This window comes from Mya arenaria, chromosome 15 (assembly GCF_026914265.1).
Source record: "Mya arenaria isolate MELC-2E11 chromosome 15, ASM2691426v1".
Taxonomy (NCBI): domain Eukaryota; kingdom Metazoa; phylum Mollusca; class Bivalvia; order Myida; family Myidae; genus Mya; species Mya arenaria.
In genome coordinates this window covers 7206140-7278228 of record NC_069136.1, presented here as the reverse complement: position 1 = coordinate 7278228, position 72089 = coordinate 7206140, and the positions used below count along the sequence as shown (strand labels likewise).

Below are 72089 nucleotides of genomic sequence, written 5' to 3'. Positions count from 1 at the left end.
ACGCGCTGCCATATAGCTTGTAAGGGGGAGCTAATCTCGAAGATATCTCCGGACCCAAAAATGGTATGAGGTCCGTTAAGGTCTTGAAATTTAGGGCTCTCGATGCCCTACATGAAGCACCCTTCGGGGTGCCTGGAATTATATTCGACCACCGGTTCCATTCGCCTATAAGGCTAATCTATACTCTAAAATGCAGCGAAAAATGCCTAAAACTGGGTTATGCACCATCGAAGTTATCTCAGCATCCCTGCATCTGACGAGGCTGGGACCAATTTTCCCTTTTAGGGGACTCTAAACCCTACAAGAAGCACCCCTTAGGGTGCCTGGGATGATATTTGGTCACCGTCAACTAACGTGTCAAAGTATGCCAATTTTTTGCGACTGTTCGTACCTTTAACGCGCTCCCATATAGCTTGTAAGGGGGAGCTAATCTCGAAGATATCTCCGGACCCAAAAATGGTATGAGGTCCGTTAAGGTCTTGAAATTTAGGGCTCTCGATGCCCTACATGAAGCACCCTTCGGGGTGCCTGGAATTATATTCGACTACCGGTTCCATTCGCCTATAAGGCTAATCTATACTCTAAAATGCCGCGAAAAATGCCTAAAACTGGGGTATGCACCATCGAAGTTATCTCAGCATCCCTGCATCTGACGTGGCTGGGAGCAATTTTCCCTTTTAGGGGGCTCTAAACCCAACAAGAAGCACCCCTTGGGGTGCCTGGTATGATATCTGGTCACCGTCAACAAACGCGTCAAAGTATGCCAATTTTTTGCGACTGTTCGTACCTTAAACGCGCTCCCATATAGCTTGTAAGGGGGAGCTAATCTCGAAGATATCTCCGGACCCAAAAATGGTATGAGGTCCGTTAAGGTCTTGAAATTTAGGGCTCTCAATGCCCTACATGAAGCACACTTCGGGGTGCCTGGAATTATATTCGACCACCTGTTCCATTCGCCTATAAGGCTAATCTATACTCTAAAATGCAGCGAAAAATGCCTAAAACTGGGGTATGCAACATCGAAGTTATCTCAGCATCCCTGCATCTGGCGAGGCTGTGACTAATTTTACCTTTTATGGGACTCTTAACCCTACAAGAAGCACCCCTTGGGGTGCCTGGGATGATATTTGGTCACCGTCAACTAACGCGTGAATGTATGCCAATTTTTTGTGACTGTTCGTACCTTTAACGCGCTACCATATAGCTTGTAAGGGGGAGCTAATCTCGAAGATATCTCCGGACCCAAAAATGGTATGAGGTCCGTTAAGGTCTTGAAATTTAGGGCTCTCGATGCCCTACATGAAGCACATATCGGGGTGCCTGGAATTATATTCGACCACCGGTTCCATTCGCCTATAAGGCTAATCTATACTCTAAAATGCAGCGAAAAATGCCTAAAACTGGGGTATGCACCATCGAAGTTATCTCAGCATCCCTGCATCTGACGAGGCTGGGACCAATTTTCCCTTTTAGGGGACTCTAAACCCTACAAGAAGCACCCCTTGGGGTGCATGGGATGATATTTGGTCACCGTCAACTAACGCGTGAAAGTATGCCAATTTTTTGCGACTGTTCGTACCTTTAACGCGCTGCCATATAGCTTGTAAGGGGGAGCTAATCTCGAAGATATCTCCGGACCCAAAAATGGTATGAGGTCCGTTAAGGTCTTGAAATTTAGGGCTCTCGATGCCCTACATGAAGCACCCTTCGGGGTGCCTGGAATTATATTCGACCACCGGTTCCATTCGCCTATAAGGCTAATCTATACTCTAAAATGCAGCGAAAAATGCCTAAAACTGGGTTATGCACCATCGAAGTTATCTCAGCATCCCTGCATCTGACGAGGCTGGGACCAATTTTCCCTTTTAGGGGACTCTAAACCCTACAAGAAGCACCCCTTGGGGTGCCTGGGATGATATTTGGTCACCGTCAACTAACGTGTCAAAGTATGCCAATTTTTTGCGACTGTTCGTACCTTTAACGCGCTCCCATATAGCTTGTAAGGGGGAGCTAATCTCGAAGATATCTCCGGACCCAAAAATGGTATGAGGTCCGTTAAGGTCTTGAAATTTAGGGCTCTCGATGCCCTACATGAAGCACCCTTCGGGGTGCCTGGAATTATATTCGACTACCGGTTCCATTCGCCTATAAGGCTAATCTATACTCTAAAATGCCGCGAAAAATGCCTAAAACTGGGGTATGCACCATCGAAGTTATCTCAGCATCCCTGCATCTGACGTGGCTGGGAGCAATTTTCCCTTTTAGGGGGCTCTAAACCCAACAAGAAGCACCCCTTGGGGTGCCTGGTATGATATCTGGTCACCGTCAACAAACGCGTCAAAGTATGCCAATTTTTTGCGACTGTTCGTACCTTAAACGCGCTCCCATATAGCTTGTAAGGGGGAGCTAATCTCGAAGATATCTCCGGACCCAAAAATGGTATGAGGTCCGTTAAGGTCTTGAAATTTAGGGCTCTCAATGCCCTACATGAAGCACACTTCGGGGTGCCTGGAATTATATTCGACCACCTGTTCCATTCGCCTATAAGGCTAATCTATACTCTAAAATGCAGCGAAAAATGCCTAAAACTGGGGTATGCAACATCGAAGTTATCTCAGCATCCCTGCATCTGGCGAGGCTGTGACTAATTTTACCTTTTATGGGACTCTTAACCCTACAAGAAACATCCCTTGGGGTGCCTGGGATTATATCTGGTCACCGTCAACTAACGCGTCAAAGTATGCCAATTTTTTGCGACTGTTCGTACCTTTAACGCGCCCCCATATAGCTTGTAAGGGGGAGCTAATCTCGAAGATATCTCCGGACCCAAAAATGGTATGAGGTCCGTTAAGGTCTTGAAATTTAGGGCTCTCGATGCCTTAAATGAAGCACCCTTCGGGGTGCCTGGAATTATATTCGACCACCGGTTCCATTCGCCTATAAGGCTAATCTATACTCTAAAATGCAGCGAAAAATGCCTAAAACTGGGGTATGCACCATCGAAGTTATCTCAGCATCCCTGCATCTGACGAGGCTGGGACCAATTTTCCCTTTTAGGGGACTCTAAACCCTACAAGAAGCTACTCTCGCAGTATCCCATTCCGTAGTTTATGTCGAAGACATTTTATTCCGGGTAATCAATAACCGCGCTTGCAGGGTGGCAGAACTGGTTTTGTAGTGTTATGTTACCGTTTTATCGGGGGTATTTCTCGCGAATTTTATGAAAGTAAGTACAGTGTCATTCAAGAATCACATATGTATAAATCGTTGTTTTGAAAATGCTGTATTAATAAATTAATAAATCCCCAGTCTGTTTATAGATCCCCAGTCTGTATAAGGAATGACGACACCATTACTTCATATGTACTTCCGTTGTGTGGAAAATTCTCAATAATAAAAAAATGTTCTTATGATTGATAGACATGTTTTCACATGCTCAATACACTGTAAATCAAAAATATCATTATTCCTCAAACTTTTAAACCTTAAGTATCTATTCTTGCTTGATTTATCATTGAGAGTAGAGATTAAAGCATAAACCGCTGCCCTATAGTTGAAAGGTCATTTTGGAAGAACTGTCATGGCGGACGATGCAATTTTTAGAATTTGTTTTTCAAGTGGAGTGATTTTTCTTAGGAATAACTTGACCCCCCTTTTTTATTAGCTTAAAAGGTAATTTAAAGCTTGTACTTTAGGAATATATGTGGTTATCATAGCCTGCATTCGCTCGAAATGCCATTAAATGTTGTCTAAAAATTACAATTTTGCATTGAATTATATAGGGAATAACAATGGTGGTGTGTAACCTAAAATACTAAAACATATTTTCTGTAACGAGCTTTACCAACGCCATAAACTGTTGTCTGTTACCACGGATTTTTAAGTAGTTGTCTGCGACCTTGCGACATATATATTCCAAAGACAACAATAACAAGACAAAGACCAACAAAAGACGAAGAACAAATTTTGTCGCGTGCAGCCCTTACTTGTCTATCGCATTGGTGGATGTACGTGATTTAAATGGCATCAACGAAACATTCTGTTCAAAGGTCATGTTTTGCCAACCTTGCCTATTAAAGCACCACTAGCACAGGTAACTAAAGATCGGATAAACAATTATTCGGATATTATAATTTTGTTATGCACCAGTCAATTGTAACCATGGCCCCCAGGTCCGGTGAATAGCGGGGACTTTGACTTTCAGTCCAGCAAACCAGGGGTAATTATTATTATTTTTTTTTTTAACTCCCGCACTGAATTGATGGTAAAATCTCCGCCAAATGCCCCCGCACCCCAGGGACCTAGGATAAAGGTCCCTGCTATGTTTTGCATGATAAAAAAATCACCACATTCACCCGGCACTACAAGGACACCTGAAAGGTTAAAACAGGGCCCTTTTCCCAGGCTATCTCCAGTATACCCCCGGAATAGTCTAAAATAATATACATGTTATACGGGATTCTTCCAATCCCTAACGTCTAAACGGGTTTGTGCAAAAACCGGGGGTGTTTGAAAAATATAAAAATTGTATAAAGATAAGAATTTTATGGTTGAAAAGCTACACATACCAGTACACATTCATTGCGGGTCTATGTGTATGTAAAGCTACACATACCAGTTCACGTACATTGCGGGTCTATATTTATGTAAAGCTACACATACCAGTACACGTACATTGCGGGTCTATATGTATGTAAAGTACACATACCAGTACACGTACATTGCGGGTCTATATGGTATGTAAAGCTTCACATACCAGAACACGTACATTGCGGGTCTATATGTATGTAAAGCTACACATACCAGAACACGTACATTCCGACACTATATGTATGTAAAGCTACACATACCAGAACACATACATTGCTGGTCTATATGGTATGTAAAGCTACACGTACCAGTGCAAGTACATTGCTGGTCTGTATGGTATGTAAAGCTACACGTACCAGTACACGTACATTGCTGGTCTATATGTATGTAAAGCTACACATACCAGTACACGTACATTGCGGGTCTATATGGTATGTAAAGTTACACGTACCAGTACACGTACATTGTGGGTCTATATGGTATTTAAAGCTACACGTACCAGTACACGTACATTGCGGGTCTATATGGTATGTAAATCTACACATACCAGTACACGTATATTGCGGGTCTATGTGTATGTAAAGCTACACATACCAGTACACGTACATTGCGGGTCTATATGGTATGTAAAGCTACACATACCAGTTCACGTACATTGCGGGTCTATATGGTATGTAAAGCTACACATACCAGTTCACGTACATTGCGGTTCTATATGTATGTAAAGCTACACATACCAGTACACGTACATTGCGGGTCTATATGGTATGTAAAGCTACACATACCAGTACACGTACATTGCGGGTCTATATGATATGTAAAGCTGCACATACCAGTTCACGTATATTGCGGGTTTATATGTATGTACAGCTACACATACCAGTACACGTGCATTGCGGGTTTATGTGTATGTAAAGCTACACATACCAGTACACGTGCATTGCGGGTCAATGTGTATGTAAAGCTACACATACCAGTACACGTACATTGCGGGTCTATGTGTATGTAAAGCTACACATACCAGTACACGTACATTGCAGGTCTATGTGTATGTAAAGCTACACATACCAGTACACGTTCATTGCGGGTCTATGTGTATGTAAAGCTGCACATACCAGTACACGTACTTGTGGGTATATATGTATGTAAAGTACACATACCAGTACACGTACATTGCTGGTCTATATGTATTTAAAGCTACACGTACCAGTACACGTATATTGCGGGTCTATATTGTAATGTTGTGAGCATAGAAGCTCCGCCTCTATATGCAAATTAGTAACCGCCCTGCTAAGGCACCAAGGTGAAAACCATAGAAGTATCAGAGAGGCAGTATGATTCAGACTATTGATGTACTCACATGTTATACACTTGTAGAATAAATGTAGTAAATATTTAAGTGTCTCTATTACATACCTACATTAAAACACAACATATATGTATGTAAAGCTACACATACCAGTACACGTACATTGCGGGTCTATATGGTATGTAAAGCTACACATACCAGTACACATACATTTCGGGTCTATGTGTATGTAAAGCTACACATACCAGTACACGTACATTGCTGGTCTATGTGTATGTAAAGCTACACATACCAGTACAAGTACATTGCGGGTCTATATGTATGTAAAGCTACACATACCAGAACACGTACATTCCGAGTTTATATGGTATGTAAAGCTACACGTACCAGTACACGTACATTCCGAGTCTATATGGTATGTAAAGCTACACGTACCAGTACACGTACATTGCGGGTACATATGGTATGTAAAGCTACACGTACCAGTACACGTACATTCCGAGTTTATATGGTATGTAAAGCTACACATACCAGTACACGTACATTGCGGGTATATATGGTATGTAAAGCTTCACGTACCAGTACACGTACATTCCGAGTCTATATGGTATGTAAAGCTACACATACCAGTACACGTACATTGCGGGTCTATATGGTATGTAAAGCTACACGTACCAGTACACCTACATTTCGGGTCTATGTGTATGTAAAGCTACACATACCAGTACACGTACATAGCGGGTCTGTATGTATGTAAAGCTACACATACCAGTACACGTACATTGCGGGTCTATATGGTATGTAAAGCTACACTTACCAGTACACGTACATTTCGGGTCTATATTGTATGTTAAGCTACACGTACCAGCTTACGTACATTGCGGGTCTATATGGTATTTAAAGCTACACGTACCAGTACACGTACATTGCGGGTCTATATGTATGTAAAGCTACACATAAAAGTACACGTGCATAGCTGGTCTGTATGTATGTAAAGCTACACATACCAGTACACGTACATTGCGGGTCTATATGGTATGTAAAGCTACACATACCAGTACACGTACATTGCGGGTCTATATGGTATGTAAAGCTAAACGTACCAGTACACGTACATTTCGGGTCTATATTGTATGTAAAGCTAAACGTACAAATACACGTACATTGCGGGTCTATATGGTATGTAAAGCTACACATACCAGTACACGTACATTGCGGGTCTATATGGTATGTAAAGCTAAACGTACCAGTACACGTACATTTCGGGTCTATATTGTATGTAAAGCTAAACGTACAAATACACGTACATTGCGGGTCTATATGGTATGTAAAGCTACACATACCAGTTCACGTACATTGCGGTTGTATATGTATGTAAAGCTACACATACCAGTACACGTACATTGCTGGTCTATGTGTATGTAAAGCTACACATACCAATACACGTACATTGCAGGTCTAAATGTATGTAAAGCTACACATACCAGAACACGTACATTCCGAGTCTATATAGTATGTAAAGCTACACGTACCAGTACACGTACATTCCGAGTCTATATGGTATGTTAAGCTACACGTGCCAGTACACGTACATTGCGGGTATATATGGTATGTAAAGCTACACGTACCAGTACAAGTACATTCCGAGTCTATATGATATGTAAAGCTACACATACCAGTACACGTACATTGCGGGTCTATAAAGCATGTAAAGCTACACGTACCAGTACACGAACATTTCGGGTCTATGTGTATGTAAAGCTACACATACCAGTACACGTACATAGCGGGTCTGTATGTATGTAAAGCTACACATACCAGTACACGTACATTGCGGGTCTATATGGTATGTAAAGCTACACTTACCAGTACACGTACATTTCGGGTCTATATTGTATGTTAAGCTACACGTACCAGTTTACGTACATTGCGGGTTTTTATGGTATTTAAAGCTACACATACCAGTACACGTACATTGCGGGTCTATATGTATGTAAAGTACACATACCAGTACACGTACATAGCGGTTCTGTATCTATGTAAAGCTACACATACCAGAACACGTACATTGCGGGTCTATATGGTATGTAAAGCTACACATACCAGTACACGTACATTGCTGGTCTATATGGTATGTAAAGCTAAACGTACAAATACACGTACATTGCGGGTCTATATGGTATGTAAAGCTACACGTACCAGTACACTTACATTGTGGGTCTATATGGGATGTAAAGCTACACATACTAGTACACGTACATTGTGGGTCTATATGGTATGTAAAGCTACACGTACCAGTTTACGTACATTGCGGGTCTATATGGTATTGAAAGCTACACGTACCAGTACACATACATTGCGGTTCTATATGTATGTAAAGCTACACATACCAGTATGTATGTAAAGCTACACGTGCCAGTACACGTACATTGCTGGTCTATATGGTATGTAAAGCTACACATACCAGTACACGTACATTGCGGTCTATTTGGTATGTAAAGCTACACGTACCAGTTTACGTACATTGCGGGTCTTTATGGTATTCAAAGCTACACGTACCAGTACACGTACATTGCGGGTCTATATGTATGTAAAGCTACACATACCAGTATATATGTAAAGCTACACGTACCAGTACACGTACATTGCTGGTCTATATGTATGTAAAGCTACACGTACAAGTACACGTACATTGCTGGTCTGTATGTATGTAAAGCTACACATACCAGTACACGTATATTGCCTGTCTATATGTATGTAAAGTACACATTCCAGTACACGTACATTGCCGGTCTATATGTATTTAAAGCTACACGTACCAGTACACGTGCATTGCGGGTCTATATGGTATGTAAAGCTACACATACCAGTACACGTACATTTCGGGTCTATATTGTATGTAAAGCTACACGTACAAATACACGTACATTGCGGGTCTATATGGTATGTAAAGCTACACGTACCAGTACACGTACATTGCGGGTCTATATGGTATGTAAATCTACACGTACCAGTACACGTACATTGCGGGTCTATATGGTATGTAAAGCTACACTTACCAGTACACGTACATTTCAGGTCTATATGGTATGTAAAGCTATAATTACCAGAACACGTACATTGCTAGTCTATATGTATGTAAAGCTACACATACCAGAACACATACATTGCTGGTCTATATGTATGTAAAGCTACACGTACCAGTACACGTACATTGCGGGTCTATATGGTATGTAAAGCTACACATACAAGTACACGTACATTGCGGGTCTATATGGTATTTAAAGCTACACGTACCAGAACACGTACATTGCTCGTCTATATGGTATGTAAAGCTACACATACAAGTACACGTACATTGCGGGTCTATATGTATTTAAAGCTACACGTACCAGTACACGTACATTGCGGGTCTATATGTATTTAAAGCTACACGTACCAGTACACGTACATTGTGGGTATATATGGTATTTAAAGCTACACGTACCAGTAAACGTACATTACGGGTCTATATGGTATGTAAAGCTACACGTACAAATACACGTACATTGCGAGTGTATATGGGATGTAAACTACACGTACACGGTGGATTTCACAACCTTTCTATTATCTGATGGAAGTGAAGGGTGCTATAACAAACACATATTTACGGTGGAATTTCCCAGCATTGGAACGAATTATGTCAGTATTTAAATGTTTTATTAGTATAATTAATTGTTAATAAAGACTGGAGTCAATTATGTCATTTTAATAAGATTGCAGTCACAAATTGGAGATACTCTCACTAAAAGTGCACGATTGCATAAATACTGTATCATGAAAGTGTATGATAACTGGAGGGCAAGATTTCGCTCTACAATATAGCTGTTGGCATACATATCTGAACCTTGGGGCGTTTTTGTTGTTAATAAACTGGTTTCGGTTTTATATCGGTTTCACGAACTGTGCATGTGTTGTTACAGTTACAAATAAAACCAAAACCAGTTTTATCGTGTTTTTGTAACGAAAACCAAAACCGGTTTTTGAAACTATCGAAACCTCTACCGGAGGCGGTTTCATCGGTTCGTTCCATCAAATAACTAGTTTACTTTGAAAACAAAATGGCGGAAAGTGATCAACCACGTTTGTTAAAACTCAATCATTTTGATAACAATGCCTTACAATTGGCAAATGAGCCAAATGAAACAGGTAATATTAATAATCAGAAATAATGGCTACATGCAGTAGCTCCGCCATGTTGTTTATACTGTACACAAAACCATGCATTTGTTTCTTCAAGCAAAACTATCGAAACCGGTTTCGAAACTGCTGAAACCATTGAAACCAAAACTGAAACTGGTTTGATATTAACAAAAGCTCTTTGTTTTCGTAAACTACATTTACACGCTGTTACCAAATATCGGACAATATTGTTGAGATAAACAAATAAATGTATGTCCCATCCCGTCCTAAATTCTAAGTGTCGCAATGCCTCCGATCTCGCCACTGTGATAGAGATGTTTTTATACCTCCTGTTAAATATGTAAAACATCCAGATGAAACACTGAAATTCATTTTAAAGACATAATACATGTATTTGCATTGCAAGACCGATTATTCCACATATAGCTCGGATTATTAATCGTATATTACTATGAGTTTTATATGATTTAACATGTACATGCTCAACATTTCTGTTCAATAATTTCCAAGATTGGTAATGTTGCCGGTATAGAAAATATATTTGAAGACATTAGAGTATGAATCACAATCATTTGAAACATTATAGCATAGTATAAGAGAAATATGATTTAACTCTGGTTGCTCAGTTGGTTTTCTGCTGCATTATGTCAATTGATTAATAAATTATTTAATAACATTGTGTTATATGTAAGTTTGATGAACTTTCTCTATTCCATCATTATTTTATACAAACAAAATCGGATGATGTTTGGTAGCGGTAGATATCGTATAATGAAATTATACCTAAATACGCCTAATTATCAGTGTTTAAAATCATTCTGCGCTTAAAGTTTGTCGTTTGCATCTTACTGTTTCTTACCAATGCTGGATCTCATTGACCGAGTCATGTTTATCTAGTTATACCGTTTAACTTACTCAATATTTAACCAGCACAAGTAAAGATGCCTCGTATGTTATGTATGTGTTGCTCTCGACAAGCGCCTCGCTCACGTAGCGTGCATGAACTTCTACAATTAAACCAGTATACATTTCACACACATTCTGTGTACCGCCAGTGCAATCGTAACAACTCGGCCATCCCCGGCAAGCTTTGAGATAGACCTCGTAAATAGTAGTAAGGATATACGAAAGTGCGATGCGGCCGCCGACGATTAACACCGTTTTCAATCCGCGTAATGAAGGCCCATTGTAACAACAAAGAAATGGATGTGTTAAATGAAATGTGCTTGTTTAAGAGAAAATATTTATTGTAACATCAAAGAATGTTTACTTTTGAATATTTAGATGTTTTCTTATACCTAAAGCACTCTAGAAAAATCGTGAACACACAGAAAATGTACTTGACAGTAATCGAAATGATCATACGGTTCATGGCATTTATGAATCATTACATCGGATTAAATGCATGCATGGACTAAATGTCAGCATTTTCTCAACAGTCGTACGATTACCCTATGATATGTAAGTTTTAAGTCATAGATTGCTTGTGTTATTGTTCAGCTTTCCTTGCCATTAAAAACATTACTATTCTGTAAAATCATCGATTGCATTGTGCAGAGTTTTGTTGGTTGTGGTAGGGTGGGTGTGAGCTTGGCACCCAGTCAGCTTTATCAGTTGATAGCCATGCATGCCTTTCTTCAGCATTATTGGGTTTGGGCTGCAAAATGAATGTTATTTGTGTAAACAGTTTTGTGGGGTTGGGATGGGGCGGTGACTAGCCACCCAGTTAGTTCAATTGGTAGAGTACCGGTAACATACAACGTTCATGGGATTGCGGCCAAAACGTTGAGTTAGCTAAGTTGGCAGAACTTGTCTTCAAATAGTATTGTTTTTTATCGTATTATAGATAAAAAAATCAGTTTCATTACAAATACGTTTCACCGAGCGAATTGATATCTCCCATGTGCTTACAACAAAGCCCTAATGGCTTTCAATGAATTTTAAATACTAGTATCCATATTATATCCATATTTTGATACGATAATTATATGGGGGGGGGGGGTATTTTCAGACCCTCCGTTTCACACCATTGACGAATACTCCGCAGATGAAATTCGCAAATGAACCTCAATTCATTGCATATTTTATTGCTGCTAAGGTACTTTATGAACAACATATTATGGTTTTGCAGGAACCTTTTTGAAATAGTACATATTATGTGAATTTATACGAATATTATTTATAAGTCAAAAAGACGCAGGTAGCAATGCACTAGTTGTAGAATTCATGAAGTACACATTTTAGCGTCTCGGATTTAGCATCGTTCATTAAGTGTGAATTTGTTATAAACTGTATGTTTGTGACTTATTCTGTACACCATAGAACATATTACATTGCAGTACACACTTCCTCACTTACGGAATACAAGGGGGGCCATCGTCAATATTGCAAGCACAGCTAGCACGCACGGCCAACGTCAAGCCATGGCTTACTGAGCATCAAAGGTTTGTTACTTCCCTTTAATGATTTGTAATACTGACGGAAGGGGGGGGGGGGGAGAAAACTATTCCTCTTAATATGTAATTCTGTTAAAATGTTAGTACATATTGAGTTTGCATTATATGTTTGCTATAGAATGCCCTCATACAAAATCCAAGCCATTGAATATTTCTAAAGTTTCCATTTTTTCTTTTTATATACAGACTGCTATATCTGGGTTTACTCGCGCCCTGGCATTGAAGGAAGCATTAAATGCTGTGAGAGTGAATGGGTAAGTGTGACCATCATTGGGTCGGGCGGAATCCATGTTTTGCGGTTCGCCCAGTAAGATTTTCATGTCAGTTCGTATATTACAGAAACATATTTGTAGGATTTCGTCGCCGGTGTACACTGATTGCTTGGTTGAGGTTTACCAACAAGCGACAGTTTTCACGGCAATTATTTGGTCGATGCCGCCATTTTGTATTTATTTGATTGTTTTGGTTTGCATGTGTCTGGTAAAAGCAATGTCATGTGACCGTCTACACCAGCGTACACCAATAAGAGCGAAGCGCCTTTTTTAATGTTTACACAGGGAATTGTTTTGGTTTAATATATATCTTAGATGTTTGATAACAATCCTATCTAATTTGATACCTGCACTATATTAACATTGAGTGGACAGAAATAAAAGTACAACATTAAAGCAATTGTGCACTAGATGATCAATTTGCAAGAAAAAAAGAAAATTGTCGAAAACTGACATAAACTTGGTATCAATGTGTACAATGCATTGAAACTTACTAACTGAAGTGCCACATAGTTTACAATTTATTTAAGTTTAGCAGTTATTCAGTATTTTATCCATTAAAAAAAGATTACTGGGTATGTCTACCTAATAGATTTCATTCCTTATGCATGATTGGCTAGTCGATGCTATCACGTGATATTATCAAGTTAGGTATATAGCTTAAATATACCACTCGATTGGAGTAGCACAGTGGATACAACACTGGACCGCAATTTTGGCGATACGGGTTCGAATCCGGTCTCCGACACATTTTTTTTTTCATTTTGGTACTTTTTTACAAATATGATATCAAAGCGTAACACATTCTATTAAAGAATTGTCCTGAGATTTGTTACAGAAAAATAACTTTTTTGGTGCCAATATAGTGTACAGTCCCTTTAAAGCTTTGCCTGGTTTACTCGATTAGAAGAGATTTAAATTTATGTTAAATCGATACAAAGAGTGTGTTTTTATTTTGGTAAATGAGTAGTCAGTCGTTATTTATTGGAACGCACAAAGTGTCTTATTTATAACTATAAGCTGGATAAAGTGTGTTAATACGTGTGTATCAAATTAAAGCCTAACAAGATGCACCACATTTACATTTATACTTGCATAAATAATAACACTACACTAAAATGGACAGAGAGACTTTAAAAACTCAAAACATGTGTTTCCGTAATTGCTCATTTTAGTCCATAAAACCTATTTTAACAAGGAATTAACTGGACTGAATACATTTCGTCGTTCAAAAATAATCTTAGTACGACATACATGTATTTTTAAAATATCTCAGTCTATATCACGACATTATATATTAACAACACTAAAAACCAAACTGAGAAATGCAGTTTGATAATGGAATTGCTTTTCCTTCTGAAATTGTTTAACACACATGCTTATATTCATTTTAATGCAGATAGCTTCCTACATTTAAGGCCCTATGTAATTCAGTCAGATTTCCACACTTGCATATACAATCAGACTTGTTTTAATTTTCACACTTGTCTACATTTTTTCAGGTGTTTCGCCGTCTCGGCGAGCCGGAAGAGATAGGACACATGTGCTTGTTCCTTGCCACTGACGCCACGTTTGTAATAGGTACGTTAACTACTAAATGAGGTCATTGATGAACATGGTTACAATAACGTATAGGCTCGAAGACTGGCAAATACAGTCCCTTAAATAACATTTCAAATAAGTATAGCATTAATTATGTCATGATATTCTAAAAAGGGTAAATATTACAATTTTAGTCATTACCATAATAGGTAAATGTGTAAATGTACTCAATAACAACACAGACCAACCCTTTATCGTTTTAGAATTTACAGTATTGAATTCATTAAAATTATCTAAATTGTGGCAAATATGCAGACTAACAATTTCAAAGCACGGCCTAAAACCTATTACTTCGCAGGGCAAGAAATCAAGTGCACTGGTGGGATGTGCCTTGGAACACCTTACCAGTATAGGAGTTGTGGGTACATAAACCTTGGTGCCGCTTTACAGTACAGGACATGAGGATGTGATGGCGAAGGAACACTTAAAGCATCGCAAGCCAATCGCTGTTGAATAACAGATTAACTGTTTACCGATGTTTGATTTGTATTGATTAACGCGAAGCGGTTTTTTTTGCGCAACAAGGCATAATTTCTGCCCGGCATGTCTTCTTTTCACGAGATGTTATGTAATGTCTGACGGAATAAATACTGTACTATTAGTTCCGGAATGTACATGTTATACTATCCAATGTATATTTAAAACAAGAATAAACAATGATACATCACATATAGTTTATTGTTATATAACGCCTCAGATAATGAAACAATAGTTTTGACATACGTATTATATTATTAATTCCTGTATATGTAATAATATGGGCTAAAATGGAACCAATGACACTTTTTACCAGTCATATTCTGTTTTACCCATGTCTAGACCAATACCAACTTTATTTTAAATTATTAGATGTTATATGAATTTACCAAATTATAAACTTTTATTCATTTCATTTTTTTTTATTAAATAAAACAAGGATTGAGTAACAAAGATCACGTATGATACATACATGAAAGAGTCACCTCTTTAAAAACGTTGGTTTCTGTGCCATAGTTAGCGGTATTCAGGATGCCGATGTTAGGTACGCCGGATTCCACTGATAAATAAACCTGGATTTGGATTCCATCAGAAAACATGCAAACATAGATAAAAGCAATAATAATGTCTTTATCTACAAATAAATCGACAAAATGATGTAATTTTCGGGAACACATACGAACCACAGTAGCATATTAAAAATATATTGTTAGCTCATTTTTAGGTACCTGGATTGTTTGACCCCTCTGTCTTGGATTCTGTCAACGATATTTAATATTCAAATTGATATAGGAAAGGCGAATATTACTCAAAATAATATTTCAGGATTAAAATATTTTTCGGGCGGCATTTATGCGATCTTGAATGCCGCGCTCAAAATGGACAATTCCCATGAAGCGTCATACCACAATTACGCTGTATTCTTCAAACAATCAGCTTACAACTGTTTGGGTGCTGCGTTGGAGCAGATGTATCGTTTCATTTGATTTTCTATGCTTCAAGAAGCCACCAATCATACTATTCGCACAGTTGAAGGCTTTATCACGGACCAAGTCAATGTCCCTTTTCAAATCCTTTAGATTTCATTTCAAGGCACTGCAAGAATGTTGGTGAGTGTATTCCTGTGATATTGAGAGTGTTAGTATGTACTTGATGAATTACACAGATTGACAGTGATGACATTTTTCGAACAAGTATGTAAAGGTAAACGTAGGAACTGTAAGCGGCATATAACTGATATATTTTTCTATATTAGTTCCACTATGGTGCAGGTATAATTGTATATAGCCTTGTTTGGTATGTTGGCCCGAGCAATTCTGAGAAATTAAGGTGAGACAGAGGTACTTTTTAAACATCACACTAAAAAGCCCATGATATAAGTGTTTATACTCGCTTCGCTCACCCGTCATGAACATAGTAACTATAAACATCGTATTTACAGGTATCATTAGGTAATAAATATCAATTCTTGCTTGCACTGGATTTTATTTCAACCTGGCCATTATTTGTCTTGGCTTATGCTTCCGCCAATGGGACCGCCAACCATATTCACATTTAATAATTATTTAAGTCGAAATAAAGCTGTGTTTCGGATTCGAATCGAAATGTTCACGGTTTTTCGAAATCCAGAAGGGGAAGGGATGACAGCCGCATACATATTGACTTGATATTCTCTATAAAAAAAATCAATTACCTTGAATAGCGTGCGCTTCATCTTGTTTGCCATGTATGCCACACATTTCCCACATGAGTATTAATGAAATATGCAGAAATCGTCCAAGACCTTGCTTATAAATATGGCTCGGCAACACTATAACATTCAATTTCGTCTTTTACGAGAGCATCAGATTTTTCCTGATGTATAAAACACATACACACATGCACACTTTCGTTCGGGTCTGATTCCCTCATCGGGCAAAACAAACAAGGTTACATTCAATGTCATAAGGACTACAATTAATTGATTTCGGGTTTTGGTCAGGGCGTTGAACTCGGTTTTATTGGTCCATGTAGAGCTAATACTTGCACTAACACGATTTCTTGTTTTGAACAACGAAATGTAGTTCGAAATCACATTCACACTGTGCTCCAAGCATATCGCATCAAAGGTCCATTCAACTTTAAACCGTTTCCTACCATTCCGCTCAGCTCCTATTGGTCTAGTTACCCCCAAAATGGTCAAGGTCAATATCGTATGATTCAAAAAACGTTTTCCCAAGGGTGAATAAGTCAATGACTTTATTGATCCCTCTTTTGCAACAGTCAAATACGATTTATTTGATGATGCAGTGGAACAGATAGGTTTACTGGGCAATTGCTGTTTTATGGCGAAAGTTGATATAGCTAATGAATTTCGTATTATTACCCATTTTCCAAAATGATCAGGTTACCGATGCAACAGATTCATTAGTTTTGGAGCTTAATATAAGGCACATTGGTGCAACGGTGCTTGGTTCTCTAGTAAAATCATCACGTCAAGAACTGTTTATTATAGTTCTTTCACTTAAACTGTGGAGTTCATTGCTGGCCAATAAATGCATGATTCAGCATTAAGACAATCAAGCAGTACTTTATATTATCAATAAACAACCCAGTAAAGATGAACATGCCATGGTATTGATCAGACGTCTATTATAATCATGTAAGAAGTGAACATTCTTGTCATTCATGTCTCAGAAATCCAAAATTATAACAAGATTTATTTTAAAGGTTGCAGATCAAGTGCGTCCAGTCATTGGCCATCATAAAGGACAGTAATTAATTCCGGGCCACCTTTTTTAACCGCGCCCTATCAATCGCTTCGTGGTTGCCTCTATTGCCACATCAACCACTTGCAGCTAAAGAAATGCCTTTAATAATTATGTACAAATGTGTCTGTCTGGTCGAGCCAGCCCATTACGCGAGACCGTTTAGGGGTCATAGAATTGCACTTTGTACGTGCTTTAGGAATGCCCTTTAGAATTATATGCATATGTGTTTGTCTGGTCTAGCCAGCATATTGCGCGAAACTAATTATAAGTACAAGTTATCAACATACTTATTGAGTAATGTTTAGTTCAGGCTATCAATAACTAGTATTTACCACCCTAGTCAACAACAGTATATGGGTGTGTCTGATAGAGCAAACAAATTGCATGTCTAAACAATTTATTTTCGTATTCTGAAAATTTTGTTGCATTTAATATTACATTTTGTTTTAATATAACAGTCTGGGCGATAGTCTAGTTTCTTAAAACACTTTGACAAACCTTTTCACTATACGGCCATTTGACGGAGCACTGTAAAAACGTTATTTTGGAAACAGGTTTGTCGAAGTGTTTGAAATGCGAGGCTCTTTAAGCTTTTTATACTTCCCTTTGTTTCATTTAAAATGGAGTTGTAAAAGAAAAGTTATCTTTGATTCAAGTCTTCATTTTAAGCAAAATGTTGCCTTCCGACGTATCACATATGACGTAATTTATCACGCGGTACACATGCACTGTTATTGCCAATCAATCATGGAATGAACATTTGAACGAACTGCAAACGCAAATGATACAATGGTATTAATGATCATGAATAAGCGGTTGCAAGAGCTAACGCGAACAAAATTTAACGACTCTTAAAATCTATTTGTATTTAAGTAAGAAATGAAAATAGAAGATTCTGTTTTTTGATGAATGCAATCTTTGTTTATTGATAGTTCTGCCCATATGATGTATTAATGCGTCTGATATTGTCATCATGAATACACATGTATTGAATGGCACAAGATAAAAGATGCAAGATAAAGAATCGTTATTTTAAGTCGGGTACATAGAACCGAAATAAACCTATCTGATCGATGACATTTTAGTTTTCCGACTCGAATAACAAACATACATAACATGACAATGTATACCAATGAAATGGTGACCTGGAAATAAAGGCAGTGGTGAAATAATGATATCGTGATGATATCGAATTACCATTCTCAAACTTGTTCGAGTTTAGTCCATTCGCCAGTTTGCTTGACCAAGCTGATCTTGTGCATTTCGTTTTCGCTTTATGATTTCTAGTCACCTGTGGTGTATATAATTTTAGGAGCAATTGTTGTTCTAATCAAAAGGTCCCGATGTTGTACATCCTAGATTTATCTAAACTATCCGACCATAGTTCCCTAAGGAGGTTAATTTGCTGCCCAGATATGGAAATGTAAATTTGATAGGCATTTCTTTAATGTATGTACATATGTTATTATTAACGTACATAGTGCAACCAGGTTGTCCATGACTCAAGTAACAACAGAACATAGCATAATAAAAAGATTTAGGATTTTGGTTACATTATTCAGATGCAAAACTAGATCACTGATATCAGAGTAAATCATCTTTGCGCTTAAAATCACGTGACAAGTTCTAGCCATTCAGTACTTATTTTCCCGTTAATGTTCGTACTTTCTAAGCGGAATCACGTTTCGAATGTCCTCCGCGTCTCCTGCTCATCTGATCGCATAAGCCATCGGCTCCTTTATGATACAAAATATATTATTTTGGCGGCTTATAAGCTGTCCATAACAAAATACTACAATATACCTAAGATGCAGCATCTCATACAATGAGGTGATTATTTGGGTAAAGTGTTAGAAACTATAAAAGAGTGAGATTTTCTGGCGATTGCCATATAAAATTACAATACCTGCATCGGGGGCCGCCCATACGGTTAACGTGGGTACCTAGATTCGCTTATTTCGACACTTTCCTGACCACCTAAAGAGCTGGGACCGGTCGCGTTCTTCTTAGAAGGCGAATGTCACGGAGACTACGTTCTTACCTCAGGTCGTGATGACGTCACTTTGCGTATCCTTTCGTCACGTGGGTCCGCCCATACGGTTAACGTGGGAACCTAGATTTGCTTATTTCGGCATTTTCTCGACCATCTAGAGGGCTGGGACCGGTCGCGTTTTTCTAAGAAGGCGTTTGTCATGGGGACTACGTTCTTACTTCAGGTCGTGATGGCACCACATGGTGCCACTTGGCGTCGCCCATAAGGTAAACGTGGACACCTAGATTCGATTTTTTCGACACTTTCCCGACCGCCTAGAGGGCTGGGACCGGTCGCATATTTCTTAGAAGGCGAATGGTCATGGGGCCTACGTTCTTACTTCAGGTCGTGATGACGCCACTTGGCGTCACCTGGGGCCACCTATACGATTAACGTGGGAACCAAGATTCGCTTATTTAGGCACTTTCCCGACCACTTAGAGGGCTGGGACCGGTCGCGTTTTTCTAATAAGGCGAATGTCTTGGTGACTACACGTTCTTACACGTTTTTGTATTTAACATGACAACTTATGCATTATTGTGCATTTGTACCCAGTCGGCTGTCAACCACTTACGCATATGTGGACTATGAAATTTCAATCAAATATGCCCTACAATAATAGATATGGGTCGAGTATCGAAACATGCAAGACAAAAATCCATTAAAAAGCGAATTATTCCATTAATATAACGTAAACGGTTAATTAAGTTACATTTTAAAAAGTTGAAATATCATATTATCATAGTTTTGATCGTATTAAGACGCAATAGAGAAAGCGGAATTTCTTAAATGTCATTGTTGAAAGTTGACTACGACATGTCAAGACATCATTAATATTTTTATTTTTTTTCAATTTTCTGTAGCTGTATATAATCATAAATAACTCCTCGCAAATAACAAAACTAAATAAAGATTAATTCAATAAGCACAGCATTGAAAAATAAATTGATGGAAGAAGTCTTTAAAGGCGGATGCCTTAACCACTATGCCATAGAGACTGAAAAGATTAATGGACGGTTGCGATCCGACACCATGGCTTTGTGAACGATTGTGACTATAAAATCATTTATGCCGCCTTTTAGGTGGGTGAAGAACTATACAATAATATCATTCGTCATGTATATAGCTTGTATCCAATAAAGGATTAAATCTTCTACATAGCACATTTTAACCTTAGACACAAGTTATCTCTTCTCTCCTGAGTTTTAATTAAATCTTTTCAGTGACAACATCGCATAAAATAAAGCCCTTCTTTTTAGCGATCAGCTTTATTAGCGATTACTTTTGGTATAAATTTGTTATAATCTTACGCTCTGGTGGAATTTGTTTGCTTTTTTTCTCAAATGATTTAATGGTAAGACGAACGTTGGTAATGGGGTAAGATACAAAAAGTAAGTAACAGATAAATATATTTATATTTGTCATTTAATAAAGAAAAAAACCACAGAATATTGTAAAAAGTAGCTATAATAGTGTAAAAATAGAATATAAGCGTCAACAGCAATAGCAAGAGCTTACTTCAATATATCTAAAACAGATGCTTACAATGCATACATTCAGACACTGATTTTCTGTATTAGTTTAAGGATAATTGCTCATGTTATTGTAAAATGCACTTTTTTAATGGCAAAATAAAGTGTAGCAAACCATTAGGTGTGTTAAAACTAAGAATCAAAAAGCTTGAAGCCTTCAGCAAATGTTGATATTTGCTCAAATATTGTCTTTGAAGACCACATTTTTCATCAGTGTTAACAACTCTATTAATCACTTAATAACAGCTTTGTTGTTGCGTGATTGATTGAATAAACATTACCACAAGATGTAATGTGTCAATGTACGGAAAGTTTTTAGACTGTGTCTATATTTCAAAATGTTTTAAATATAAATCAACAAACAATAAACAGCTGTGTATATAGACTATTCACGAGTTTCCTTTTGAAAAATAAAATTAAATAATCTTATAATAAGGAAGGAAATGGTTGTCAAGACAACCCATCTGGCGCTTCACGGAGCACTTTGAAATTGACGTTTTCTGAAAATTGTTCACAATTCATATATACTACTCCGTCTGAATAATAGATGCCAAAACAGCACGTCAAAACATAATACGACAGTATGACGTCAGCTGCATCACTGCGCCAATTATTAACACAATCTAACTGTAAACATGGTTGTAACGATCAGCGGAAGTAGAGAGGTATTTCGAAGATGTGGGAAAAAATCAACGTTGACGTCACGCACGGAGCAGCGCGCTATGACCAAACACTGTGTTCGCAGTGGGATAACTCCTACAAATACTTATACGCTTCTAACACAGGATATATAAAAGCCATCATGTTCAAGGGCTTTGGTATTTCGCTGACATGTATGTTTCAGTGACGGGCATGGAAATGTGTGCAATTTAAAGTGGGGCGGCAGACCGTCAGTCGTGAGTGAAAGGGACGCAAATTCAGTGCGGGACATGTTACAAGAAGACCGGCGAAGGACAGTGAGGGAAATTTGCGAATCTGTTCAGATAAAATGGACAGTGGTTCATAATATCATAAAAGAGTGGTACGGACAGATATTCAAGCAATGGGTTGATTGTCACCGTAAGTGTGTACGTGCAGAAGGAGCGCATTTTGAAAAACTGTAAATGATGTGACGCAATGGGACAAGGAAGTGCTCCGTGGCTTGTAAACTGTACTTTTTGTAATGTTTGTTGTATACGTTCACTTCGTAGTACATTGTTGAAACTTTCAGGATTTGTTTATATCAGATACAATTGACAGCTGATTAACTTTTAAATACATCCTATGTGCGGTAAGCTTTTTTATGAATGCAGTCTCAAAACTTTCCGGACAACCCTCGTATTGTAAAGAGAGGTCAAAATAATATAATTGATGTCCCGGTGGCCGTGATGTTTAGGCGTCTGCTTTCTATGCGTGTATTGACTTTACCAGCGTGGATTCGTATTTCACTTAAACCAACATTGTTTGTATCTAAACTGTTGGGGTTTTTTCCTGAAATTTCGTTATCAGAGAAAAAAAATATGATAAAATGCATTTCCGGGAAAACTTATTTTGGTCCAAAAATATGAGCGAGTACCTTTAATAGAACTCACTAACATTGATCTTGTTAGCAAAGGTTATTTGAAATTGAGTTTGTATTCTTACTGATCAACACACACCAAAATGGAACTAAAATGATCATTTGACCATAAGTTAGTTTATAAAAGCATAATATAAGCGTTATAAAAACCTTGCAACCTTGCAACACTTTTCAGCTAACAAAGAGCACTTTCTGTTGTTGTTTTTTAAATACAGTATGGTAACATAATTCTTATTTGAACTTTAAATGTTGGTGTTTTAAAATCGTTACACGCGGTTGGTTAACATGCCACACGTATTTATGTTTTATAATGTCTGACCCAATAAAACGTAAAACTTGTTGTCTTAAACGTAACATTTTTTTTTCAAAACACTTGCAAAAATGCAAAATATTTAAGTTTTTTTTCCAATGCATTATGTAATGTCATTCATAACCTAGCATGTTTCGAAGTATTGTCAATTATTACACTTGAGTATAAGACAGTCATTAATAAATAGCAAATATGAGTGCACTATAACAGACAAGTAAAGTAACATATAAATCCTTTCCCACGATGTAAACACCTGAAAAAAAGAAATAAAAAGTCATGAACATGTAACATCAAAATAAATATATATGTGTGTTTATATTAATACAATACACGTTCCGTAAAAAGGGCGACGTACAAATGTACTTTACTTAGTTGAAATAATGACAAACATTCGATTACAAAACTCCAGCTATGGTATATTCTGTAAACTGTTCACTTATATATTTTTCGGTACAATGCATCTCTGTGTTCTTTTACAGGTTAGCAAGTATCGGCCGATGCATAATAATGTAAATAATATCGCATTCATTTCCAATTATGCACTAAAGTAAAAACGACAATATTCATGTGGAAATTTACGTCTAGAAAATTGTTCCAATTTCTAATTTAATGTAGTATTCGAGGAACTATTGTATTCTCACCGGCGCAGCCTCTGTGTCCGTTATTTCCTGGCCCCTGTGATAAAAATATTACTTTTTAAAGTTGTTTAAAAATAATTCCATCAGAGCAATTCTCGAAATACAGCGATACCTGATTCATCTAAACGTTTATTAATGAGCGACAAGTAATGTAAAATGCAAAGACTTTTAATGTTGTTCTTAACAAATTCTACCCTCGAAAAAGAAACTTAGAAAGTAATTTTCTTTTACATTTAGAATGGTTCTTTTCATGACATAATTTTGGCATGAAAGGAAACGAATATTTTAGTAAATAGATGAGTATGATAATGAAGAAAAGTAAATAGTTTTATATATATTTCCATGCAAAGCTGAAATTCGTGAGAATACATTGTTATACTGGTGAAGTGAGATGAAGTTAATTATTATATGTATTACAGTGTTTAATACAACTGAACACGTTTAAGCAATACATATACATTTTTGTGATTGAATAATTCGAACAAAATGTTTTTATTATATCTCTTTTAACAAGCATTTTAAGATACTCATATTTTTCTAAAATTATAAATAGTAATTGTGTCAGGCTCCATGCAACACAAATTGCTTCTGAATGAAACAGTTGTATCCAACTTTATACAAAATGCCAAGAGAACCGAAAACTACTATACATTAACTGATCAATTACATCAGTGTACTCAATACATAATGATTTGATCATTTTCTTTTGAAATAAAGCGTCGTATTAAAATGTTCATTCTTATTTGAAAAAAAAGAAAAGAATGCTTAAGTAAAAAATCACCTGATAAAGGTTCGTATAACGGTGAAATTATCGTAAGCTACACGATCTTTCAGACTCTGACTTAATTAACCACTGTCATACAGCATTTTCATAAGCTTACCAGTACTATATTTCATCCTGTTAGTTTAGAGGCTATATTTGTTTTACTAGCAGGAAAAACTAAACAAAAGAAATATGGTATATATTTATCTAATGCAATTATTATTGTCAAATTGAATTGAAACCTAGTTTCAACCTAACGCGCTGCATACTGTTACCATGTCATGTGCATACAGCAAAGGCCATTCGTTTGGCAACATGAGTAAATCGTGTCTAGAAACATTCACACTCCAGAATGTTTTGCTTCGCTATGATTTGGCAATGCAATGTCACACGATACATTGTTAAGTAGTGGATACTTCCAATAATATATTAGTGTTTACACTTGTAATACAATTTATCCTGTCACTTGCATACAAATCCATCCCTTGAAAAGGTGTTTTGTAAATATTGATTTATTATCTTAGTTGACCACGAAAACATACATTGTAGTAATTTTTCCACATTTTTTTATAAAACATTTCAATATCAAAACTGTTTTAAGATAGAACCGTTTTGTTTCAATCTGCTCAGTATACATGCATGCTTGTTAAAAAGCTGTGACATCATCAAGATCAGTTGTCGGGTGAACAAAAGGTACTTGTTAATACATTTTACCCATTTAAACGTAATTTTTCGTGTTTTATTCAAAGGAGATACGATAAATGGAATATTAGGTTAGTGCCGTAGATGGAGAAAGTTTATCTGGCTCGGCTTCAGAATTTCGCACTCGACTCACCTGATTAATTCCTCTGCCTTGCTTTATAATCTTTCTTGTGTTCACGGTAATAAGCTAGCATTCTCTACATCCGTACTTGAAAAAACTGCGCTCTTTTTTATTGAATTTCGGAAAATGTTTTCATAATTTCAGGACAACTAAAATATCCCAATACACCAAATACATTCATCACTTTTGTTAACAGCATATATTGTTGTTGTCATTTACACATTGTCTCCCCTGGAGCTATCGAACATCACTAAATCTACTGGACGATTGCTACCAGACTGATACTAGTCTTTCTAAGAATGTGCTCTTAGTCTTAACAGAATAGTCTTAACACAGTAAGTATTCATGACATCATAAATGCGACCTTGTCCTTCACCCATATATACCCTTTTATTGAACGTTGACTTTTGATATAAAATTTGAAACAGCAATCTTAAAACATACCCAATAATACAATTATATATAGAAAAAGGACACATTATTTAACATTGCAAATCAATACCTTTATAAGACTTGCAAAACATGTCAACATACTTGTACACCGAAAATGCAAAGCTTTTTAAAGAAGGGTTTGAAGACAGATATGGTCGCTTGACTATTGTATATCTACTGTTAATATACATGGTTAACATATGGTTAATAAGAGCACACATATTAGCCTATACCCTTTTGCTGCATACGAAGCCTATGTTGTTTGCAGACGCTCATTTTTGGCTTCTATAGATACAAACAACATTAATAAAATAAAAAAGCTAATTCAAACTAAACGAAATGAAAAGCAAATGTGCGGTTCTCTATCCGTCTGTTTTGTTCAAATGTGTATCTGAGATATATGCCCCATGACCATATGGCGTTATGAATAAAAATTGGAATCAGTAGAAACATAGGTTCAGTGAACGTTCATTACTCAATCAAAACATATTCAATATGCATACCTATACCAGGTTTTTAAGTTATTTACTTAAATTGTCCAAATCACGCATCTATACTGGTACCATATTGGAGAGTGTTTTATTTGTTTTCGTCTTTACACTAACACCAATACAGAAACAAGTCACCAGGTATGCGGAGCTTAATAGTACAATACAGATTGTGCGGATAAGTAGCAACGATATTCACTCATTCCGCACGTTATATTTTGAACATTGCCATTAAGAACACGGTACAAAACAGCTACGTCACCCCTAGCTTCTTGATTAAAATAATTGATTTATTTAAATTCGCATTCGTCTATAATTCTAATAACTCGGGTTGTGTCTGAAGCAAATATTCATTATGATCTTACTCTTACAGAGTACACTGAGAAAGCTGCCAATACATTTAATCTATTCTTCATTTCAGCATGAATGTTTAAACAAACACATACCTCAGTCGCATTCTGTATGCAATTAGTAAAAATGTTTAAAGCAACAAAATTAGATTATCAATAAATATATGAAAGCTTATGCCATGCTTTTCCATTGCTAAAATACTTTACATGCAAACAAATGGATCTCAACATTTAAGATACCAACTAAATCAATTACAAAACACAACAACATTAACATTACAAAAGTTAAAAAACCTAGTCCAAATTGTTATAACATTCTAATTGTTAAATCAATCGATTCTTAAACAGAAAGTAACTCACGCTGTTGGTTGTTGTATCTGTATTCGGTGTTGGCGTTGTCAAGCCTGCTTCTGCAAAAATATGACTGATACTAATGAAATTGATCAGTGTCCATTCTATATCTCAATTTTACAGTTAAAATACAGGATTCATGTGCCTCAAGAGAAATGAGAGCACTGACAATCTTGGTCATTGATTATCAAGATTTTTTATGCAAAACCTTTCAATATCAATACTTTCACAGCGTTAATAGTTTTGTGCCCGTATTGGTTAGTAAAGGTACCGTAGACTTAACTCGTCATTGAAATCGGATTAAATAACGTTTCCAAACTCATTGTTCATTTTGGTTGTTTTTGTAAAAGTAACTATCTATTTCACTGTGTTTACTTTACTTATAAATATCACTCCTTTATCATTGTCATACTTCTTATCTAAATTGCAGGACCATGCTTAGTGTAGGGACATGTCATTTATTTACCATTTATAGTATTGTTGTGTACCCTGAAATTGATGTCATGCATACCATTTTCCTATTCTTTTCTATGTTATGATTATATATCAACTGTATATTCATGTATTGTATGTTACAAATATGTAATGCTCTCCATTGTTGGAGGAATAAAAGAATCTATATATATCTAGTATTTTATACCTGCTAAGATCGCTATAGCACAAGCGATTTTCACTGTTTTATAGAGGTATGCTTATACAGTTACTCTCACCGCAAAAACCGCATGACAAGTAGCAATTTTGCTCCATATTTTCATTATTACTCTCGCATTTCCCTGCGGCTGCATCGGTTGCACAGTCTTCGGAATTGTCAGCACACGTGTCTGTAAAGAAATAGTGTTAACGAAATTAACTTTGTTCATGTTTAAACGTTTTAAGGATAACAGGTTTAAGTCTCTTATTTTTTTTTGGCAAATTACATGCTGATCATCGATTGGTAATATAAACATATACATATAACATGTTTGACCTTTTTGTAAAAGACTCAAAACTCTTTAAATTGAGAACCTTCAAGAAAATATACCCAACGAAAAATGCTTCTGGAAAAGTGCTTATTTGGAAACATAAATTTCAAGTATGAACACACTGTCGACACATCTGAGCACCGACATTAGCGGTATTCTATCTTTATTAACCACTAGAAATTGTAGCTCACTACTGCAGTCGAGTCCACCGAATCCAACAGGACAGGTACACCTGCAGCCAGTGGTGTTGAATGTTCCCCCATTCTGACAGGAAGTAACCTTGCAGTCCTGGCAGTCGCGACCAGTATATGGGTACCTGAACACACACACAGAGAGAAAGAGAGAGGCGGATAAGATGAGGGATATAAATACCCCAATAACACTTTCGGCAAAAGGTACATGTACACACAGAATAAGGGAAGTACCGAAAGGGATAAGGACTTAAAGGTGGAGTGTTTCAATAGAACACTCCTACCTGAATAGAACTTCCTGTAAATTAAACTTGAACCTAAATACAGTGACAGAAGGAGTTAATGCAAGGTATTAATTTTTTTCAATAGTACATTAATACCCCAATAAAACTGCCCGCAATAGGAAATTGACGAAAAGGATAAGCTTGAATTATTCGATAGTACATAAGCGCCCCAATAAAACTACCGTCAAAGTAAACGGGAATTTTAACACAGAGAAAGGGAGTTAATGTAAGGGATAAGAAGGAGTTTTTCAACAGTGCGTTAGTACCCCAATACAATTTTCGGCCCCTAATAGGTTAATACAATTATCGAAATGTCTTGAAAACTTGTTTTATGACTAATAATTAACATTAATACATAGACTGATAAGGATGTTAACGTACAAAATACCGGAAAACAAGTTCTTCGTAAAATACACGAAATGAACTAATTGTAGAAGCTCCAAAAAAGATATAACTGTAAAAATATGTTGCACTTCCTAACGTAAATTATATGACACGCAGTACTTCATTTCAAGTTATAAAATGGCATACTCAGCGGCTACAAAATAATCTAAACAATTATACAAACAAAGAACGATGCCGAGTGAAGTAGAATATCTACAGAGATGTTATTCACTAAAACATATGTAATAACATCTCTAACTACCAAACAAAGGCGATAACGTTGATCACGTATGGTTTTACAATAAAGAACTATTATTTAAAAATAAAGAAAAAAACATGCCGTACTCTCGGCTTTTCTTCACCTATTACACGAAGAATAGGTGGCCTAACATCTGCTCTTAAAAAGGAGTACTGAGTACACCTTGCTAAACCTCACCTGCAATTACAGACTGTACCATACGTGTTCCCCTGACAATCGCACTGGCACGCGTCTGTCGCCAGGTTTTGTCCGTTGTTGCAGTACTTATTGCAGGTTGTGTTGCATGATTTACCTAGGATAAAGATAAATGTGTTGTTTCAATATATCCAGACAATAAGGAGTACCATACTTAAGCTGTTTGTTGCTGGCGTCACTATTTTATATCTTTTTAAACATTTCCTATTAACCATTATTATCATAAACCTATCACACCTGTGCATATTTATATGACAAACTACGGAAACAAGCACAATAGTCCCGTTTAATGACACGGGGTCAACGCCAAAGACATAGACACAACAACAAACAATCACAAACCAGTAACTTGGAACAACAGCACACAACTCAATAAACATCTATATTATATAAAAAAAAAACAACTAGAAGAAGATTCAATCCCTGATAAACAACCCTAGTTTTTTGTGAGAACGGTCAGTATTATTTTTAGTTGTTTCTGTAGCTTTTTGCATATATATTGGGGATTTAATAATTTGTGTTCACAACCTCACTCTTGTCCCAACAGTCCCGAATAAGGTAAAAACATAAATGGTCAATTTTATCAAAGTATGAAAACATTCTCCTGGATCTCCTCCTCCTAATCATCAAGATACTCGTGATTATCGACTTATTTTCATCGATTTTTTTTAATTACATGCATTGGGGAGTTGCAAATATCATTTAAAACAAAACGGAAATCAATATCAAATGTCTGCTGTTTAACAAAACTCTAGAGAGACGACAATTTGAGGTCAATCCACTTACCGTAGAAACCGGAAGCGCACTCACAGCCACACAGAGTGTCGTTCCACATGCCCCCATTCTCACAAGTTCCCGTGCACGAGCTCACTTTAACAAGTGCAATAATTGTGTAAAGACAAACAGTATACATTCATTTTTAAAAACGACAAATATCAACAAAATTCGATCCATGTATAGCTAGTTTAAATAACGATCTTACTGGCAACTTCGGCCAGTGCAAGTGATTCGGTACATACAGTGGTATCAAAATAGTACACTTAAATCAAACATTAAGTATGTCGCCTACACAGATGTCGTTATGATTCAATTGTTTCACTAGAAATGGTATGATCCCTCTTTATCGTCTTATTAAAAAGGTTGTATAAATTGCTTTGATTACAATGTTAAAACAATCATTCATTAAATATCAAACTGACTATACAACTTACTATTGTTTGGTGAAGAATATGCGTACTGCACACCGACATTGGAAAATGAGCCCCTGTTGTGTAGCTGTAAAACATGAATTCTTTATTAATAATGGAAATCCTTAGATTAAAACAGATTGTCTATGTCGTCACGCAACCATACATTAATTCCATAATGTTCACTTCGTGCTTTTGTGTGATCATCGAGTATTGTGCTATGCACACAATGATAGGTAAATGGTACAGTTGTTGCCATTCATATGATTTTTTTTCTTAAAGATCTTTAATATGATAGTACATTGAACTAATCGTGTAAAAGTGTTCTACGTGAAATGTTCTTCACTTTTTATCATCGGTACTTTGATTAGCACCATGCTTCCATAGGGTCCGTTACAAGTTGTATACAATCAATTTCAGTCACATATCGCGATGCAACTATAATCACCATTCAAATCTAACCTTAATCACTACGGGGGTGTCTGTCGGTCCTTCGGCATATAGGTATGCACTGTTGAAGAAAGAGTACCAGTAGGTGCCTGCGTAATTTTTGGGGTTCGCTCGCGTATCGCTAGTGCCCGATATAATATCAGTCCCGTCAAGCGTTCGTAGTTCTATAGATCAGATTATAGCAGCAGTGAAAATACATTCAATACACTCCGACCGAAAACCTTAATAAATGCTGTTTATTAATTTGGTATTTATTTGGTATTATGTGCACGAGTCCTGAGGTTGGTGAATATTGTGCAACTTAAATATTCGCATCAGAACAAGTTAACATATTTTTAACCAATGATTGCGTCTTATCATCGCATATTTCGACATATAATGGAGGACATCAAGCTAACATAGAAACTCGACTGAAAGCAAAAGTAATAGAAAAGTAGCATTAAAAAGTATAGCTCAGTCACATTGCGTAGTCAGTCTCTTATTCGCTTTTAACTACTTACCAAAGAAGTGCTGCTTCATATTGCTGTATGCGAAGTAAAACATGATGTTGTAGGTACCGGCTGGAAGAGTTATAATTTCCCGTTGTTTACCTAGGTTTGCGAGAAAAGAGAACCATTCTTGAATAGACCAAGTAAACTAATAAGCAAAAAGGAAACTACTTGTTATAACCCTTTATAAGTTATAGAAGTTAGAACTGGGCATACATAAACTAATGTCTTGAATGTTTTGTCATTCATAGGTTTGCTTTCTATCTCATTTGATCGATATAGAAAGCTTAACGTTTGACATTTTGAATCCATTTATGAAAACATCATTTTGCAATTTTAGGAATTAGCACAAGTACTGTGTCCTCCTTCACAATTTAATTTGTTTGGGGTTTTTTCTATTCGATTTTTATGAATCAGGCTTAGCTTAGCAAGCTGGTAGCTTTGCTTGTTCTAAAACTCTCTTCTGCAGGGTTACCTGCTGTAGTGGCAGTTGTGTTATACTGCCGCCGGCAATGGCCACGGCAGGCACAGCAATTATGTAATACTGCCGCCAGCAATGGGCACGGCAGGCACAGCAACTGCCGCCAGCAATGGGCACGGCTGGCACAGCAATTATATAATACTGCCGCCAGCAATGGGCACGGCTGGCACAGCAATTATATAATACTGCCGCCAGCAATCGGCACTGCAGGCACAGCAATTATGTAATGCTGCCGGCAGTGGGCACTGTAGGTATGAAACACTGCAGGCACAGCATTACATAATACTATAGGCAGAGGACATTGTCGGCAGAGATCAGTTAAGTTACACTGCCGGCACACAGTTATACAATTCGGCCGTCTTGCATTGGTGAATAAACCGAAAATCTTCGGAATGAGGAGGAAAATGGTTGCTATATATGTGTCGCCTTGGTGAAATTGCAATGATAAAATCATGATATTGATAATTAGTTTAAGATTCGTTTCTTGGTGAATATATTTCAAGTGTTTTAATGAAAACATGGTAGTAGAAGAAAGTTATATTGTGTTAATTTCTTCGTAACTGTGAAGCTCACTTTATCAAGGACAAGTGAATTTGTTAAAGACATATTGGTAGCTGCGATCTACTTGAGCGAACAAGGAATCCTGAAAGGGATATTTGCTCCCAGATAAGTCTTTGTTGTAGCAGGGGCCGACTTGGTAACACTGGTGGCCAGCGGTGGGATTTTCAAATTATTACAACCCCGGACTGAGTGCAAAATGATCAGGTAAATGGGTTACCTTTAGTAACGTTGACCGTGTAGATGCCCTCTTCGATCTGGCACGTGGAATTGGTGCCATTACATACCCCACAACCGTCAAGAACCACATCACTGGTCCGGTTGTCACACCCAAACAACTGGAAATACACAGCCAAGGAACGTAGTGGTATTCACAATTAATAATATAGATACTTACAAGTTTAACCGTACGGGACTCATGAGGTAGGTGGTATGGTTTAACAAAATGTTTCATTGTACTACATACACTCTTTGCTGAGGTTTTGATAATACTGTTTAAACATGCAAAACCGTAACCAGAATTTCTATGTCAAATAATAAAGGGCCATAAATTGCAACATATAATATAAAGGGCTATCTTACTTAATGTTTTAATTCGTTTGGATGGTTGAGTCACGTTGTATTAGGTATAAAGGAAACACATTACGAGATTGCTGAGCTATTAACTTATTTGTGCTTATGTGCAAAACCGTAACCAGAATTAAGTCATGTAATAAAGGCGCATAATTTGCATGATGTGCAAAATAGAGTTATCTTTCTTGATTCTTTAAGATGGATAGGGAGTTGTAAGCACATGTCTAGATTTAAAATGCAATACACGATGTACGAATTTGCTGTGATAGTGACTAAAATATGTTTACATGCCAAACCTTAACCGAGGTGTGACGCCGACGTCGACGATATCGTTAGTAGTATTGCTCTCCTAAGTTAATAAAAGTCGAAATAAATATGAAAATAAAATGATTGTTAGGGATTTACGGTGTAATTTAAAACAAGTGTGATGTTATATAAACCCTTATAACAACATCCCTAAGTAGCAAATAGCCCGTAGGTCTCTTCGCAATCTTATCATGATTTGATTAAATAATTTCGGTTTTTCTTCACTGCCAATTGAACAGAATTGGTCATATTTTATATAATTGTTTCTTCTTCATAATTAGTTATCTGATACAGTTTCTGTTTATGTTAATCAATAAAAGAACTCATGGATACCTGTTTGTATTGAAATTCCCCTGTAGAATAAGATAAAATGTAAATAATACAATGCAAACTAGGAATCACAAGGGATGATTAAAATGGTTGAACTGTTAAAAATGTAAAAAATAAACATGTCAACGAACCTAGCTGTATATACGTTCAATGCATTTGTGATTCATTTATTATTCATCAATTGATATGGGTACAAAAGTTATCATGAGTCATGCATATCTCCTGTACACTTCATAAAAAACGATTAAATGTCTTTCATACCAGATTATTATACTCCCACTGATACCTTTTGATCATACGAATTCTTCCGACCGTTAGTTGGCCAAAAGGTACATATGTGCGTATCATTTGGCTTGAAATTTAAATAACTAATGATATATTTCTTTAGCGCTATAGTCAATTAATATTACGTATGATGTATTGCATTTTATTTGTACCTACATTACAGAATAATTTGATCATTTCAAGAAATCTTAATATAATTTAAACATTCATAATACAGCGTTTTGTTGTTGTTTTTTTCGTTTTTAAATTTTTGTAGTATCTGCCTTCAGTCCACTAAGATATAAGGTAAAATCAAAAGTTAAAAAGAGGTAAATATTCACTTCGTTCCTGAAATCAGCACTATCAAAATAGTTTACTTAAACTATATCGTTCCGAGAAAATATACGCATTTTTGTAATCTACTTGTGTGCCATAAAGCATAAATTAGCCCTTACAGACTTCATGAATTGCATCATGAGTCATACTAGCCTATTTGAAATATGTATTGTTCGAAATATTCATGGGAAAAATTCATTCCCCTTGTTCTGTACTTAACCATAATAATCAAACACAGCTCCACATTAAAGAATTTTACAAGCTTGATTGTGTTATTTAATAGAAGTAAAGATGGATACTCACCTGACAAAACCCTTGTACACATCGCCCCGTGCGACCGGAACCACGTGGCAGGTTGTTAAGTTCAATAAATGTTGCAGTTTCCGGAATGTCACATGGCGTTCCGTCGGGCATCAGACCGAACCGTTGAAAACCACCCACCGTCTTTCCCTCCACTGTATCACACTTCACCTCACACTGGCCCCATTCTATGTAAGACGTTTGAAAACACAATAAAAATAATCGCATCCTCTTTCCAAATCTGAACAATTCATGTGGACATAGTTTAAACCGATTTCATTAAAATAATTAACAATAATCCATTTCCTGTTCGACCAGATCCCACACAATTTGAATTAGTGCGTAGTTTTAAATATTTGATTTTATTCGCCATAGTATTTTGTAGTAGAAACATGAATAATTTCGGATCTAATATTCATCTGAATTAAAAAAAAGACACGCACGAAATAGGCAGCGTTATCAGCGGTATTACTGTATACATACGTGTAAAATGTTAGAACGTTCACAACAGCGAAACATACCATAACTGTTGAACCTATCCCCCGTATCGAGAAAATCGGTGGACACCAGGTTTATTTCATCATACAGATTGGCTGTTCTCATGTGGCTGCAACGCTCTCCTGCACGTTTCTTCCGAAGTTCGACTTCGTCTCCGGGATCATCTGGACAGGGCTACAGGGATGGTCCAAACGCGTAAAAGGTTATATTTTACGTCGCACTGATGAACAAATTTTAAACCGAAGAGATTCATGAAGCTACGAGTATATTCGTTCTCTATTTTAGGATTAGCTATACTCATGTGATTAATCGAGGAAGAACACTGTCAACTGCAACACTAGCGAAAGCGTCTAGTAAAGCTTAAATAAACTATATTCTTTAAGAATCATAAGGTAATAATCGTTGGTTCCGAAGCATAAGAACATGATAAATTTCAACAAATCTAACTGTCACGTTCGTGTACTATTAAATGTATCGTTAAACGTACATCTGTGTTGCAGAGTTGTGCCTGGTACTCATTTCCGTCACACCATATCGTGTTCCTTGATCTAGTGGGAAACATTTAACACATAAAACGATAAAGAAATATTTTCTTATTTCAGTGACACTTTACTTAAAGCAATCCTGATTCAAACAATTAGCATCTTTTAAAAAATGGAGTAAATGCACAGACGGCAAACGACTAATATCATTAACTTTCGAAACCGATTGGCTAAATATCCCAATGAGGCGCAAAGTAAACTACATGAACAAACAATTTTCCGCAAGTGACATACATAAAAAATAAAACTCTTTTATGCTCAATAAGGCATGAAAATCAATCGTACGTTTGATTGTTGCATTTTCTCTGTTGGTACTGAACTCCTGTTCCACACGTGCGACTACATGACGTCATTTCATCGTAATTAGACCAGTTTCCCGGATTTTCCACTTCCGTAAATAGATCAAGGTCAAGACCGGTTTCGTTCCAGAATATACACTCGTATGCAGCATTGACCACTTGGGATGAACAAACCTAAAACACAAATTAACTTGCTCAACATAAGTGGCTACATACTCATATACAAGAGTTGTTTCATTCATTGTCAGTATTCATAGACGCATATAACGAATCGAAAGACGATTTTTAACTAATGACATGGATTTATAACAAATTAGGGAACTGTCCAATACCGTGATTACATGTACCTGCTGGGGGCCACAGTATCTCCCATCCGTGGGCACAGCCTCGTTGTACATGATACCGTACAGTGGAGAACTCGTGTTCATATTCACACAGGAGTGAATCGTGCATTCAGTCTAAAAAATAAATTGATAAAAAAGTTATAAGAATCATGCTCCTCGCTAAAAACGTTTAAACCCATATGTTTATAGTATGTTGCAAAAAAATCACTTGAAGTAAAGCTGGTTTAGCCAGGTTTTATTATTATTGTTAAAACGAGACTTGGATGTTAAATAGCTCAATCTGGGGACTTGAATCAAAGAGGGCTAAGTCAAAAATGGATGTTTATATTATTTTTCTCTGCGTACACTTATACATTGTAGATATCATATGAAATACTTACTGCTAACCCCAATTTTAGTAGTATATTTGTCAGGAGCCTTGTACTTTGCTTTTTTTGCAGGGTTTATGGCCTTTATATGACAGAAATCCCCTCAGTATTAAGAAGTCTATCTTTAAAAACCTACCTGAATCGAGACCTTTTTTAACATATTTGCCGGGCACTTTACCAAAAAGTCACGTGGGTTCTCCACGGTGGTTGTTTTGTTTTACTTTCTAACTACCTTTCTATTTACCATGTGATTGTCTCGTTCGGGTAGTGTTACTTACGAAAGAGCTAAAGGGAAATTTTCTGTATCTGTATCCCTGTCCGTACTTAAATTCACAAATCTCGTCATCCGTGTATATCATACCTGTAAGTGAACAAGAGATACTCGAGTCTGAACGTATGATTTCTAATAGTGATGGAAGCAATGAAGCAAAAACAAGAGTTGACTATCCGATACTACTAGCATAGCAATAGTAAATGCGCTGTACACATATAAATTGCTAATTATTTAAACAGTCAAAAATAAGGACAATGTACCTGGCCAGGCCTCGACAAGGTTTATAGCGGTCTGGGAGCTGACGTTTGTTACATTCAAACAACTTGATGAACTCCTGTAAATTCATTAAATTATTAGCACTTTTCGGAATGTTCCCCATGAAACACATTTTACTATCATGAAGTTATACTATCGCCATAGCTCTTTTAGATAATGGTGTGTTTATTGAAAACTGTTTAAGTATAAAATCTTATTTAATCTGGGATAAAATCTTCTTTATTCAATAGCGAACTGTTTTTTTTTTACTTCAAGGCAATACGAACAGTTCAAGAAAATTTCGGAATTTTTATTAAATCCCTGATAGGTTCTTCGTAAGATCATGACAAGCAGACTGAATGTACTTCAAGCATTTCATTTAATTAGGGATAAATTCCTATTAATTTGTAAGTAGCCGACTAAATGTGTGTTCAAAAGCAATAATAACTGGTTAAGGAGAGCTCTGGTTTCACTGATGCTGCAAGCGCTCCATCCGAAGACCTTGGAGCCCATAATGCCGTCATTTGGTGCTGGACATCCGTTATCAACGTCGTGGTTCATACCCATGCTGCAAAAGATGATTTATTATAAAAGTATTTTATACTTTTTTTAACATAGCGTAAAGCGAATTTTTGGTCAACATCCGAATTATTCAATGTTGGATAATTTTTATTTCACAGATATATGCCATCTAAGTCCAATATCATTGGCGGTCAACAATCTGTGTCTTGAACTACATATGTTTTTTTTACACCGCAATGATTTAATGATTAAAAATGAAAGAAAAAACTATAAAGTTTTTACTTTTATCTTCTTCCCCATCCCTCATTATGCATAATTGGAAAATAATAATAGCTGAACAATAATTAAGAGTCTGTTGGGTGTTTAAATATGCTACCCTAAAAATCGCCATCGGTTAACGTTTGGCTACTTGGCTTGTTCATGTAGTTTTGATGGTATTATAAAGACACCCAGTGGTCTTACTTGTGTCCTAACTCGTGTGCAGCAATGGTAAACTCGGTCACGCGTGTATCGGTCGACACCGCGCATTTGTACTGGGGATCACACACCTTTCCAGTAAAGGCTTTGCCCGCCACATCCGTTCCAGGGGTACTAAAAATAATGTTTGAGTCACTTTAAGCAAAATGTATGGTCAGAGTAATGTCATAATGATCGCAATTACTATTTTTTCATAAAAAGCACATGATATTGATTTTTAGTGTTATTTAATTAAAGTAAAGATCGATTGATTTTTGCAAAAGGATTACCCGGTAAAGAGATGAATATGGTCGTAGTCCGTATAGAGTCCACGGCTATTTGCCCCGTTACATATGCTGCTGAGCGTGTTTAATAGGATTGTACTGGGGTTGTACCACGACTGAAACAACAGATGACAAATAAACGAAAATAGGAATATGACGCTGATCATGTATAAAGCTGCTGAAAAGGCAGCTTTTAACTAAATGTTATATAGTGTTCTTTGCGATATATGACCTTTCTTTCATTTTTTACTTTCAAAAGTCAAATTCACATGATTATACCCAACATTACCAAAATAATTATATGTGAAACATACAACAATATCTTTGGTATGTCTTCAAAATTGTATTTGCTGTGTCTTATTTTTTGTTCAACGTACTGGATTCGCTTCCCATATGACGACTTCTTTCACTTCAATTTGTATGTCGTATCCAAACAAATCCGCCCTGCCCCATTCTGCTTGAACCTGTCAAAATCAAAGAGAATACAACCACAGATACTCATCATTCTACTTATGTTTTGTATATAGTAGCATACACTGTACTTATCACTCAGCACACAATTCCATGTGAAATGTAAAAATACGTTTTAAACTGAACGTTTTACATACAGTCAGAACTCGCTATGTCAAAGTCGTTGGCAAATACTTCGCGATAACATACTTTTGATAAAACCGAAATATAACAAGTGCATATATCCTAACCCAGAATTAACGTAAACAGTTCGATATAATCATACCGTCGATATAACAGAGTTAGACTTAATGAGATTCGACTGAATATTATAGTTACAGCTTTATGAGATAGTAAGAAACTATCGACAAAGAACGATGCGTATTTTTCGCTGACTGTATACATTGTGTCACTTGTTTTACTGCTTTTGATACAGGTATAATATATTACCGCTGTCCATCTCATTGTCATAAAGTCAATCAAATCTTGATCGGTCGTCTGGCCTCGTGAACGCGCACTCGCTACAAAATCCTCGTCCAAAATGACCACCGTTTCTATGGTGATCTGAGGAATTGTTTCACGTTTCCTACGGTCGAGTACTTCTGTTATGAATTGAAAATGTCTAAATAATAATAAAGATTATAAGTATCTTCCATGGCCGAGAGTGTAAGATAGGTTCATTCCGACCCGAGCGTAGGGTGTTTTGCGGAAACGAGGTTTACCGAGTTTCCGCAAAACACCCTGCGCGCGGGTTGGGATGAACCTATCTTACACGAGCGGTTATGGTAGATGCTTTTTCTCCCACCTCAGTTAAACAAAATTAAGTAAAAAAGTATTTTTTTTGCGGGAACTCTTTTGTGCTTAGTGAAAATAATGGCGTACGGATATGCATTAATTTGTGGTTGTCATGGATATTCGCGCAGTTATTCAGAGTATGTAAATGGTCTAAATCGGTATTTAAATAGTTCTAAGAAGAGTGAAGCATTATTTTTTGAAAGGTGCGTGAAAACTGTTTTCTGGTGACATTTGAAGCGAGAAATAATTAACTCGCGTTCTAAATATTGCCACCAGACAAGGTTTCCATGATGCGCTGCAGACGACAGTCTTCAACAAGGGAGGTAATTACAATGTGGTGACCATTAAAAGAAGTTCTATACGGGCATTTTTTCTTCGCTCGTGGGCAAGATAAACATTCCTAGCATGGTTAAATTAATAGATCTACTTATCTGAGGTGGGAGAAAAATGTGTTTTGAGAACGCTTATAAATGAGCCTTCTCTTTATCAAATTGCAGCTGATAAACAAAGTACATGCAGTGTAAATGACATAATATTTAGGTTTTATCAACATAACTTATAATTGTACTGCTAGGTGTTGCTACCCGTGTAGATAACTGATCGCTGATTGTCCATGTATACACAATGTCATTCATAACACGTTTTTATGCTGTCAACGAAATTTCCATGTTGTCGGCCATGATTTAATAAAATATTAAATTACTAATACAATATGGAGATCTCACTTTGAGTGAGTATGCGTAAACCTTTGTGACGTTGATCACATCTATTACACGTGCTACAGTTATCGGCTATAGGTTATGAATTTGCACATTCTACACATACCAACATAACGACTGCTCAAAATGAAGTTCACGCATTCCAAAACCTATGAAATCTTGGAACACACGCATCATCTGCATAATAATCATATTGCTGGGACATTATCTTAGCAGTCATTTTGTAAAGTTAATACCTGAATCGGAGTAGGGACCGAATGTTTCTCCTGAGGGTTTTGATCTTGCGGATGTTGAGACCAAAACTTGGACTGTGTCTTTGGATTCCGTGGGGAATGCCTCTTCTATGTAAAATGTGTCCGTGTCATAGTGAAACAAACCAGTCTGAAAAAGTACCATTTAATGATAAATGGTATACGACACTATATTTAAATTTCATTTGTATTATCAGTTCGTTACGTGTAACGGAAGTGATAGACGCATGTTGCTGACTCCGAGCCAAAACAATTTTTATTTCTGTTAGTACACGTTTACTTGAAAGCGTCTCACTTTTCGTTACTACTTTACAGATTATCTGAAGTGGAAGAAAGCTTGACATAATGTGTCATTTATCTTTAGAGTTGCTACCATGACACGCACATTTAATATAAAGGTTCATTTGTAGACTCATATGTAAAGCGGTATCAAATTATTTTTATTCATTATCAGAATGTAGTACTCACTGAAACGTTTTAACCCATATCATGACAACAGTTAAAATGAAGCATTTTTGTTAAGTCTTTCTTTTGCAACTTTTGATACCCGTGCGACCAATATTGTACCGTTGTTATCTGGTACAAGTTGGCGTCACACATTGTACAGGGTGAAAGAATGGCCTTACGAAATCATATATATCCACAGTATCTTATTATTGGATGGTAAGGATGTAATTTAAATGTTTAAAGACGGTATTACGTGTGTCAAAAGTGGCATACATCTGTTTAGCACATTTTAAACTAATTAAGTGGTAAACTGACTTAAATTGATATCATTTATTTGTATCTTTCCGAACATAAGACTTGTATTAACATAGACATAATTTACCGAGGTTATCAGGAAAAGAAAGGCGCTATGCACTGAACGCCATGAAAATGGTCGAAACGAAAGAATCACGAAAACATGACTTAAAGAAACTATCTACAGTATCTAAACAAATGAGTGTGAGAATGTTATGTTAAAAACAAGATTCTGAATGCAATACATGTATGTTTCAGCATAAAAGCTTCCCAAAAAATCAGCAGAAAATACTGATTGATATAATTTATTTGTTTTGACGTCTGGAATTGACATTTCCATCGATCGCCATGATATTAACGGTTACTTAGACATAGTAATTGCTATATTTGCAGCTTCTTATCTTTTAACTATAACTCACCATATTTTTGCAAAACGACAACACCATGTCGTCTCTGTAGTCATTCGTCAATGTTCCCGTAACGACACAGTCGTTGTTGATCGTCGGATTTTGTTGACGTTTAGATTTTGAAATGTCCCCGTATGTGACCCTTGTTTCCGCGTTAATTGGTAGTTTTCTAGCCTTTAGTTCGTATACTAATTTCTGATTTTGAAGGTCTATGTGGATTTCTGATGGTTCTCGCCTGTAACAGAATGGTTAACACATAAGACATACATACTTTTCATCAAATATGTTGATTATGTGTAATACTCGCCTTAATGCCAGATAACAACGAACACACGGCGCATTTGTGCAAAAAATTGGCAAATCGTGGGTCATCCCTGGTCGTCGCAAACAGTCATACGAAATTCTGATCATCATGACCTCGACTTGCCGTCGTTAGGAAATTTCGAAATACATTTTTTTCTTCTACGTTTTAATTGTCGTATCTATGTCTTATGGGTGTCGTTTGTGTGTTCAACAAGACATTCAGTACAGTATTGCGACTTACGGGCGATAATAAATTGTCGTGGGTACCAGAAGAATATTTTTAGTCGCACAATCGTACAACTGTCGCACTTATGTCAAACGATTGTGGTAGGATAGTCGTGTTACTGGTGCAAGAATGTCTTACGAATTTGCAAGTTCGTCGTGCTTTATTTTTGCGCTAGTTTTGCGACATATGTTCGAGGGTATGTAGCTCTGGCGAAGGAACTCTTAGAAAAAAATGAAAGAAATGATTGTCGGTGCAGAGGGAGAAAGAATATTCTAGCTGAGCGAATACTCCTATCCCTAATGTTGGCGTTGATCCGGGCCCGACGTTGCTGGGTTTGATCGTATATAGATCGGAGCCTCATGTTTGGGCTGTAATGATCTAGAATTCTAATGCAAGACTTAGGTTTTCATTTTATTATTTGAGTAAGTCAACTGCTGTTGACTTTGTCTTGTTTATACGGATGGAGTCCGATATGTTTTAAGAGCTGTTGCTTAAGGTCGCCACTCGAATCACCAAGGGCCGACTTCGAGGCGGCCTCATATCCTTGAGCCTGAGCTGAAGCTGTCCATCACCATGCGCTATATGGCTACAGAAAACAGTTATCGCAGCCTGGCATACTCGATCACAATCAACAAAAAAATAAAACTGGCATGGCTCATTCCGGAGGTTGCCAGGGCAATCGTTGATGAGTACGATGGCGGGTCGATATAGTATACCTGATGAATGGTGCAAAGTGGCAGACCATTTACGCGTCCGGTGGAATTATCACTATTGTTGTTGGCCTTCGATGCCAAACATGTGTCCTTCAAGGCACCTAAGATTATTGGCACCAGTCATTACAATTACAAGGGTTACTTGTCATGGTCCTTCTTGATGTGGTTGTTGGCAACTACAAGTTCCTGTGGGCGAACGTTGGTGCATGGGGATCCGTGTTGACGGCGAGGAGGACCGTTGAGGAGCGTCCTGGAGGAGAACCGACTGGGTTTCACTTTCCGGTGATGACCACAACATCCCTTTATTCCTGGTTTGGGCCAACGCAATCCCGCTAGGCCTCTGGATGATGAAGTCGTAAGGGGAAGGGTGATCAACCAAGACGTGCGCATATCCAACTACAGAACCTCGAGGGCCAGCCGTGTCTTTGAGACGCCGTCTGTATTCTGAATCACCGCTGGTGCCTCATATTCATCACTATCCAACTGGCACCCAGACGTACATAGATGATCAAATATAGATGCATAGTGCTTCGTAACATGATGTACCTTCAAGCTGCTGACTTTGAATAAAATATATGTAGAGCAAATGACAGGCAACAGACCGGGTAACGTAATATAGTCGGGAGACGGACGCGCTAACGTCTTATGAGTTACCAATGACTGTTGTGCGACTGTTTATGACTTTATCGCGCGTATCCCACGAGAAAACTACGACCTACGTGAAAACAGTCACGACATTTTTTTTCTCTGGACAATATCAGTGCAATATAGCAAACTTTAGTTCATATCAAATAAGACATGCAAAATGATCAAGGGAACGAGCTTTTCCAACATAAGTTATGGCTCTGATATTAGAAAAAAATCTTGGGCAAACGCTTAAAGGAGAATAATAACAACTAGTGACTAGTGCTAGAATACCGAAAGTAGGAGAAATAGTATCGGTCAAATAGTATCGGTCATTTGTGACGTTGTTGTACGTTTTTGAAATTACTCATACTGTCATAATTTTTAATTTGTTTGCATTTGTGTCTTAGTACTAATGAATACCGTTTTAGTATCCTTGCCTGAAGACAGCTGCATACAAGAGTAGGCTTACGTAATATATCAAGAGTACCAGCACTGTCTCGGTCGATTCATCGTTTCGTGAAAAACACAGCTCAAGCTCGTCGATGATCACTCTTGATGTTTCCTTCACAACGATTCTCAGGCATTTTGTTTTACAATTGTATCAACGTTTACAAAACAACGTTACACTTTGGCTATATATTCGTTTTAATATCCGAATCCTCTAAATGTGAAAGTTGAGACTTTCATCAGCATATTGATACATTTTACAACCATTTACAAATCACATGATATCCGTCAAAACGTATTTGCAATAATACATCGACGCAAACCATTCTAGTTAGTGTCCATGAATAAGCTCAGTTTCATTTTTCAACCAGAAAATGTCTATTGGTAATGTAAAGGGGTATCCGTAACTCACGTCAGGTGCTGGTAGAAAACATCGATATTATACTTCTTGGACAATTTTTATGATATTCATATTTGATTTGTTTTAAGAAAAGTTTGTGGCTTTGACTTTAGAATTGATTCCCTTCATCGAGTAGAAAACTGAGCATAAGTTTTGTTCTGAATACGACTCGGTATTCCAATAACGTTTGTGGACAACCTTGTTAAACAATCATGTCATCCTCTAAATCTGGTAATATTTGATTAATAGAATGTATTATAAATGTTCGATAGTATTAATTAGATCATCAACTTAAGTAATTAAATAATAAATCATCATTAGTTGACCGAAATGCTTTAATTGCCGAGAAATTATTATTAATTGATAATATTACCGCTGCCTTATTGAGCAAACTGGTGTTACTACAACGATCATTTGCTCATTTGTCAAATATCAACGGTTCTTATACAAGAAAATGAGTAAGGATTAATAATGCAAGGTAATACCTGGGTATAGCGTCATTGTCGCTATACATCAATGTGATGTATGCGGTCTGACGACTGCTCGGAGAATCTGAAAAATAGTTTTGAATGTCTGGTCTTAGAATGAGACTCATTAAACATGGATTATGTAGGAAATACGATATTGCGTTTCCTTTAACTTTCGCTTTAGTTTTCATGATGACACAATGTTTTGTCAAAATAGTTTTTGCATTAAATTCACATGTGCGGCAAGCGGATTAAAGATGCACTCTTACTCCCATATAAGATTTACCACGATTAATAATACATTGTTTTAATGCATGTATACCAAAAACGATATATATATGAAGAAAACAATAGTTCTTATGAAGAATACCGAGTTTAATTCGAAAGAAATGAGCAGCAAACACGGTATTTCTACCTTATGAGACTATAGAAGACCAAAGTAAAACTTTTAGCATTCACCAATCATTTAATATGTTTGCGCTTTCTGCTATTAAATACACGGTTACAATTTTGTTATCAGTAATAAATATTTACCATAAATGCATTATTTAGTAAGTAGTTAAAGGTATATCAGTCAAAATTGATGTTTGTTATACATGTGTATGTATTGATTTTGAATAAGAGTGTCACGTAAAAGGGTCTCGTTCACAGATTTTATGTTGGATTTTATTTAATTGTTAATGAATTTCATGTTCAATTGTAAACAGTAATTAAACATAAATGAGACGGCAACACTTCGAAATCACGTTGAAACATTTTATTCGCAAGCGTAACTAGTATATAAAATTACTTTTCATTTGGTGTGGAGAGGTTATAAGAAATTTCAGCGAACGTCCGTTTACATGAACACTAGTGCACCTTCTCATGGAATCATAAGGCCGAATTTCCCTAAATGTATGATCCGTTTTTGTTTTCGGCGTGTTACGGTCAGTTGAGGGGCTTTTACATAAATACGTCTTCGAATCCGCATTGGTTTACTATTAGGAAATGGTGTTACCCTTGAAAATGTTTTACATATAATAATAATAAAATTCAATCTTATGCCGTAAACGTCAATTTGGTGTCTACTCGTGTTTTATATTATCAAAATATAACTAATTATTATGCAGACATGTTATTAAATGAATTTAATTACATATAATATAAGCTTTTGTTTCCAACATCGAATAATAGAACACGGACTGGATTTAGTGTTCTAATTTAGAATATACAGATCCTATAGAAAATATGATGAACATGTTGGGTTTTTTTTACTTTAATCTATGCCCATATTTGTAATCAATCATCTAGTCACCGACGAAACATGAACTTATCATTCACTACTGCAATGAGATCAAAATAAATTTGTAATCGCATGAATTCTACATATTTACTTATGAAGTACTATATATCATGAGTCTGTCTTGAACAATTATATACTTTTTTCATATTTGCTAGCATATAAATATGTATCATAATTAAAAATATTTGTTTTGCTGTTTATAATTTCGCTATAATAATTATTCCTATCCGCAACACTTCCGCTTCTATAAAATCGCAGTGCAAAATCAAGTGGGAAACCAGAATGGAAATATCTCTTGGGTGATATCACATAGAGGCGCATTATTTGACACGACTCATGAATTGTAAATAAGCCATATATGATGCATATGAATACCTTTCTGTTTGCTGAAATCACAGTCACTTGAACCGAATACTGTCTCAATCTGAAGAATAAAAACATAACTCGTCAATTCAAGGCACCACCCAATATGTCCTACACATTTTTCAAGTTAAAAATATAACAACTTTTCATTTAAATTATGTTTAACCAGTAGCTATAAAAATGATCATTTTCTTCAGGCGACATTCATTTTGAAAGCCCAATGTCCAATGTCGTGCGGGCACGACTTTCAGTTATCAAGGTCCAATGTCGTACCAACACGACTTTCATTTTTGAATGTCCAGTGTCCAATGTCCAATGTCGTACCAGCACGCCTTTAATTTTTGAAAGCTCAGTGTCCAATGTCTAATGTCGTACCAGCACGCCTTTCATTTCTCAATGTACAATGTCGTGCAGTCACGACATTCATTTTTGAATGTCCAATGTCAAATGAAGTTCCAGCACGACAGTCACTTTTGAATGTCCAATGTCCAACGTGCTGGCACGACATTCATTTCTGAAAGCCCAAATGTCCAATGTCGTGCCAGCACAACATTCACTTTTGAATGTCCAATGTACAATGTCCTGCTAGCACAACTTTCAATTTTAAGTGTCCAATGTCCAAGTTTGTGCCTGCACGACTTTCATTTTTAAAAAATCCAATGTCCAATGTCGTGCCAGCACAACATTGACTTTTGAATTTCCAATGTACAATGTGCTTGCACGGCATTCATTTTTGAATGTTCAATGTCCAATGTCGTATGTTTTGCTAACTTCACAAAGTTGTTTCGTTTACATTTTGGTGTTAGACGACAGATGCGAGGTTCTCAAAAAATCCAAAAAAGATTTAAAGGCCTTGGTAATAGTATAAAAGGCATACAGTCAGAAAAATGACCACTCCACTTGACCTTTACAGGGCTGTCTGCTAGTACAGACTGCCAGTACATTTTTTCAAATATTCCAATAATTAACAAACAAATATTGCTAAAATATGCAAGATGGTTAATGGAATGTATCATATACATATCCTGTGAAATTCAAGTCTCACAAACAGTTATAAATACTACGTTATATATTATATCTATATTTTTTCATAACTGTCAAACATATTCAAATTTCCCAGCAATGTTAATGACATATCTTGAAAGTTCATGACCCTCTAACAGCCAACTGATTTTCACTACCAACTCCTGTTTACTACAGGTTTACTATCATAGTATGAGCATGTAACTGCCACTGGGTGGGAAACATACATTATCTTGGGTGATTTTTACTATCAAATGGTTTTTTATAAGACAATTCCTAAAAGTATTGGTCAAGGTATGAGACTTTAGTGATCTTATTTCGAATGAGAAACCATTGAACAAAATATTCTGTACCACTCTATCAGAATCATATAACACCACAAGCCATGTAAATGTTAGCAATCAAAACTGCTGACCAGAACAGACCTCATAAACCTGATTAACCACGCCTCCTCTGCCAAATAGGCTTAACTGCTGTCCGGTGGAAAATTTGGGGTCATGCACCCCGGCCTTTAAACCTATATTTGAAGAACGAAAGAAAGTTTTGTTCGGAAAAATAAAATAAAAATCGCCCCATTGATAAGACCAGCGCATTTTGTCAACCCTCGGCAAACGCTAAAGCCGCGATCATCAGTGTTGTCTAGGGTTGGAAAGAGTTTACCTCAATGGATGCAATATCTATATAATATTAAATGTATCTTGTTTGTTTTTGATATTGACAATCTTATACTGCCGAAATCGCAAAATTCCAACTTTTCTTCCGACTGTAGTATTATCGCTTAAAGACCTTGTCATCGGTTGTTTGTGCGCTTTTTATTACTTGCCTATTTGTCGTTTAATCATTGTGCAATAAAGGACACCCACATGCCTACTTAATTAACATTAATTCATGTGATGCCCTTATTATTCTTTTGGTCCTTTGTCAAGGTACCGAATAGTAAAGCATTACTTTCGCAAATGCGTCGTGCATGGCAGTGGTTATATGTTATGTTATCGGAACAAATAAGCAAATAAATGAAATTAAATCTTACACACCGAAAGTTTTCATGTTATTCGAGCTTCATCAAGTTATAGCTTGACTTATGAACCTCGTCTCGGGTTACAGAACATCAAAACACAGTTGATATATAATACCTCGACAAGTATCACCTTCTACCCTGGGAAGTCACAGTGTAACGCAAAGTAAAAGTGTACGCTTAAACGACATCTTAAAGGAACGACGTTTTCAGGAAACACATATATGGTTTTTTTTTCACTAACAAACAGACACAAATTAAACTTCTTTGACGACGAACAATGTAACCTAACAGAGGCGAAACTTTGATGATTTTGAAAGAAAAACTACTGGTCTTTGCTAAGTCCTGTAAATCTATGAGCAAGGATAATAGTACAAGTTTTAGCTGTTTATGTACTAATTGTCATTGAGGTATTGTACAGTTCTCATGAGCCTTACTTTTGTTTAGTTAAAGTGACTCGCTTATGTTTTCCCGTATATGCATCTAAAAACACTTATTTTATCATTATTTTACTCTATGATGTCGAACTTGCAGGAAACAAATACATTTTTAGCAATAAAAAGTATTTTGGTTTTAGTGAGATTCGAACCCACGCGGCCACCGGGATTTTAAAGAATGTGATGGTTATATTGACCTGTTAAGGATACATTGATAAGATCACGTGATAATGTCAATAAACCAATCACGCACCACCACAGCCGTAATTAATTTTCAATGGCGTTATTAACGCTAATGAAAATTGTCGTCTTCAAAGACGATATTTGGGCAAATGTTGATATTTTTCAATAACGACCTATGTAATTATTTTTTCAAAACAGATTTATGTATCTAATTACTTGATTAAGCTTTTAATAAATATTTCGCCTCACCAGTTCAAATGTAAAAAGTAAATACATTTTTGCAAGTGGTTAAAAGTAATTGTCTGCAATATCTTAATGAAAGAGCAAAAGAGGATTATGCAGCGATTATCATTCGTAAGATTGAAGGCGGGTATGAGTATGATTTATAATATGGTTGCATAACTTAAAGCGGAACTACTATTGTAATGGTGCAATTCCGTAGATTCACTTAATGTTTTTCTTTAAGCTAAGCTAATAACTGTTTTATAATAGTTAATGTACAGGTGAGGGGACTCCCTTGTTTGCTTTATCCGCCTGTTTGACGGTTTCAGATGTCATTTATCGTCTCGGGTTTTAATAACAATCTCATCCACTGTTAAAGTAAAATTAAAGTTGTCTCTTTCAGGATTCAAATCCCCCTTCATCACCGTATGGGACACGTTAGATCTGGCCACTTGAAGGCAAATACGTACGATCATACCCTACACACTCTAAAACTACCATCCTTTTGAATAAATGATGCTATGTAAGCCAGAGTGTTAATTGACTGCACTGACCTCCATAGAAGCATGACCTTTGAACGAAATGAATAAATGGATAAATATAACATATGGACGGTATTATAGATACAAACAGCATAGCAAAATGACTAAAACAGTCTCAATATATGAAATACATTTATACGAATGGAATACAATTATTAATATAAACAATTTCACTCATTGCGATTACAAATGTAGCTTACTTTCTATAAACGTTTGATTGTGCATAAATTGGTCTATGTAATAGTTATATGACACGAAGGAAAAAAAATGATTAAGAATGGCCGGAACAAGCGGAGCGAACGAGTCCCTCTTATTCATTATGATATAACTTATCTCATCTAACTGACTTAGAATACAACCTCAGTAGCTGACATAATTGCTAACACAAAATCTGACGTTTGTATCGTATGCGTGGCAGTAAGCGAACCTTTTAACACCCGCGAAAGTATTTTGTTTAATAATTAAGCCAATACCTAATGATTTATTATCTGCAATTTCATCGGCTTAAAAGGTAGGTTGTTTTCTGCAACTGTACTTAACATTGTCTGAAAGTTTTAGTTTCATGACAAAGAGAACAATCACGAACTTTCATATTTAGATGATCTGTAAACACCGTCTGTATGCACAGCACTTTCGGATCGCAAAATTAATGTGAGGCTCTATGTAAAAATCTTGAACTCTTTTTTCGGAAACAAATGAAATGTCTATATGTAATACAACTGGGAAATGTATCTAAACAGAATATATTGTTTAATTATTTTTAAAGTATTTAGTGATTGTCAATGTTACAGTGTCAAGTGCCTACCAGTGTCTATTATTTGTTTACATTCTATAAAGAACAAATAAGGACCAATCATTATTAAAGTTTGGTGAATGTCTGTGACTGCTTGTGCCACAAACATTGATTAGGATACTTTCTAAAGAATCAATTTTGATATTTATATACACTTATATTCAATTTAAATAGGACGAGAAATCAACCGATGTCATCGACACCGAAGTGGCGATATCTTATTTTTTCACCTAATGTGACTCAGTAGTGTTGATATCACATGTTAAGATAGAATAGTTTGCTAAACAAAAAAGTTCAAATCCAAGCCACTTCCACGCACACTAGCATCATATATGCTTATTTACAGTTTGTCCTACTTTGAAAGCCAATGAGATTGCTGCATTTCGTTTTAAATTTGAAAAATATTTCCCATATTCTGCAATTCGTCCCTGATATGAACTCCGATGCAGAGAAAATACAGTGATATTTGGCCTACGTGACTTTTCTAGAAAGTAGGCGGAGCCTGTATTGTTTACTGTAAAATGTTGATGCTTTCCATGTACCGCACCAGACATCACGTGACATCAAAGAATCGGTGCCGCGCCACTAGATAATTTCCCTGGCTTGTCAAACAATTTTTGGGTGGAGTCGGCGTTTGTCAGTCAACGTTTTGCCGGGTGTGCGGACGTGACAAACTGTAGACAAGAAAAATCCGACCCTCGGGCACGCTGCGTTGCCGGGAACTCGGCAAGCCTCGTTACCTGTCAACGCAGGCGCCCTCGGGTCGGATTTTTCTATCCGGAACGGACACACATGACAGATATTGTTAATATAAAATTGGGTGTCAACACTGTTGTAAACGTATCAGTTTCACACGCCATGCGCGGGGTGTAAGAGCTTTTACGAGTTCTGATATACAGTCAAAACTCGATAATTCGAAATCGTTGGAACCTCGAAAAAATACTCTTATATAACGAACCATCAATAAAACGGAAATACAAAGAGTGTATCACTAAATCGAACAAAATCGGAAACGTTCGACATAACCAGAACATCGAGATAATAGAGTTCGACATAGCGAGTTACAACTGTATATTTCTCCGCTAGTGTATTTTAGAAAATTGAGAGTAAATCTCTAAATTTACAAGTTTCAAGCTGCTATTTTCTTTGTTTTAGTGGTGCATTTACATCGATCGTCTGGGCATCTTATGCTAGCAGAAAACAGATAGATGTTTTAAGATGAAATATAAATTGCACGTTAGTTTAAAAGCGTTAACATTTGTAAAGCGATACAAAATCTTAAGTTTTATTGCGTAGATGGATGGAATCTATACTACTGAAAATACCATTCGTGATTAGATAAGCGTCTTATTTATCAACAACTGCTCATCAGTTAAACATAATCGGCCGTTCCGAATGCAGTATCATGCTTAATATAATGATGAAACGCTATATATCGCATGTGTACTAGTATTACTCATTTAACAACATAAACGTGTCCATTTCTATTCACGGTAACCAAATACATATGACCGGGTGTCATATCAAAGTGATATGAAGCACATTGCGTGTATTAATGTCATTTTTATTTTCTTTCAGGATGTTATGTAATCGTTCACGTTGCATAACTGAAGAAACCATGACATATAGGTTTTATGCTTGAGCCTTTAGGAAGACATTTGAATGAAACGATTTGCGTATTAAGTTTATTATGTGTCATAAAGTAAATCATTGATATTCAAAGGGTGAAATATGAATCCATCAATTTTGATAGACATTGTGTTGTCCCTATTTAAAATGCTATGAATATAATTCATTTAAGTCAAATGTTAAACCCAAAACAGGAATCAAAATCTTACCTTACTTAAATTCAGTAAGGAAACAAATTCTTACCTTACTTAAAATCAGTAAGCACATGCAAAAATAAATATTCGCATGAAATGATCCGACTTCCATATCCACTTTGGTTAATTATTTAACTCTTTACTATAATGCATATCTGCTTTTGAATTAATAGTTTGCTAATTTCTTCTATCATAAACATCCGTTGAGTAACTCCCAAAACACATTAATATTACGTGAGCCGGTAATTAAAGTATTTTGAAAAGATAAAATGTGTTTACTGCACTGCCTCCCACTTCTGTATATGACCAACAAATAACCCTGACATTAATTAGTAATACTATACTATGTACACACGTAATTTAATTCATTTAACTTTTAAAATGTCAAATTTTCTCATGCACTCTCTTAAAGCGTTCTTCTGTTAATACGCGCAAGCTTGTTATGACAGACGCATCAGCTTTTGGTATCGATGTTTAAAACTATCGTTTAAAGTCATGACTTAGCAGGTGCGGATCCATAATTTGACATGAGATGGTGCGTCAATTAGGAAGACTAAACGTACGACGTGCGGCCCTCTCCAGGAACATTTAACCGTATTGGGCTCTAGACGTGGTATGTGTGTTCCAAAGGACTTTCTTTAGATACTATTATTTAGAATTGTGCACTACGGTGTAATCATATATGAGTATTTAATTTATATCAACTGAAATTGAATGGGAAATTATTCATTATGCAATACTTCAAGCGCGGGAAAGATGCCAGCAAAATACGGGTAGCAATACATAAAATTAAGAATTGGATACTTAAAGTGCCACTATCATTCAGAATTAAGATAAACCATCAATGAATTTCGAACAGTATTATTGTTCCGGCTCAACCTGTAAAACTAATTATTAAAGCCAATATTGACTTATATAGATACATCGGCCGTATATCAATGAACGCATTCATTTTTATGATGTCCTTTCGCTTTATTTTTTAACCAATTGCTCTTTCCGAACAGTTGTGTGCACATGTTGTATTACTGACACATTAATACAAAATTAAGATTTTATCGAAACGATATATGTGTAATACTGTAATATTTAGATGCCATGAAGTAAATTATTCATGAACAAGAATTGGCGGAGTGAGTGTAGCGAATGAGCTCTTTCTTCAATATATTACTTCAGGTCATCTAATTTACTTAGAATACAACATCATTTGCTGATACATTGACAACGCAAAATCTGACGCAGTGGATGTGTATCGGCTGAGTGGCAATAGACGGACCTGTAAACACCCGCGTTGGGTTAAAATTCTTAATGCCTAGTACTTAACGATTGCCAATCTGTATTTTCATTGGCTAAAAATGTAGGTTGTATTCTAACAATGGTTAACTTGATCATGAAAGTAAAGCAGTAAAATTGAAAATATATTTTATATGTAGTCTTCGTATCTTTTGTAACTGAAAAAAATGTTTCCATCTTGTTCTATACTTAATTAATGTTCTTAGAAACACCATCCAACATCATAAATTAAAACAATAAATATTGCATTACTTAAAAGTATATACATGTATATATATATATTATAAGAGAATTAAAGAAAGATCATTTGTGGGCTAACTTTAAGCATTAAAATGCCAAGTAACACATATATTACATTAGAGAAAACATTCAAAAATATCACTTGAGCTACAAATACATTCTCATATCACAATATCACCCGTCAAACCATACATACATTTTTGAATGTTATATCGTTTCATGTTAATCATATATATTTAATAAGATATTTTTGCTATATTCAAATACTAATACACATTATTTAGTTTAATTATTGTTCGCTAGCAAACGATTTTGAGCTAAACATTTTGATTAAGGTACAAGAAACCTTAAAACGTCATTCGGGCATTATTAATTACAAAATAAAATATAAAATAAATAATTTGAAAACTGAAAAGGATTGCATAAGTACATTAAATTGAAACGTTTTTTTAAAAGATTATGTACCACTTTTGCACGTTTGTAGACCCCCGGAGTTTATGGTTGAGGTATATTGAAAACAAACTCGCGGCAAATTCATTTTCATTTGTTACTTTTTGCTACACTCATGAATAAACTGATGTGTGACGGAGATGTATTAAAACTTACAAAGCATTACGACACTGATATATTCATGAATGTATATAAAAAATCGAAAATCCGCAACGGGCATGTTTGTTCATTCCTATGATAAAATACATGAAAAATGAAATGACGTACTCGAAGCAATAGAATGTTGTAAAGACAATGCATTTTAATTACAGTCGTCTCTGAATTATTAACCCGTATCATTGAACCTTATTCATTTGATATAATTCAATTGTCTCTCATAAACAATAGTTTACTGTAACCGATTGAATAGTTGCTGTTTTGCTTTTATTTGTTATTTGCATTGCATAATCCTGATTATGCAAACTTGACAGATTCGCAAACGCAAATCCTTAAATCTTCCTGAAGCTCTCAAATTATATGCAGATATATCATTCCACATTGTTTGATATTGCTAAAGGAAATGTGCATTTTCAGTTGACCGATTGTTCTTTTGGCATTGGATTCGGTAGAATTTTCCATTGAAAATGTGCTGTTGTATGTTTTGTTCATGTGTTTATTTAATTACTTGGATACACTGGTTTGTAATACATTTTTTTTCTCTGCAGTCCTAATTGAATTACAAAATATATTCAGAACAATAGGAACTTTTAAATAATAAATTTAAAGTTAACGCTTTTGTAATCAATATATATGCAAACAATTGTAGCAGGATCGCATTGCTGAACTTATGATTCGACATAATTAAAGGAGTTCACATGCAGTGACCTAGACGTATTCGATCTAACATTCGAAAGTTTCATGTAATATATTTGAGAGGTTTAATATGGTAAAATTTCTAAAAACCAACGGAAACACAAAAGATGTTCAAGTATTTAGATCTTGTTTCACAGTTTCTTGTGTATTTTAGATATTTATCAGGACAATAGGTCTAAATTGCACCGATAAGTTCACGATAGTTCAAATATAAATTATTGCAAACTTAAAGAGTTTGGTATACGAATGTTAAATACTGGCGTGTACGATCAACGTTAAAGCAATTAAAGTATTTGGGGGGTCAACGTTCTGTTTTTCATTCAAATGCTATCATATTAGGCTGAACTTCATCACCCCTTTGCTTTGTATTGCCGAAAAAGACACACATAAGTTTAATTGCCTCTTTTAAATACTATTTCCGATAGGGAATTTCCCTTATAGAACAATGAAAATGAAAAACAAAACCTCTTCAAAACCAAAAGAACAGCCGAAACGTTTAGAACAATTCAAAAGTGTTCAGTTATGTTTCTGGATTCATGTCATAGCCTTTTTATCTGAAACTGTTTTTTAAGACGTTCTTTAATAATGACTGTAAAGGAAAACTATAATACCAAAGTTTTGCTTTAAAATCTCATCAAATAATATTAATTTTTCCTCTCTCTCTCTCTCTCTCTCTCTCTCTCTCTCAATGTCAGGAAGCAGGAGCCATTTGGACCATTAGTTCTTCCATATGTGTTAAACAAAATAACAGAAACAGAATAAAATGATATGGGATATGTTAAAATGTTGGTGCTATCGATATAACACAATATGCATGATTGTATCATTGGACACTTTCTGACGTCCTAAATCAGGTCGAGTTTGTTATGAAAACACGTATTCATGCACGTTTATACACCAAACGAAACCAGATACAGGTCGTTAGAACGCGTCCTTTAATATACCTCCGTTAATGATATCTTTCTTTTTAATGAACTGTTGTTGTTCTATACAAAGTAACTGCGCTTTTATACAATGTTGTTCGAAAAGGACTGCTTAAAACAAGGCCGTGAATTCATTAAAGCACTCTTTGAATGTAACTTTTTTTTAAAGCAGTTGAACTGTTTTCGGGTTGATTTCGACATATTTTTAATATAGTATGCGCTTGACGATTTTCTATAATAAGTTTATTAATTAAATTAGTTAACAAATTAAGTCATGTTTACAGAGACAGCACTAACAATAGAAAAAGGACAGGAGGGTTATAAAGATTGCTCAGTTCTCATGCTGTAATGTATTTATTGGATATGGGGAAGGATAAAGATAGGCATATCGATCAGAACATAAATGTCCCATTTAAAGGCAGGAAAGCTTACTTCTAGTTCGTTCACACAATGCTTTGATACAAACGAATATGCAAAAAAAGTACGATTAAAGCAAGGGGCGACGGTAGAGCTTCAAAGCAACAACACAAGCAAATTTTGAGACATGAGAGCACGGTGGATTGAAGCGCCCTAATAACACATGTGACGCCGTGCCAATACTTAAAGGTCTCCTGCAATATGTTTTGTCATGTTATATGCGGTCGATTGCTTCTCTGCAGTTGTTAAATGAAGGACATTTAATTTGTATCGTTTAAATCACCCGATAAACAATTGAAATAGCTATACGCAATCCTGTTTTATTCAACTTTATCTAAATGAATTTGTTTTTACTGATTTTGTAGCAAAACGTTTAAACATAAACCGGGTTAAATGGCACTGGGTAAACGCCCAAGACATAGAACATAAAAACATTAAATTGCAAACAAGAACATGAAATAATAGGACAAAACTCCACAAACAGCACATTGCATACATACTATATATATAAAAACTAGTATGTTTATCAAGGAAACCTCTTTGATAAGCTTTGTGTCTTCGAAAGTGTGTCTCTTTGAGAGCTACTCTTTGGAAACTGCACCTTGACGTTGATTGTGCGTGAAGCTGACTTCAGTAAACTTTCAGTGCTTTGATTTTTATGAAGAATTTGCTAATTCATGTTATCTTTAAAACCTTTTATGGCGAACACGTGTTGACTGACTCGGAGTGTTTTGGCTGTGACTTAATTTTCTTCAAATATTTTACGTTTTCAAATCATTTGGATGGAGAGAATAGCATATACAAGTCGCTTTTATTTTTAATATTGTTTTTCTTTACTCGTTCCCAGTTTTAGTACAATGATGCTTTTTTATTATGAAACTCCATGATCACACAGTTTTAAACTTTTTATTTTATAAGGCAGACTGTGTTTCTAACGAAGACTGCATCGTATCTTTGAAAAGTATTTGCATTGGGTGCTCTGAATTGTTTCCCTCCGTCTGCAGATAGAGTTGGGATCTCGAATCATAGAAGTACTTGGGGTTTACCTTTTCGTTTTTTATTATGATTTGTTTTATTGATAAGTTTCCTCAAGTTAATGCATACTTTGATAAGATTTACCTTTTGCGTTTTATCTTTATTAAGGATTGTTGGGATAAGAGTGAGATTTGTGCCCATAAACTGGTTTGAACCCCCAGTAAATTTACATTATACTGACCTTGGAACGGTCAGTATAATGTAAATATTATATTATATATATAGTATTTATGCACTGTGCTGTTTGTAGAGTTTTGTGCTGTTCTATGTTTATTGTTTGTGATTTTGCATTATATGTCTTTGGCGTTTGCCCATTGCCACTAAACCGGGTTTATGTTTAAACTTTTTGCTACTGAGCATGTTTCTGTAGCTTTTTGCATACATATTCAACTTGATGCTGAGAATCAAACCTTCGGGCATCCTTAAATAGATAAGTAGCTTAACTATATGCGCGGGGTGTGTCGTTTTTATGTCTGTACGTTCCTTATTCAGGACTTGCAATTTCGGATATACTATAGAGGTACACTTAACTTAATAGCAATGTTGTACTTTGGTGTTGCAAAATAACAGAAAAGGCCACTCTAATCGAAGCTGTTGCAAGAGAACCACTCAAACTATTTTGTCGTATTTTATAAGGCGTTCTTTAATCTAAAATGCACGATCTGAAACCCAGATGTCTTGGTGGAATGAATGAATCCATAATAAGCACCCTGTTTAGAGTTGCGTTGGACTTGTAAATCTATTACTTAGAACTGAAGGCGGGGTGAATGGATCCATTTTAGCACCCTGTTTAGAGCTGCGTTGGACTTGTCAACTATTACTGAGACCTGCAGGCGGAATGACTGTATCCATGATAAGCACCCTGTTTAAAGTGGCGTAGGACTTGTCAATATATCACTGAGACCTGCAGGCGTTGTGAATGGATCTATGATAAGCACCCTGTTTAGAGTCGCATAGGACTTGTCAATACATTACTGAGACCTGCAGGCGGGGTGAATGGATCTATGATAAGCACCCTGTTTAGAGTCGCATAGGACTTGTCAATATATTACTGAGACCTGCAGGCGGGGTGAATGGATCTATGATAAGCACCCTGTTTGGAGTCGCGTAGGACTTGTCAATTTATAACTAAGACTTGAAGGCGAGGTGAATGGATCCAAAGAGAATGGTTTGCGTGGACTTGCGTAGGACTCGTCATCTACCAATGAGGTATCAAGTCAGGATAAACGGATCCACGAGATCCCTGTTCAGAGTTGCGAATGACTCGTCGTTTTTCAACTGATGCCTCAAGGAATTAATCCCAAGTGAAGGATATTATGTAGATTTGCTAAGTACTCTTCGATCAACTATACAGGCATTAAGACGAAGGAAATGGGTCAAAAGAGAAGCATCCTGCGTATCATTGCGTGGAATACGTCGACCTACCATTGAGTGATCACTATAGGGTTAATAGATTTACCGCGAAGGACATTAGTACAGTTGAGTTGGGCTGGTCACTCCCATGAAGACAAGCGGTTAAGAACATGTATTTGTACTTGGTACTCACTTGCGCTGATTTTAAGTGTAACTGTTTCGCCTGATGGAATTTGGTTACAACACCAAGATTTTGAATAACTAAATCAAGTACTCGGTTTAATCGCAATTCATTTTGTTATGTTTCACAGGAAAAATAAAACTCGTAAAGACTGTTATATAATATTCATCGACGTCAATCAACATCACTTCTATGTGCATTTGTCCGAAAAGAATTCTTAAACGGCATCATAGTTTCTAGCACACCGGATAGGAATTTCCGGTGAATTCAGCTGTGCTGGAAAACTCCATCTTGCAACCCCCCATGCCAGATGAGTCACGCGCTGTGACCTAATACTTTTTATTTCTTTTATTTTACACTTGATGTAACACTAATTATGAGATTTTAATAGATTAGTTCCATAAACATTAACTTTACAAAATTATACCTTCAAAACAAAACAAAATAACCCTTAAAAGACGTGATACTGAAGAAACTTCTTGACGTATGCAGTGAATAAAAATTACTTGGCGTCATGACGTCAGTAAACATCGCACGCGCTTTATGGTAAAATATACAAACATGCGCTTTTCTATGTATTTTTTCACAAAAATGCAATGTAAGGTGTGCTAGAAAAAAATATCTATCATGTGTCTATTTTCCGATTCCGATGAAAAAATAAAACATTTAAACATTTATAAACATGTTAACAGGTTGTCAATGTGATATATACGTTACGGGGTTAGTAGGTGGCCCGATATGGGATATACGGGGCGCTGGAAGCCATATTCGGGTTCGAGCTTCGCTCTCTCATCCAATATGGTTTCCTTTGCCCCGTATATCCAATATTGGGTCACCTTCTTACCCCGTAACTTATAATATCGGAATGCAACTCTGGAACAGCATCTTAGTCCAACCTACAATAATTATTATAACTATGTAAATGTATCGTATTTAAGCTTTTTAATTACTGCTCTAGATCATTCTTGTCCCTCACTTTAACATAGTTAAAATAACATTAAATGTTAAAAAAGAACTGAAAAGGTGGTTACAATGAATAAAACATAGCACTGCTTATTTAACGTTGGCTTTATAATATACATTAGCTCGATGAAGTATTTTCGTACATTACTGTAATCTTATGTTCAAACATTAACTCGGGCCTAAAACTTGTCGCTGTTTACAATTACGTTTTGCTATCAAACAGGAGCTTGTTGAAAACACGTAATGTGATTTAATACAAACTATTTATAAAGATATTAACCTTAAGATCGGTTCAATGATACTCATTCATTTGTCAACATTTAAACTATTGTAAGGCATGAACGGGCGACTAGTAATGTGAGATTGTAATACAATCCCTCCCAGCATGAAATTGTACAGACACCGCCTTCTTGGTGGGAAGTAGATGAGTCAATATGTTCCGATTCATATTTCTATGTTTAAAATTCATTTATTTTTTACTCTAAATATTCATACTGGTTTTGTTGATTATCAACACCGCATCAATACAATGAGACGGTGTCAACACATACACGTGTTTAACCGTTTAAAACAAAACGTAATTTATATTCATTACAGTGCCTTGTTATTTTTTATATAAGAAATAATCTTGAAGCTTAGTTTATTTTATTCTTCTATAAATTCAAAAGAAATATATCTATTTTTAGTTTTGTACCAGCAACTCTAGATGCATGTAACATAGATGGTACACATCTATTGGGTTGTTGCATTTTTTGACCCGACAAAAACATACGTGATGATAACAATCTGCCACTTATCTCCAAATGCTACTAAATAAAAGTGTATTTAATAAGTAAAGGAAAGCTAACTTAACAGAACGAAATATCATTTAACAGTGGTAACAAAAATGCAGCACTTTACATTTAGATGATCTGCATACAACACATGTATGCAAATTCAGAAAGAAATGCATAGAACATTCAACAAAACCATGTCGCAACATTTGAAGTTTGCGCCGTGGGAGCTATGATTTTAGAACTTAAACAAAAAACAGCACTTTACAATTAGATGAACTGTAAACAACGTGTGTACACACTTTACAATTAGATGAACTGTAAACAACGTGTGTACAAAGGCACTTGCCAATCTCAGAAGCATTATTTGATAAAATCACAAACTTATTATCCGACGTAATGAAAAAAATATTTTTTTCTTTAATCGTTGGGTACTAGTACGTTAAGAGGTTGACATTTTACTTGAAGACATTGTTTCAACAAAATTGTTTTGTGCGTTGTAGTGGATTCATGTTTGTTTAATTGATTAGCATATCGTGACTTATAATGAGGTTTAACTTGATGCTCTGAGGCACGGCATTGATTGGGGATACGTTCAACAGAATAAAACTATACTGGACGTCAGTAAAACCACACCACACCTTGAACCAATGTCACGACTGTACTTCCACAGACTGCGCCATGTTTCAGAGTACATACATTAGCACCAATAACATTCACTCGCCATATGTGTTCACAATTTAATAAGTACGTTTTATACTTATGATATTATTTTAAATCGATTCATATAAACGAAATAATATGATATATTCTTTAAAACATAAATTGTTTTTGCATTCATTAGTTTATCAATTTACGTATTAACTAATGATATCCTCAATTTAACAGATTTTTTTTTATTTCATAATTATTTCACCGTTTCCATTGTTGATTTCATCGAAAGATTTGTTCATTCTTTATACGGTATAAAAACGTAGGGTATATTTTCGGTTTGATTTCTACATCGGTCCTAAATTTGCTGGTTACTCTGTAACACGAGAAAGCGTTTCATGACGACTTTGTGTCATAGAATCCGGTAGATAAAGTCACAGATTTTACCGAGTCCACAACAAATAGCAATTTTGTCTCTATCTAAATGATGTTGACACAAACATTCATTAATCTACATACATGTTTTAGACATAAATGAAGGGTACCACAAAGGCACAACACAATTGAAATTTAGAAAGACAAGAATAAACTCTTCTTGTTTTTTAACAATACACTTCATTTAGACACAGTACTAGTAAACGATTGAGAATACAATCTCAACTCATTTTCCCACGTAACAGTATTAATTTTATAATTCAAAATCACTTCTGCATAACTCTTTTAAGCGTGCATTAATATGTACATTAGAGTATTTTTTTACAATTTTAAATCTTGAGATTGAACACTAATTCGTTGGAATTGAAAATTTCCTGACTCCAAGCGTGGAATTTATACAAAAGTCCGATACAGTTTACGAACCCGTATGATGATAGAGTGGATAAATGTTTGTTTCAGTGTAAGATCGCAATATATGTCAACCATTTAACAGCAAAAGTTACGCCACGAGTTTAATAACTACTTTGGCGTTATCAAGGTGAAATATTTTTCGAACTGAAACATACATTTTTTATAATATGCCTAAAAGGGATATAAAACGACAGTTAATTCTTGTTTTTCAGAAAAGTGCGCCAAGTTATATATGTTTTGCCATGGTCGTTTGGGTATTGACGTCGTTGAAAGAGTATTATATACTAGTCCTGTGCGCGCTAAACTTTGAAAAAGTGAATTATCGATTCCATTTACTCGCTATGACCAGCCGAAAACCGAACAAAAATACATAAGATAAGTGAACACAATTATTACTGTAATAAAAAGGTAATATTATTTTTGTGTTAAGTATAATTGGATTATTTTTATTGTACAAACTTAACAGATTGGCATTATTTTGAAGATAAACGTTTCCATCCTTTATGATTTCTTAATGTGAAGAACGACGTAACGAACTAACCACCACCTTACATAGCGATAGGATGGTAAAATCCTTGTCGTCTTTTTTATAGTTTTATCTTCGAAATATTTATTTAATTGTGAAGTGTTTTGATACTGAACTGAACGACCGAATGATCGACTCAAAAGAAAGAAGTCAGAGAAAAATGTTTTCACCTAATTGCATACATTTGGCGTCCCGTTGTGTATTCGTCTTTTGATCTTCACAAATAACGAAAAGACGCAAATTTGCATAATTCAACATTAAAACATCATAAATTAACACTTCTCAACACCATTTAATGTACTATGACCTTTTTATAATGCATTTGTAATAAGATAAGATTATGCCACTCGGAACGCGTAACTGTTATAAGATACAGCAGTATATTATTTTTCTGAACGATGCACTCTTACTTCCAAAAAAGATGTACCACAATTAATAATACAATTGTTTTAATTTACCAAAAAGGATAAATACATATCGAAAACAATGTTTCTTTAAAGGATATTGAGTTCATTTTAGAATAAAGGTGCAGCTATTAAATACACGATTACAAACTTGTGATCAGAAATTAACACTTCCATAAATGAATTATTTAGTAAGTAGTAAAAGGTTTATCACTCAGAATTTAAGTTTGTTATACATGTGTATGTATTGATTACGATTGCGATTGAATACGAGTGTCACTGTCAAGATATAGCACATGCTATTCATAATCATCTTTTTAACGTGACAACAAAATATTCGATGCCTCTATATTGCAAAATCATCATCATACCTAACCTATCTCCAATACTGTCGGAGTAAGAAGGTATCCCATGTACATTTAAGCTTTTTATTTTCAGAATATCAAATTTCGTAATGCAAAATTCGGATGACTTGTATCATATTAAGAGTTTTGCATCATTTGAAACAATATTAGTTGTGCTTAGTACTAATACATGAAATAATTAAAACAAACACACACACACACACACACACACACACACACACACATACACACACAATAGACATCGTAATTGCAGTTTGTGTTTTTGTTATTCATTTAAACTTAATCGGATGTGAAATTATCTAATAACCTAATTAAGGTTTTAATAGTTTGAGGCCAAAAGCTAGTTCATCATTGCCAACTTTTGAGAAATCCAGTGCGGGAAAAAAACATTAAAAAACAGTTTAAAGAATAAGTCTTTCAGCCGATCAAATTACTTCCTACATATATATTAGGATCATTCTTGCCCTGTAAGATGATGTTGTTGTATTAATTTTATGATTTTTACATTTTTAATGTTTTGTTGGTCACCGAAGGTTACATTGAATTTTAGAAGGAGTCAAAAGTTGTTACGCTATTTAGCTCCAGCGAACTACAATGCTGATTAGTTTCTTTCAAATGCACTTTTCGAATAAATGGATTTAAAAATATGTTCAGGTCCTTTTTTACCATTTATGTAAAATGAGTATCAACTCGATTCACAGGAACGGTAAAATTCCTGGGTGTGCAATTGCGAGATATTGGTTGTATTGCCCCTGATCCCGCTGCGGGATCTTAGTGGGGTAGAAATTAACGGCAGGTTATTGATGTCGTATATGGCATGCGAAACGAAGTTTGTTTTGTTATAAATTTATCGCATAAATTATCAAATTCTTATCAATCTTCATCTAATCAAGCTTCCATTTAGATAAATAATGGCTTAACTAGCGTATATTTACGCTACTATTGTACGGAGAGGTTACTCGATTGAGATCGCCGTTAGCCTGATAAGCTCCAAAGTTGGCAATGTAAAATTATTGTGTTTGGTATTGTTTTCACATATTCTTCCTTTACATTTCAACGCCTTATAAAAACTACCAAATTTGTACGGTATCACCGTGCATCCTCATAACATAATTGTGCATTTGATACCTGGGCGCTTAAATACATTTTATAGTCATAATGTATGGAAGTTATCTGTTTACAATTTAACAGGCAAAAAGTTCTCATATTAACAATGCAAGTCATTGTAGTAAATTGTTTATGTAAGAAGGAAATCAAAATCCACCCATTTGGTGATTAAAATTGCCATTTTATGAAGTACGTCATTTACAATTGATAAACATAGGCGTCAACAGTTTAAAGTACATTCTTACCTTGTTCATAAGTAGTAAGGACCAACAAATAAAAATTTGCGACTGAAATAATCCGACTTCCATGTCTAATATGCTTTACAATTGAATTATTGTTTGCAAATAGTCAATCTAATTGCTTTTTTTCTTCAATTTGTTAACTAGCTTAATATCTGATTACTTCAAAAACAAAGGTACCACTATCTGAACTGTACTGATGTATCGTACTTAGCGTAATACGTTCTATTACTTATTCGATACTCTTTTATTTGATAGTACGCTTTAAATCAACCTATTTTGTAATAGTTAGATTATGAAGGGCTAGTTCGCTTCGCTCACTCCGCCCATTCGTAACCAATAAAATGAATGTTAATTAATGTCATCTTACTGACTTAGAATGCAACCCCATTTCCTGACACATTGCATACGCAAAATCTGACGCAGGGAGTGTGTATCGGATGAGTGGCGGACCTTTAAACACCCGCGAAGTTAACTCTCTTAAAGATAAAGGATAGTACTTAATTATTGCCTATTTGCAATTTCATTTGCTGTTAATGTAGATTGTATACGAATTAAATGTATGATGTTATTCCGTGCTTAAGTTTAAACAGGAACAAAGCTCAAATGGTGAACTGCGTATTGTAAGAGGCGTTGATACGAGCAAGCTATCTTGCAAACATCTTGAGTAGGTCAGTGAGTTCAATGATTTTAAGATTTTAAACATATCTATTAAGTGAAGTTAACATATAATGATATAAGGTTAATATGATTAACACTATTGGTGATCACCAGACAACAAATGGCATATATACATTTAAAACAAAATATTATGTTTATGAGTGACAATGAAATCAAAATAATACAGTAACCTTGTCATACGAAAATAGTTAAGACGCATATTTTAGCATGTAAGCCTAAACACAAGTGCGTTGGACCTGCATTTCGTATATCTTACAAAAAACTATATTTCTATCGTTTACAAATAAAATACGATATTAACGACAGTATCCGTATGTATAATAAAAGTTTGGTGTATATCTAAACACACAATTGAATTGAAAGATACATATTTAAAAGTACTCGCACATGTTTGCCACCAAAAGAGAGTGTTCACGCATGAGTGATACTGCAATTGCAGAAACAATACAGTATCAGTATAAGCAAAAAATCCTGGATATAGCGGTGAACTTAACATGTTAACTTGTTCTTGACATTCAGTGTTTGATCACGCATTGATCAGCAATATGGCGGATCGTCGAATCCAGATTTTCGGTGTTTCTTACGTTCATCGTTTGAGAAAGTATTTACAGCGGTCTATCGACTTTGATCCAAATTTTCTGTTCCGGGAGGCTTGTTCGGTTCTCTATTCGGGCTACACAGGAGTTAGTATATTCAATTTTAGACAGACGCTAAAATTGATAACCGTTTTCAACCGGACTTCGTCGTTTTATTTGTGGATATAAATGACCTGTACCATCCATCTTCCTCTCTTGATGCCATCGCTACGGACATCCTCGCATTGATGCAGGATCTACAATATGGCTGTCATGTTGAACATATCATTTCCATGTACCCACAAACTGTACATCGCGACAACCGAGAGAGTACACCAGGTACCCTGTGGATATAAACTGCTTTAACTCTCGGGTCAATACTTGCAACCATGTGATATCAGCTTATTGTTCGCGGACTGAACATTTACGTTTCTGGCGTTTAAAGGGATTTTGGAGAGAGGAGGCCAAGGCGAGCGCGTTCTCTGAGGATGGGGTTCATCTATCTGATGACGGGCACAGAAAGCTTTACCACAATATGCGTGCAGCTATTGTCACAGTCCAAAATGCACTGTGAACCACTCTGTCTGTGAAGTGTGTAATATAGGGGGTGTACCATAATAAAATGGTCATTTATATGTCTCGTACACATGGAAGGCTATGTTTTTATAATTGATATCTGAAGATATAAGTTGGCCTCATTCTTTTAAATGCCTATATGGGATCTCAGTAAACAGTGATATGCTGTCAACAGTTGTGTGTGTCATAAGGGGGAAAACCCCATACTTTCATTTTGTTTGGTACGCACAGGAGGCTGTTATGTCCTAATAATCGAGATGTTGATCTCATTGAGTAGTGATATAAGGCCGGGTTGCTTGTATGTGCCTTCTTGTGCTCTAAGTATTCTAGGTTTCGGCAGTTAATCCGGCATAGCTTCATTTTGTTACTATATGTAGCAGGTTTACCTTGCTATTCCTGGTGACATCTTGGTCATGCACGAGTATGCTGTTATATTTCGCATGCACAAAGTAAGTCATGGTGATGTTGTTGTTTTTTTCTTTCCCATGTAACCATGGTGATCATGTGCTGACATCGTTTCCCAGTTATATTTTATAACTGGTTTTCCAGCATATGTATTCGCATACATTTACGGTGAAAACATTTTCCTGTGTATTCACAGAGAGCCCGTATAAGGCAGGATGCCCAAGTCTCTACGGTTGCATTATACTTCTTATGCCAATTACTTCTGTTGCCCATTACATTGGTGCATTTCGTAATTGTGCCATTGTGACGGCATGCACTGCTTGACTGTCGATTTAACCGACTGTTTCTATCGTTTGGGTAAAACCACCCTGCAACGTTGAGGCACATGATAGACTTGGGACTGCCTAAGGCCTTATGCATTTTTTTCATTTATTTCTGTTGGTTTTATCTCCACTATTTCGCTTTCATGAGATGAAACGCTCAGCCCGACCCAAGCCGCCGGCTTAGAAAAAGAAGGCACGGACGTTGCAGCAACTGGCCGACTGGTCCATAGGGTCAACATATACGATGCCCAATCCACAACCAGGGGTCCTGCCATGGAGCCTAATGCCACACCACATACCTCAGATCTCGAGTGATGAGAGTGAGACGTCTGATGGGAATTCGCTGGATGACATGATGGCCGCCCACTTAAAAACTCCTCTGCCCCCTGATATGGCTCAACCTATTAGTGCACCAAATATTTAACAAGTGAAACATTCTCTTACGAGGGAAATATTGGGAAAAATGTTGACATCGGCCTGCAACTGCCCTCCACTCTGGCAACTAACCAGTTGCCATTCTTATGGACAAGCATGCCCAACTGTGCATTGTTCCGCAGAACAACACGAAACAGGATACATTCAATTGATCAGTGGACGACCGCTTTCCTGCGTTTCAACTTTATTTTTATTTACTAGTCAAATACCCAAATGAAGGGCCTAATTAAATGAAGTATTGGGAAATAGTGCGCGATCTTGCCTCAAAACGGCCCATGTCTTTCATTCAATATGATACACAATTTCGGATGTTCCGAGAGCATTGCCCTATTCCATGGAAAATGTTTCATATAAAGCTCTGGCTCTTGGCCTCTACGATGTACCAGCCTACTCAGCAGCCCTTTCGTCCCACGCTCTTCCTTGTTACATAGCGATGATTTTGACTTTGTAAACATCTTTGACATGTTGAGTTATATGCATATATTTTTCTTATTTTTTTAAACATGCTAACGTTTAACTGACCAACCCAAATAAAACCAAATGTGCTATTGAATGGGGATTTAGTATTTCGTTCAAAAGCATGATCCCCCGGATTAAAACATTTAAGTTTATTAAGGATCGCTCTAACTGCCACGATTACCTATGATTTTTAAAGTACTGGTAAATCTTGACAATAAAGACTGTATCAGCGTGAATCCGGAAGTGTTTTGCGTAGTCCTGATAAATCAGAGAAAGTCACTAAAGGGTTATCATGGATAATCGTGGTATATCGCAAATGTAATATTATGTCGATTCAGAAGAAAAAAATAACACGAATATTGTATTCTTTAATATGATTTGTTAGGCAGTTGCGGATTGTAACAGACCTTTCCGCGATCAAGATCAATCTTACTTTGTCATTAAGAATGTCATACCCTAGTATGGTATTCTTCCAAACGATACGCCTGTTGTTTTTCATTCAAGAATTTTCACGTTTAATACATGTTCGATGAATCGGGTGAAATCTGGACTGAAATCGTGGCGATGACAGCCATCAAACTCAAGGCTCGTTCGTGACGTCATCTTTATGAATCTTGGACTCTTGCGTTGTTCTTTCATGTCGGGATATAATTACCGTTGCTCTGATTATGATATCTGTCAAAATTAATAAACGCACTCTGTGATTTCCTGTCTCGATCTGGCACATTCTGACAGCCCTTAAATACGCCCTTGTATTCGTCCGTAGGCAATCTGACTGCTCAATCATTTTAATTTATCATGAGTGCTTGATGAAAATGGATTTCCCAATTTCGTGCAATATTGATGACCTGGTCAGGTATTCAATATTGGTCTTTATAAGATCTAAGAACGATGTAGCTAGTCGGATCGCGTGATATAAATAACAGATCTATACAGTGAATGAAGTCACTGAGGTATGACCATAAGATTGACTTAAGTTTCACATTGAATACCACCACAGAGCACTGTTAGCCTTACACGTGATTTGTTATGAATCACTTTGGCATTCGGCCATCGTATATGAATGTTTTCGCATCGTAATTCCAAACTCTATTAATCGGCAATGCACTCAAAAGCGATAACATGTTTTTGGGATTACGGGATTTTCTTAAAACGTTTAGCAGAATATTTTACCACGCATATTTAATGTTGAACACAATCCGCGTCAAAGGGCCGCTGATTTGTCAATACCTGATGTCGGGAAAATGAAAGAGTGTACCTAATCTAGCTGAAATACAAATTATCAAAATTATACAAGACGGCGCCAAGGAATATGTTCACATGAAATCTATTTTATAAATATTGCAAAAGCACGACTTTGTAATGATAAAATTTCAAAGAGTTTATTTCATCAAAGTGTATGTTTACAGACCAACTGAGAATTCAAATAAAGTCATTCAAAGAAAACTCGGGGCTACTTTCTTTTTTGGTCACTTTTTTGTAAATGTCTGCATACGCAAATAGATATCATGATGTTATTTGATAAAAAATATCAGAAATTTTAGTGCAATGAAGCGATCTTGAAGAGAATCATAAATGTTCCATTCATTCATTAAGAAAATAATAGCATCGACCAATACCAACTTAAATGGGGTTGTTTTTCACTTGCATTAATAGCGTATTAAATAATTTTCATTGTGCAATTGAATGACGAGATATCTAAAGAAATTATAATCTATAGACTGGTGTGATGTATAAGCTATTGAGATGGTACTTTCACTCAATCTATTTTTGTTTTAAAACAAAATGAACATACTATAAATGCGCACAACTTCGAATACTCTTTAAACTTTTGAATTTCAAATCACACAACTGCTAATATTTATCATATATTCATTTTTTTAAATATCATTTGATTCGTTACTTTTGGTTGATCGTATTAATCAAATATGTACTTGGGGTTTACCTATAAGTTTATTATTATTTGCTTTATTGTTAAGTTTTCTCAAGTTAATGCATACTTTGATAAGATTTTCCTTTTGTGTTTTATCTTTATTTAGGATTGTTGGGATAAGAGTGAGGTTTGTACACTTAATCTGGTTTAAGCCCCCAGTACATTTACATTTTACTGACCGTTGCAAGGCGGTACCTAACAATCAATGATAAACACCCCTAGTATATATGTTCTGAGTTGTTTGTGGGGCTTTGTGCTGTTGTTCCGTGTTTCGGGTTTGTGATTATTGTTTTAGAGTTCTTTGTCTTTGGCGTTTACCATGTGCAATTATACGGATTTTCTGTTTCCTCACGGTTATGCAATCTTTGATAAGATTTACCTTTTACGTTTTTACTGTATTCGGGATTGTTGGAATAAGAGTGAGGTTGTGCACACAAACTGGTTTAAACCCCCAGTAAATTTACATTTTACTGACCGTTCCAAGGCGGTACCTTACGATCCTTGATAAACCCAGTTTTTTTATTATATCTAGTATGTATGCACTGTGCTGCTTGCGGAGTTTTGTGCTGTTCTTCCATGTTTCTTGTTTGTGATCTTATGTTCTATGTCTTTGGCGTTTACCCAGTGCCATAAAACGGGTGTATGTTTAAACTTTGCTACTGAGCTTGTTTCTGTAGCTTTTTGCATAAATATTATGACCGACTTAAACCTCAAATTAACTTTGAATAATGCCGGCAATTTCATATAAAACAGATACACAATATGTCAAATAGACACACAAAATCCGTGGTAGTCACACAGTAGACAAGCAAAACTCATAGCCAACAAACACATAAGACACCGGGCAAACAACCAGAACATTAAAAAGAGTGGAGTGAAAACAAGTCTTTGTCAACTTGTTTGGAGTATAAACTGCAATATGTATATGGAAGTTTCAGTGTCATTGTCTGTGCAAACTGTCATTGTAAATTTCTAGTTCCGGCAACTGTTCAAAGCACGGAATAATCGAAAATTCAATTACATACACAGTAAATGGCATCGTCGATAACCAGGGTACTTTCTTCCGTTATACTCCATACATACCCAGAGACAATTGACTGACAAAATCTCATGAAGTACTTAAAAGGGGGTATAAACCATACACAGTAAGAAACCGTTTTGCCGTAGTTATCTTTCATATTTTTAATAAAACCTCTCTGAAATATCGTGTAATATGTAGCAGCCATAAATGGACATTCCGGTATTACAAACCGAATGAAAGTATTACGCAAACCTACTTGTATCTGAAAACAAATCATATTTTTGGGACTATCTTTCACTCGATCTCAAATTCATTTATATTTAGCAAATTTGCGAAATCATACTCATCATTTAGTGGTATATATTATACCTTTGCCAGCTACTAGGGCTTCCACTAGCAGGCAGCATATGCCTAAAGATGGCCCAACATGCCTGTCGCCATGAGCCGTGAGTAGAAAACGGGTATAGCACAGTAATGGCTACACGGATAGGCACAGCTTTCCGCAGTTGATGCTCTCCGTTCGATGCGTTTA

General features: G+C 36.0%; 1 protein-coding gene across 4 annotated transcripts; it reads right to left on the bottom strand.

Moving 5' to 3' along the window:
* Nucleotides 1-21066: 21066 nt before the first annotated feature.
* LOC128219824 (A disintegrin and metalloproteinase with thrombospondin motifs 1-like) lies at nucleotides 21067-65299 on the bottom strand. Of its 4 annotated transcripts, XM_052927886.1 has the most exons (29): nucleotides 52584-53008; nucleotides 46509-46557; nucleotides 44870-44936; nucleotides 41681-41903; nucleotides 40506-40650; nucleotides 39206-39357; nucleotides 38683-38769; nucleotides 38312-38421; nucleotides 38028-38156; nucleotides 37492-37611; nucleotides 37049-37122; nucleotides 36793-36875; nucleotides 36150-36260; nucleotides 35789-35976; nucleotides 35449-35509; nucleotides 34985-35135; nucleotides 34467-34651; nucleotides 32575-32692; nucleotides 31328-31417; nucleotides 30840-30991; nucleotides 30402-30465; nucleotides 29977-30060; nucleotides 29173-29287; nucleotides 28069-28193; nucleotides 27626-27736; nucleotides 26925-26974; nucleotides 25960-26011; nucleotides 23712-23745; nucleotides 21067-23323 (listed from the first exon to the last, which is right to left on the bottom strand). In XM_052927886.1, exons 1-28 carry the CDS (start codon nucleotides 52644-52646, stop codon nucleotides 23732-23734), a joined length of 2973 nt encoding a protein of 990 aa, XP_052783846.1. In that variant the 5' UTR covers nucleotides 52647-53008; the 3' UTR covers nucleotides 21067-23323; nucleotides 23712-23731. The 4 variants fall into 4 exon arrangements, 3 of the variants coding, with proteins under 3 accessions (XP_052783846.1, XP_052783845.1, XP_052783844.1); XR_008258672.1 differs by having other exon boundaries at nucleotides 23712-26672; nucleotides 52584-53011; XM_052927885.1 differs by lacking the exons at nucleotides 25960-26011; nucleotides 52584-53008 and adding an exon at nucleotides 65156-65299.
* Nucleotides 65300-72089: the final 6790 nt, after the last annotated feature.

Coding starts and splice junctions, on each gene's coding strand:
- LOC128219824 (XM_052927885.1), bottom strand. CDS start 65,218: ATGGAAGTCGGATTATTTCAGTCGCAAATTTTTATTTGTTGGTCCTTA. Junction 39,358..40,505: donor CGGTCCCTACTCCGATTCAG/GTATTAACTTTA, acceptor AATTCATAACAG/AAGTACTCGACCGTAGGAAA. Junction 38,422..38,682: donor TCATATGGGAAGCGAATCCA/GTACGTTGAACA, acceptor CTGTTGTTTCAG/TCGTGGTACAACCCCAGTAC.